This window comes from Rattus rattus, chromosome 18 (genome assembly GCF_011064425.1).
Source record: "Rattus rattus isolate New Zealand chromosome 18, Rrattus_CSIRO_v1, whole genome shotgun sequence".
Taxonomy (NCBI): Eukaryota; Metazoa; Chordata; class Mammalia; order Rodentia; family Muridae; genus Rattus; species Rattus rattus.
The window spans coordinates 42,220,828-42,292,557 of record NC_046171.1 but is presented as its reverse complement, the minus strand read 5'-3'; the positions used below and the strand labels follow the sequence as shown (position 1 = coordinate 42,292,557).

At 47.0% G+C, this 71,730-nt stretch overlaps 2 protein-coding genes across 2 annotated transcripts in view; one reads left to right on the top strand and one right to left on the bottom strand.

The window, feature by feature from the left end:
* Nr2e1 (nuclear receptor subfamily 2 group E member 1) overlaps positions 1 to 12,893 on the top strand; it is a 21,003-nt gene extending 8,110 nt beyond the window's left edge. Inside the window, exons 3-9 of the mRNA XM_032889118.1 lie at positions 770 to 857; positions 2,228 to 2,463; positions 3,691 to 3,837; positions 7,023 to 7,119; positions 7,508 to 7,657; positions 7,897 to 8,002; positions 12,156 to 12,893. Of these exons, the coding sequence (XP_032745009.1) occupies positions 770 to 857; positions 2,228 to 2,463; positions 3,691 to 3,837; positions 7,023 to 7,119; positions 7,508 to 7,657; positions 7,897 to 8,002; positions 12,156 to 12,318 (987 nt within the window). The 3' untranslated portion in view covers positions 12,319 to 12,893. The remainder of the gene's footprint in view (positions 1 to 769; positions 858 to 2,227; positions 2,464 to 3,690; positions 3,838 to 7,022; positions 7,120 to 7,507; positions 7,658 to 7,896; positions 8,003 to 12,155) is intronic.
* A 26,166-nt stretch (positions 12,894 to 39,059) lies between these two features.
* Positions 39,060 to 70,743, bottom strand: LOC116887506 (sorting nexin-3-like). The gene is given in 9 exon segments (XM_032889126.1): positions 39,060 to 39,129; positions 39,131 to 39,154; positions 39,156 to 39,170; positions 41,034 to 41,158; positions 42,458 to 42,480; positions 42,942 to 42,953; positions 48,111 to 48,146; positions 49,346 to 49,372; positions 69,975 to 70,743. Coding segments are annotated over 9 exon segments (492 nt in total). The 5' UTR covers positions 70,144 to 70,743; the 3' UTR covers positions 39,060 to 39,068.
* Positions 70,744 to 71,730: the final 987 nt, after the last annotated feature.

The following is a 71,730-nucleotide window of genomic DNA, read 5'->3' as shown; positions in this document are numbered from 1 at the left end:
CAGATAAACATTTATAAAGCAGCAACTGTTCTCCCTTCCCCCCCCACCCCGTTATCTGGCTAGTTCTTCACTCTGCCTTACCCTCTTCTCAGGCTATGTCCCCGCATCTTCCAGAGTTATCCTCTGCCCGTCAGCTCCGCCCCCACACTCTCTCTGCAGGCCTTGCCCTTCTAAACATCTGGCTATCCACCTCCCGTTCCAGGGCGGAGAGTCCTCAGTACCTCAGGGTTGTCTCTGCCTTGTGGTTGTGTAAGGAGAGGACATAAAGGTGCGAAGATAGGTGGTCGAGGTTTACCCATCAGATCAATGGGCTCACTGGAGGATGGCAGTCAGCAAGACTCCGGACGGACGGAGAAGCCTCTAAGGTGGCTACAGGGCTTAACTTAGAGGCCAGCTTCTGGCTGAGTTCAGGACCAGGTCGCTGTCTTCGGTCCTGAAAAAAACGTCATCTGCGCTCTGCTCCGCTTACAGTTTTCTTCCTGAGCTTCTTCTCTCAGCCCGAGGAGATCTCAAAAAATCAGGAAAAACCTTTCTCTTAGTCCAACTCCCTGAGGTCGAGGACTCATCTTCTTGCCCCAACCCTGGGAATCCGAGACCTTTACTTACCTGGTGGTGCCCAAGTTTTTCCCATTTCACTGGGGCTGGACATCCGCCCTGAGCGAGGGGCTGGCCAGAGTCCCCGCTCTGGGTCTCACACCCCGGGACCAGAGTTCTGGTTCCCACCTAAGGGCTATGGGGGGGGGCTCTGACTGCCTGCGGTCTGTTTCAGGGAGGATGCCCCGTAGACAAGACACACAGAAACCAGTGCAGGGCGTGTCGACTGAAGAAGTGTTTGGAAGTCAACATGAACAAAGACGGTAATCAGTGCATGCCTTTATTCTTCTAATTTTGATTGGGCAGTAAGTAAATTATATGTACAGAAAATAGATGGCTCTCCTATGCATGTAAATCATTTCCCCAACAGAAATCTCCTCTCCAGATGCTGGGAACTGGCCTCAGGCTGTCATTTGTAGCCTCTGAGAAACTGCAGCAGTCCCCAGCTGACCCCACGGTATTCCAGGAAGCCCCATACTCACACCGGGAAACTTGTGCCCCAAACCCACATTCACCATCCCATGCCCAGGTGCATATTTCCTGCTTAGGATCCTAACCCCATTTCTCACCTCTTCTTGCTGTCTTTTGTAACCTCCCTAAGACCTCATGATTCATTGCCCAGCTCAGAGAGGAAAACGCAAGATCTCAGGTCTTCATTGGCAAATTCAGTATAGCCATTGAGTTGGCTCTCAGGTCTTCATTGACAAATTCAGTATAGCCATTGAGTTGGCCCTAAGCTTTTCAAGAGCCTTTTTTTTTTTTTTTTTTTTTTTTTTTTTTTTTTTGGACCAGGAGAGAGAAGGATGACACACAGAACCTGCTCCCTGAGGCCCAAATTCAAGTCAGACCTGGGTCTTAAATAAATTTAGGATTTAGATAAAGCTCCAAGCAGCATTTCCTGGCCCTCCTCAGGTCTGGACTTTGCAAGGCCATCCCCAGGTCTGGGAGAAGGTTGGGGAGAGCCTGCGGTGTAGTGGGCCTGGCGGTGGGGGCTGCCTGTCTGGAGCGCCGGCTCTCTGGCTGCTCAGGAAGCAGGAGGGAGCGTCCAACCTGTTGAACTTGTGTATTGACAAGTTGTCATGCTCTGCGGGTGGAAGATTGCCCTGAATTAATTTGTTTGTTTAAACTGTTGGCGGTAATTGTCACGTCCCCTATGCCTTCCTCCGGCACTTTCGGAGCTGGCTCTCCCTTGTCCCATCCCCCAGCGTTCCTTGGGCTCGAATCCTTTTCTTTTGGGGGCCTTGGAGGCCAAAGCTACGTAGGGAGACCTGGAGGTGGAGGGAATCCATCTCGGAGGCCCTGGTTGCGTGTGATCCTCTCTTCCTTGTTAGTTGGAGCGACTGTACCTTGTTATTTCAGAGACCCCGCCGAGGATCCTTGGTTTCCCTGAGAGTCCTGGGTGGGGAGGACCGCCGAGCATCTCCCTCACTCTTGTCTAGCTCAGATCCCTGCTTCCCACCGGTGCAGGGAAAACATGCCCAAGCGCCACGCAACACGTGCCCTCTTTCTCCTTCACCTCTGCCCCCGTGGTAACCTTGCAGGCCCATAAGTGACATTGGAACCTCAGCCCTCTGCATCCAAGTGTCACCGCGCCTGTAACCCCAGGCCCGTGTCCATCTTTTTGTCTCTGTAGCCGTGCAGCACGAGCGGGGGCCTCGGACGTCCACCATCCGCAAACAGGTGGCCCTCTACTTCCGTGGGCACAAGGAAGACAATGGGGCGGCTGCGCACTTCCCCTCCGCAGCGCTGCCAGCCCCCGCCTTCTTCACAGCGGTCACGCAGCTGGAGCCGCACGGTCTGGAGTTGGCCGCTGTGTCTGCCACCCCTGAACGGCAGACTCTCGTGAGCCTGGCTCAGCCCACGCCCAAGGTTAGTGGCTTTGCTGGGTTCAAAGAGACTCCTTTTAAGCGGGGTTAGCCACGCTCAGTTCTGAGCTGAGGCGCGGTCTGGGAAAGATGGAGGGATTCCCAGATGCCCTACTGTGAGTCTCCTGCTCCTTCTGTTGAGCTAAGGAGGCTGATGCTTAACGCGGTAGACCACCCTCTGGGGGCCGCTACAAACGCACACGCCCGGGGGTGAGGGGCGGAGGCCAGAAACTCTTTTAGGGAACTAAATCGGTTGGTGAGTGGAGCCGTCTAATCCCAGAGTGCAGCCTCACGTGTCCCAGAGGCCAGAACTGACCAGAACAGAGTTGTCTCCACCTGGGGGAAAGGAACCTCCGAGATCTATAAGCTTGGACAATCTCAGCGCAAGAGAGAAATATGTAGAAATCACTGTTAGAAAAGCTGTATTTTTTTTAATTTTTTTTAATTTTTATTTTTTTTTGGCTCTGCCCTTACCCACAATAAACAACTCCCACGGTTGGTGCTCCCAGCAGGGTCCCAGCCTGAGGTACCTGGGAAGACTGCCACCTAGGGACTACACTTCAAGCTTGGAGTTGATTCCTCCCAAAGCCCCCTCTGAAAGGGAAGAACCTAGGATTTCCCCCCAGAGGAGGCCAGCTGCAGCCTCACATGCGGGGAAGCCAAACACCTGGGCACATACACAATATTTAATATTGCTTCCTTACCCTTGATGCGTATAATAAGCTCTGGAAAGTAGTGTTATGAATATGTTGTCAGTTATGAATGGGAATGCTCTGTGAATGATTAAGATGTCTAATTGAAATATTTCCATAATATACTAATCCTTTCTAAAAATACTCATATGCATATTTGTGTTTGGGGTGCCTATTAATTTATACTTTTTTTCTCATCTATTTTTATTTACACAAATGCAAGCCATTCTTGTCTAAATTGGGAGCCAGGCCTGGAACTTGGCTCAGCCCAAGAAAATTTTGCTGCAGGGGACAGAATAGCCAGACACCCCTTTGGAAGACAGAAGCCCCCAAGGAAAGCAAACATGCCTCCCCCAGTAGACAACATTTCCCAGATTCTGTAGATAGAGATGTTCGAAGGCAAGTGAACGTTTAACCAGAGCAGCCCAGCTTCTGGTTAACCAGGGCATTGGAATGTCAGCCATTTTTTTTTTTTTTTTTTTTTTTTGCAAAGCTGGGGTTACCTCACTTGCAGTGTTCATCTTTCTTCTTCCTTTCAGTATCCCCATGAAGTGAACGGGACCCCAATGTATCTCTATGAAGTGGCCACCGAGTCCGTGTGCGAATCAGCTGCCAGACTTCTCTTCATGAGCATCAAGTGGGCAAAGAGTGTGCCAGCCTTTTCCACGTTGTCTTTGCAAGATCAGGTATGGCCCACAGGGTACTGAGGGGTGGGAGAGGAAGCAAGGGTGCTCAACCACAAGCTGGATGTCACCACATCTACCAGCAAGGCAAGCGTGCATAATGAACAACGAGGGAGCCGTTTATCTTTACGAATATCATTCTAGAGGTTCAAAATACCTACGGAAAAATTAGTTAGAAGTGTAATTTGTGGCCAGGCAGTGGTGGCAAACACCTTTAATTCCAGCACTTGGGAAGCAGAGGCAGGTGGATCGCTCTGAGTTCAAGGCCAGCCTGGTCTACAGAGCAACTTCCAGGACAGCCAGGGTTACACGGAGAAACTCTTGTCTTGAAAAAAAGAAAGGAAATGTAATTGCATTATTTCAGGGTAGCTGGATGTGTTCTAGGTAAAACCCATATAGAAGTACATCATGCCTTTTTTTTTTTTTTCTTTTGAGCTGGGCCTTTCGCTTGCTAGGCAAGCACTCTACCACTGAGCCAAATCCCCAACCCCACATTATGCCTTTTTAAAGTTCAATTGAAACATCAAGTTTAAAATCTTAGTATTCTCAAACACTGGTGGCAAGCCAGGCAGGAGGCTGCAGTACTCTAACCCCTACTCAGCCTCACTCAGGAGGCTGAGGCAGGAGAACCTTGAGTTTGCAGCCAGCTTGAGCTGCAAGGAAAACCATTGATAAAATGAAGTTTTCTTACAAACACTCACGATGGGAGGAACAGAAGGTGGCAAAGGTATTTACTCCCTGGCGAGGGTTTGTATCTTCAACCGTTTACTCTCCACTGTGGGTGTGTCCTGTGTTGGCTCCTGACTCATCACCGAGTAGAACTAAGGGGTGCCTTGTCGACCTGTCTGGTTTGTTCTTGTTGGTCTGTTTGGAGGCCTTGCTGGCGATCAGATCCAGGGCCTCCTGTGTGAGGCGATGCTGAGAGACACCCCTGCTTCCTTCCTGGACTCTTGCACTGCTTTTAGACCCTCTGGAAACAAAGAAGTGATTTTATGTAGTTCTTTAGTTACAAATGATGTTCAGAAGTAAGAAAATTAGGTACAAGAAAACCTTGCATTTTAGCAACACATTTTATTGTTGGGAATTTTAAAAATATTAAAATGTAATCATGACATAATTTTCTTTCTTTCTTTCTTTCTTTCTTTCTTTCTTTCTCTCTTCCTCCCTTCCTTCCTTCCTTTCTTTCTTTGTTGATGTTGTTGTTTTGAGACAGGCTTTCTCTGTGTAGCCCTAGTTATCCTGGAACTTGATCTGTAGACCAGGCTAGCTTTGAACTCATAGAGGTCCACCCGCTTCTGCCTCTCAAGGGCTGGATTAAAGGCCACTACCACCTGGCCATAATTATATTGCTAACGAATGACTCCATGGGTAGATATGCCTCTGCCAATATATTTTTAATCTTAAGAGGAAGAAAAGGGGCTGGAGAGATGGTCCAGTGCTTAGGAGCACTGGATATGCTCCCAGAGGATATAGGTTCAATTCCCAGCACCTACATGGCAGCTCGCCACTGTCCATAACTCCAGTTCCAGGGGACCTGACACCCTCCCACAGACATACATGTAGACAAAACACCAGTGCACATAAAATAAAAAGAAATTATTTTTTAAAAAGAGGAAGAAAGAATCAGGAAAACCATGATTACTCACACTTGAGGGCACTCACAGAAATTAGTGACAATTCTTTCCCCAAAGACTAATAAGCTGTGTGTGTGTGTGTGTGAAGCCTGGACTTCGTACATGCTCAGTGAGTGCTTTCCCTCTGTGTTACACATGTAGCTCTAATACATAGCTCTTTTTTTTTCTTTTTTTTTTTCTATTTTTCGGAGCTGGGGACCAAACCCAGGGCCTTGCGCTTGCTAGGCAAGCACTCTACCACTGAGCTAAATCCCCAACCCCATACATAGCTCTTAAAGCAGGGGGCTTAGCCCTTTTCATACCTAACCGTAAGCACATCCTTCCAGACGCCTCTTCCAGGAGGGCAACGAAGGGCCAAACACACGTGATCTCTTAGCATGAGATATGACCACAATTATTGTTTATCTCCAATTCTAAAAATATTTCCTGTATCCCATGCAATAAAAAATTTAAAAAGCATTTTAAAATATTAAGCATTTTAGTGTAATCGTGAGTTTAACCACAAACCTTCATGAGTTTTAGCTTTCGGAAGTAAATAAATTATTTTATATAAATTACCCAGCATTGGATAGGTTTTCTTTTTTTTTTTTTTTTCTTTTGACAGATTTCTAAACCATGGAGAATTGTTTCCAGATTTACTGGGTACATTTATTCTTTTGCTTCTCTCCGAGAGAGAGAGAGAGAGAGAGAGAGAGAGAGAGAGAGAGAGAGAGAGACTATATATGTGTGTGTGCACATCCACACACACACACACACTCATATGTATAAATTGGCTATTTTTTTTCCTGAAAACAAGAATTTGTAGACTCTAATCCTAATAAAATTCACTTTCTGTCTGCCACTTAGCCTTTTGCTAGAAGCCCTTCAGGGATAAGCAAACTACAGTGAAGTGGAATTCAGTGTATTAATTTGGAAAAGGAGTCAGATTTTCATTTTAAATATTCAGTAGCACATTTTATTAGAATGAAGACGTCAGGCACCTTGATGCTGTCCACTTATGAGTCTCAGAAAAATCAGGCAGGGAGCGGAGGTAAACTCAGCAAAACCCGATTAACATAATTACACCCTGATTTTCCCTCCTGCCTCTTGGGAATTAGTGAATTCTCCCTCTTCCCTCTCCCAGCCCCCCCTCAACTCTCCAGGAAGATGGGAACCCTGACCGAGGAGCTTAGTCAGACAGAGTCAGTGTTTTACACCAGAGCAGTCAGCCTGCTCAGCTGCTGCTGGCATTCGACGGAGAAGCCTAGGTCTCTAGACAGTTTCTAGGTGGGTGGCAGGTATCGAGCAAGGACATGAAGGGCTAACCCTTTCCTGAGGGGAGTGAACTTTGATGAGCTGGAGAGGCTGACTCTGAACCGCATGTGTGTGTCTGTCTATAAGCACCGCTTCAAAAAGCAAATTGTGGGAGATAAGGGGAAAACAGATTATTTGGGGGTGGGGGAGATTGTACCAGGACAGGCATTTAAAACGCTTTAACGGAAATTTACATATGGAAATTGTTTATAAATTTATAAATTACACACTATATTATATTATACATCTATTGTATGACAGCTGATGCTTTTGGAAGACGCGTGGAGAGAACTGTTTGTTCTAGGAATAGCACAATGGGCCATTCCGGTTGATGCTAACACACTACTGGCTGTATCTGGTAAGAATTGCACAATTTAATGACTTTGTTGTAGAAATTACCATAAAAATACATTACTGAAAAAAGAACAACATGTAAAGAATAACAAATCCCCACTGAACAATGGAGTATACCTGTCATTTATAAATCTATATTTAAATGCAAATAATGTTGTTTCCTTGTATTCATGACTGCCTGTATTGTTATTTAAATGCAAATTACTGTGTTTGTTATCATCCAAAAAGAAGATTTTATATTAACTTTCATACAATATAGCCAGTTTACACGGGACCAGATATCTCAGAGTGACAATTGGATAGATATTGATATGCAGGGTTTTGTCAAAAATCAATATTAAAACATGAAAATGCCTTCATATTAGAGTATTTATCCCAGATTTCCATTCTAGGCATGAATAGTGACAACACAGACTCCCAGAAGCTGAACAAGATCATATCTGAAATACAGGCTTTGCAGGAGGTGGTGGCTCGGTTCAGACAGCTCCGATTAGACGCCACTGAATTTGCCTGTCTGAAATGCATTGTTACTTTTAAAGCCGGTGAGCAGACACACACACCCCATTAATCCAGCTACTTCAAAGCCTAGCCCTAGACCGACCCGTGGGTGGGGGGGAAAGGAAGGAAAAAGAAACGGGCAGAGGTGGTGGTGTTCTTCATGGAATCGCGGTTGGAGGCTTGCAGGCTTTCTAGGTGGTCATCCATTTCCCCGTGGCCCTGGGCGCCCACCGTGCTCCCTGTGCTGCTGTCTCTCACATTTTCCCCTGGTCTCCATTTCTAGTTCCTACCCACAGTGGCTCTGAACTGAGAAGTTTCCGGAATGCTGCCGCCATTGCCGCTCTCCAAGATGAAGCCCAGCTGACTCTCAACAGCTACATTCATACGAGGTGAGCTGTGCTTAAGAAAGTTGCCTCGTTGTGGATACTCTAGGAGGCCGGAAGAAGCCAGTTATGACGTCCTGGCTAATTATCTTGTTGCCAGCCTGCTAATTGGGCTAGAATCCGTGTCCTCACTATTCTCCAGAGGGGTGAGAAGGGCAAAGTGAATTAGGTGATGTGTGTGTGAGAGTGGAGTGCACCACTGGGCACGAGTGACGCACCAAAAGGATTCGAGCATTTGTTAGCCTGTACTCGGAGAGTCATAAAGCACTGAAGTCCAAAACATTGGGTTGATAGATTGGAAAAGGCACAGATGGTCCCTAGAAAGGTGCTGTTCATCACAGGCCAACCCTGAGTTCAAGGAGCACAGAGCGTCCGACAAAGGCCGTCTCTGCTCTGGTCATGACTGTTGCCTGTCTTTAGTGGTTGGTGTATGTTGAGTTATCTAGGGTCCCAGCACCCACAATGTTACCTCTGTCTACGCAGGGCCCTCTCACTGATGTAGGATTTTGGTAGACACTCTCCAACGTAGAGGGTCGATAAAGTTCCCCTGGCCCAGCCCCACTGTGCTCTTTCTGAATCTATTTTGAGGCGCAAAAAGGCAGGCTTTACAAAGAGTAGTAAGTGGGACCTATTTAGCTTCCTGGGATGTCACAATGCCATTTAAGAACTGAATACCGTGGGCTGGAGAGATGGCTCAGCCGTTAAAGGCTAGGCTCACAACCAAATATATAAGAACTGAATACCGTGAGTCTGCAACAGGCACAGAACATTTAGAACTGAAAAAGAAAAAGAAGCCTCTACTTATTCATGCTAACGATGGAGTCATTACATTAATTTAAATAAAATTAAGTTTAATTAATTTTAATTTAAGTCATTCAATTAAAAATATATCTTTGTCCTTTGAGGATTTCAAATCCACCCCAACTCCTCACAGATCAAACCCCACATTTCCCTCCCAACCTCACGTGCCGTTTTCTTTTAAATCATTGAGTCCACTCTGTGCTGCCTGTATGTGCTAGGGTCACCCACTGGAGCAAGGGCAGCCTACCTAGGGCTGCATCCCTGTGGTAAACTGCTGCTCCCTCTCCCAGCAGCCATCGGTGCCCAAGAGTGAGACTTCCCCATTCATGCTGGAATTTCGGCTGGTTTGATCTTATTCAGGTCTTGTGCGTGCAGCCATAGCCATTGGGTTCGTGCGTTCAGCAGGCCCGCATGTCTGGAAGGCCCTGTTTCAAAGCAGTCTCCTGCAACTGATGGCTCTTTCTCTCATGCTACCCCACTTCTAAGATGAGGCCCAAGCCTGGGGGGAGGGGAGATGTGGAATGCGATACAGATGTCCTGTTTCTGGTCGAATGAGCCCACAGTCTCTCTTTTTAAAAATTTATTTATTTTTATTTTATGTGCATTGATATTTTGTCTGAATGTATGCCTGGGTGATAATTCCCTGGGACTGGAATTATAGACAGGTGTGAGCTGTCATATGGATGGTGGGAATTGAACCTGGGTTCTCTGGAAGAGGAGCCAGTGCTCTAACCATTGAGCCACCATCTCTCCAGCGTCTCCCCCCTCCCCCCGTTCCCTCCCTCCATGTCTCTACAGTTTGACCAGTTATGTGGGTCTCTGTATTAAACCTCATCTACTGATCTACTGGAAAAAGCAAGTCCCTGGGGAGGGGTGGAGCCACACTAACGGTGGGTAAAGGGATTAAAACGTAAGAGGGCATTTGACAGTGTCCGTTTATCAACACCATAACAGGAGGCTCTCCTCTAAGGTGTGTGACCTTCTCAGTCCCATGCTCTTAGCCCAGTTAACAGACCAGGCATGAGTTCGTCTTGTGGAGTGGCCCTTAAGTCCTCTACAAAATAATCTTGAGTGACCAGACACACTGACACACACACACACACACACACACACACACACACACACAGTTTTGTTTCTAGGTGGTACTCACTGCGTGTATAATAATCCGTTCTTCTGGACTGAGGGACCAGCTCTTTCCCAACCAGAGAATAAAGGGCAGAGGGGCGGAGTGACTAATCCACTTGCAGACAAACCGGGAGTTAACACGTGGCTTGGTGCGGCTCAGCGACTGAGTTCTGATTGCTGTGCCCACACAAGGCTCTGTGTTCATCCCAGCAGTTGGGCATTTCTGGAGTCTCCCAAATCCATCCTTTCCAGAACATGTTGTCTGCAGCAGCTTCTTAGTGGCAAAGGTTTAGCCTGTTGGGCAGATGTCACGGACGTAGTAGAGACTGTCTAGGCATCCCTGTTACCTCAGCTTTGCAGAGATCTCTCTGCCCAATCCTGGAGAGAGAAACGGAACCTCAGAGGAGAGAAAGGACCAAAACTAAAGGAAGGCCTAGCAGATCGCTCAGCAAACAGAATAAATAAAAAGGCGAAACTTAGTTGTTTTGCTTTTCTCTTTGCTAATGTGGTCGTTTGGTATTTTGGTTCAGTTGGGTGTTTTTTTGTTTGTGCTTTCGTTGTTTTTGGTTATTGTTCTCTGATAGGGTCTCACTCTATAAGCCAGGCCAATCTGGATTCACTAGTCCATCTAGTCCAGGCTACTTTTTTTTTCTTTTTCTTTCTTTCTTTTTTTTTTTTTTTTTTTTTTTTTTTTTTTTTGGAGTTGGGGACCGAACCCAGGGCCTTGTGCGTGCTAGGCAAGCGCTCTACCGCTGAGCTAAATCCCCAACCTCATCCAGGCTACTTTTAACTCAGGGCAACCATCCTGTCTCTACTTCCCAGGTCCTGGGATGACAGGGACGAGCCACCATATCTGCCATTTACTCTAGACACATGCCATCATTTCCGTGTCACCTTATTAAGTGTGCTCTGGTGCCCTGTCCAGGGTTCTGATAAAACTTAATATGATGAGATCCAAACAGGGGTGGGTGGGTCAGAGTGATTTATAAGCTTCATGTCTGACTGAACGGAGTCCTTCTTTGTCCAGAGCTAAGAGAGGAACATGGAAGTTGTCCTCCTAGACTCTCTCTGTAGAGTGGGGCTATTGGCCAGTTGAACACAGTTAGCAAGGCCCTGTGAAGAGATCTGATATCTCTCAGTACCTGTGGCTGAGGTGGAACCCGGCTGAGTGGACCTCTGTCTCTGAAGCTCAGTTTTAGGTAGCTTTGTTTGAGTGGAGGGGTGCTTTTCTACAGAGGGCGTTGATGTGTCCTACTCCAAACCATTGGCTGGAGGAGGATCAGGGTTTGAGAAGGTGGGGCACACGCATCTAAAGACAGCGGGAAATTGAATGTGCGCATCTGAGTGCAGATGTGTGTTGGACATCAAGTAAGGACATTGTTAAGCAATTTCTCACATCTTTAATTATATGCCAATTTCATTGACATGAAAGTTGGGTGGCACTGCCACCCAACAGAACTCAGTCTTTAATTTGCAGCGTGATAAGGGTGGAATTATTCCTGAGAGTGACAAAGTATAATGCCTGAATGATAATTTGGAGAATTGCTTAGAAAAAGAAGCCGTTTTATTTGAGAGAAATCGTCTGTTCAAGAGTGTTGAGAATTTAAAAATATGAATTCCACTGCCAACTTCATAATCAACCCTGTGGTCATTCCCTACAGTGATGGGATTGCATTTATTGTTTGGCTTAAAATTAGCATCAGGTGTCTTAAAGCTGATTTTTCTAGAAATAAAAATGTACTTCCTTTGCTAACATAGATGGATAGATACATAGATGGATAGATACATAGAAACATAGATAGATAGATAGATACATACATACATACATACATAGATACATGTATACATACATACACAGATATATAGATACATATATATACATAGATACATACATAGATGACAGATACATGCATGCATGCATAGATTGATAACATAGATAGATACATACATAGATAGATACAGAGATACATTGATACATAGATAGATAGATACATAGACAGACAGAGCGAGCATGTGACTTGGGCAATGTTCTTCCTATTTTGGAGGATTCAATAGTCTTTCTGTGAAACAGGGACAGAGGCACCTGTCCTGAAGTCTACTGCTGGGACAATATGTTTCTAAAGAGGCCCAAGTCAGGAAGTCCCCCCAGGGTATGATGTGTGTTCAAGCATTAAGATGTGAGTTGCAGCTTGTGTGGGGCTCTGACATGCTTTCCTGGCTTCTCCTATTGCAGATACCCCACCCAACCCTGCCGATTCGGGAAACTCCTGTTGCTTTTACCAGCTTTACGGTCGATTAGCCCATCCACCATAGAAGAAGTGTTTTTCAAAAAAACCATTGGCAACGTGCCGATAACGAGACTGCTTTCAGATATGTACAAATCCAGTGACATCTAAGGTCTCCAGCACCCACTTTCCAAGACGGGGCAGTATCAGATGGACATCTACCATGCAGTATGAGCCTCAAATAACGAGACTGTCTGGAAGGAGAAACCTGGGAGGAAGTGGCCTTCAGGAAAAAAAATGTCAGTGGACACAGAAAAATAACTATGACCTGCTGCTCCCCTGAAGTGGGACAGCTGGAAAGACCAGGGGTTACAACGGTTACTGTCTCCATGCCCTGGGATGGGGTGAACTGGGGTCACCAGCACAGGCTGAGCCAGGCGTTCTGCCTCTGACCTGGGAGATCGGGCTGAATCATTCACAGCTGAAAGACAAGCCGTGCTTTCCTCTCCTGTGTAGCACATAAAGTCAGTCAGTGAACAGTTCGTGTGTGACATCGCCACATACTGCGGCCTTCAGAACTCGGTTGGGTTGGAACACTGACTTTAAAAAAACAATGCTTAGGTTTTAAATCAAAAAGTATTATCAAACGTTTTTCCTCCTATCATAATACTTCATTAAGTGGCCTTCAGAACCAAGCGAGTAAGCGGACCATAGCTTATGCTGTGTGGTGGTTCCCTTTCCCTCCCCCTCCCGCTCCCCTACCTCCTTTCTGGTTTTCTTTTCTTTTTTTTCTTTTCTTATACCGTAGGCCAGGCAACCTCGTCAGAGGTACTGATGGCAAAGGCATTTCTCAGCAAGACTTCAGGGTGAATTAGCACAGCTCTACTGAAAGAACCCCGGTCCGGGAGAACCCCGGTCCGGGAGGATGAGTCCAAACAGCGAAACCAAATGGAGTGGAGCCAGGTGACTGGGTGAGGCGGTCGCTGTCCCGTCATCAAAGTGCTGAAGCCAAAGGCCGTAGGGTCAGCGAGTCACGCCAGACAGTGAACAGGGACGGAAGCCAGAAGGAACTTCAAGGAGATGCGTGCTAAACGGATTCCTGAACATTCCACTGCTATCAGCCTGAGACTCTCGGATGCCTTTCAGAAAACTCTGGTTTCTAATAAAGCCTCAAATGCATACATTACACCCCCCCCCAATGCCATCCTACACTCTTAAGCTGCTCCTTGGGTATGAATCTATACTTATGGAAACATAGAAACAATTTGAAATAGCTGCTGTACTCTTCACGTTTTGATTTATTAGGTACTAGCACCGAGGGGGGTGGGAATTCAGCACTTGGATGGACTAGCATAGTATGAGTCAGACTTCTCTTGTACAAAGCGAATTAACTGATTTGTGAAGTTAAAAGGTTGTACTCATTGTATTTACAAAGAATAAAAATATATTGAATTTAAGTAAACACTGCCCGGTTTCTTTCCCACCTCCCTGGCTTGTTCAGCCCCCCTCAGCTTCAAGGTGGTGGCATCGCCGTCTGGCGTAAAGCGAAAACCAAAGCTTGAAGCCCTTCATCACAGAGCAGAGAGAACTGAGCTCCGCAGGAAGTGTCTTTTCTACCGTCAACCCCAATTCGTAAAATGAAAAATGAAGAAGCTGTGAGATCCCATTCTCTACGGCTCTCGGATGTAATTGCATCTGTTAGGAGAATTGCTGTGTGAGGAGGAACAGGGTTTCATTTCCCTGAGTTTCCAGGCTTACCAGTCCTGACCAGAGTTTGCAATTGCAGTACTGGTGAGTGATATGGGGAGGGAGCCACAGGAAGGCGGTGCAGCTGTCCCCAGGAGTGCTGAGGAAAATGGTCCTCACTGCAGCCCAGGCAGAACTTGGGGATGGCAGGCCAAGCAAGACCTGGTTGACCTCTGTTCTCATCTGAAAAGACCTTGCAGACGGGGTGCACAGAAGCCCAGCCATCCACACCTTGTCTGCTGACTCTACAAAGAATGGGAAGCCCACCTTGCTTGGGTAGCACAGTGCTAGAAGATTGATCTGTTGTGCACATGGCTGTGAGTTCAGGACTGTACACAAGCAAAAGGTACTCAACTTTGTATGCAAAAACATCCCTTTGACTCTGTACATCACAACTTACATGCCCATCAAGAGAGACTGGACATACTGTAGCACACAGGGAGTTTCTAGGTCCTTGTGTTTCGGTGAGGGTAAATCAGACTCATGAAGGAGAGAAAATGAATTGCATGGGAGATGTGTGACCTGGTACCATTTATATAGTTTTGCAACCTACAGATCAGATACTCTTTGGAAGCATTTAAGTGTCATAGTGAACATTGGATGCAATCGTGAGTGGGATAAATGCTTATAGCAATTGTAGACAGAGGTCAGGGTCTGGGACTCAGCTCATAGAATGCTCGACTAATGTATGGGGAGCCCTGGGTTTGATCCCATCCCCATTACTGCATAAGCCAGAAGTGGTACAGCACATGGACAACCTTGGCACTGGGGAGGTAGAGGCAGGAAGAGAGTGGGGTCATTCTTGATACATAGCAGATGAGAGGCCTGTCTGGGCTACGTGAGGAAACTGTTTAAGGGGAAAAAACAAAAAGCAAAAAACCAGTATGTGTCTCAGTTAGGGTTTTATCACTGTGAAGAGACACCGTGACCAAAGCAACTCTTATAAGGACAGCATGTAATTGGGGCTGGCTTACAGTTTCAGAGGTTCAGTCCATTATCATCATGGCGGGAAACATGGCAGCATCCAGGAAGGTATGGTGCTGGAGAAGGAGCTAAGGGTTCTGCATCTTAATCCCAAGGCAGCCAGAAGGAGACTCTCTTCCTGGGCCCTGGGCAGAGCTTGCACATAGGACCTCAGAGCCCACCCCGACAGTGACACACTTCCTCCAACAGGGCCATACCTAATAGTGTCACTCTCTGTGGGTCAAGCATTCAAACACAGGAGTCTATGGGAGCCAACCCTATTCAATCCACCACCAGTATGTAAACAAGCCCACTTTGCCATCTTGAGGCTGGATCCTGCAGATACTGTTCTCTGCTAACTGATGTTTTGGTTTGGAACTTTTGTAAAAGTTGCAAGTCTGGTTTGATTTGCCCTGGTAATAGCAGAGATGACCAAGCAAAGACAATCTAGTGAGAGCCTGTGTTCTGTGGCTTGTCACGCAAATTTCATCCCCCTTTGATGTTACTGAGGATAGCTTAAGGTAGATTACCGTTGTACTTATTATTATGGGTTAGTTAATCACTGGTCACCCCACCTGGGAGGTAACTCCTCCCCTGAGGATAGAGTGGACCATGGGCTAGCTCTTTCCAGTGGAAAGTAACCTGGCTCGAGATTCTCAAATCATTTCATTGACAGCTCAAGGAATTTTGTCATCTAATTTAGGATACCATGAGTTGAACCCATTAGCCAGAGACATTCTCCGTGGCCGCCTTCCCCCATCTCCGTTTCTTCTTTTTCAAGAGGGGCTTCCTACGTAGCCCAGGCTGCTTCTAATCCTTTTCCACCTTCTTGAATACTGGGATTCTAGGCTTGTCCTGTCGTGCCGGGTCCTTAATCACTTTTATTAAAATGGAAACACTACTTTCTCCGTGTGTCTGGTTGTCCCCTGGCTAGTGAGGGATCAAACCCAGGGCTTCATCTACCCTAGGCCATATCAGGTTGGAGCTCACGCCTTAGGTTTGTACTGCTGTGATGAAACACCATCACCAAAAGCAACCTGGGGAAGCAGGGCCTATTTCATCTTATAACCCTCAGGTTGCAACCCATCGCCGAAGGAAGTCAGAGCAGGAACTGAAGGCAGGAACTGAAGCAGAGGCCATGAAAGAACTCTGCTTCCTGGCAGCCAGAACCACCTGCCCAGGAGGTGACACCGCCCACAGTAAGCTGGGCCCTCCTGCAGCTTCAACCACCAATCAAGAAGATGCCCCACATGCCTTCTCGAGGGGCATTTTCTCAACTGAGTTTCCTTCTTCCCCAATGATAACGTCTTGTGTCAAGTTGACATGGTGTAGCAAGCTTACTGGGTATGTCACATCCATGGATGGTTCTCTGACTACCTCTCTGTTGGTTGACAGCTTCTCACTACACAAAACTAAACTGCAAAGAAACACACTTCTAGGTATACTTTCTGTGGCCTCGTGGGAGTATTTCTGTAGGATAAAGTCTTCTAGTGGTGTTTCTGGGTCAAAGATTATATGCATTTTTAATTTCGATGGGTACAGCCAAATGGCTCTCCAAAAGGGTTGTATCAATTTGCACTCCTGCCAAGAGGGCCTGAGAGGGCCCATTTCACCGCTCAGAATTTAAAAGTGCTTAATCAGACAAAGGCTTGATGAACACTTCAGAGGCTGTTAGAAAAATACAGAGAATGCATATGTTCCCGTCATTAATATGCCTCCCATACGATGCTCTGGCTCCCGGGAAGTAGGTCTTGCCCGTCCCCCGTGGTCAGAGCTGCACTGCTAGACCACTTCTGTGACCCTGACAAATTCCCGTGTCACAGTGAAGGTCGGGAGAAAGTTGGTGCATGCAGATGAAGAAGCACTGTGGCTGATGTCCTCTGACGAGAAAGATCTTGCTCCACAAGCCAAGGTACCTGGGGCTGGAGTGTCGCTTAGAGGTAAAATAAGTGCTTGCCCTGTGCAAGCCCTCAGCACTGCAACAGAATCAACCTCCCCCTCCCCCTCTCTGCCCCCAAACATCAGAGAATAGATTCACCTTTAAAAAGAACGATAACAGAAATAATCACTCCTGAAGTAACAGCCTCTCTCTCTCTCTTTCTCTCTCTCTCTTTTTCTCTCTCCTCTTTCTCTCTCTCTCTCTCTCTCTCTCTCTCTCTCTCTCTCTCTCTGTGTGTGTGTTTACTTCACACACACACACACACACACATTCTCTCTCTCTATCTCTCTCTGTCTCTCTCTGTGTCTCTGTCTCTTTTGCTATCCCTCCTTCCCTCCCTTACTCCCTCCCTCCCTCTCTCTCTGTCTCTCTTTCTATCTCTCTGTCTCTCTCTGTGTCTCTGTCTCTTTTGCTCTCCTCTCTCTCTCTCTCTCTCTCTCTCTCTCTCTCTCTCTCTCTGTGTTCAGGATTGGAGAGGGGGAAAGGGCGGGAGAACAGAATTACTGGGTAGACTGCAGGGACAGCAGACTGGGCAGTAACTCTCCTTAAACTGAGTTAACTCCAGCACCCTTACGGCAAATGACAAATGGCTTATTCCCCACGTGGTCTGCATTTTGAGTAGTGCTTGTAGGTTTTTGGAACATGTGCTAGCTCTTTTTCCTCAATTGCTGCTAACCTCCACAGGGCCTGCTGGGGAGGCCACGAGCACTCAGCTGCACACAGTCAGCTGGCCCATCAGGAGCATGGCACCAGACAGACACAGTTAAGGAACCAGAGTGCCACCACATGTCCTGGTATCTTTGTCTCCACGAAGGGCTACAGTGCTCTAATTGGAAACCGCCTGCGGAGTCAGTGTCATAAGGACACCAAGCTTTGCTCTTTAGACCAGCAGCTTGGCCTTATTCTGTCCTTGGTACCGCTGCACAAATGTCTCCTGGTTTCTGGGTCCCAGGACACTGAGCCAGGATCAGGAGAGATTCAGATTCCTTCTTCACGAAGGCTAGGAGACAGACACAACTCCTGTCCATCCTGGATGTTTCCTCGGCTGTGATCCTGGGGGAAGGAGCACAGGCCAAGGCCAAGCAGGATGTGAGCTTTTAGTTACAGCCAGGAGAGCCTCGGTCGTGGTTGTCAGCTCCCCTCTGCACTCCTCTGGATTTCATCTGTGAGATGGAGATTCAGTGGGGCAAGGCCTAACTGCCCTCCCTCCGGACTAATATCCCATCAGCATTATCTTCAAGTGTGCCTAGGAGGCCACCGGAGACCTTCTCCTTGGTGGTGGGACTAATCAGATTAAGCCCATTTCCAAATGTGCTTAACCTTGGCTACGAGCCTCCAAAATCCTTCCACTTGTGTCCAGCTCCATTTTGGCTGCTCATAAGATCACCTGGGGAGCTTTAAAAAGCTTAATACCGAGGCTGCAGTCGAGGCCAATTATATCAGCCCCCCTGGATATCAGGTGTGTGTGTGTTGTATATTATGTGTGGTATGTGTATGTATGTATGGTGTGTATGTGTGTGCATACACTATGTGTATTATGTGTTATGGGTGACATTTGTGTCATGTGTGTATGTTTCGTGTATATTTGTGTGTGTATGTGTTGTGTGTGTTGCGTTATATGTGTTGTATATGTATTATGCATGTTGTGTGTGTGATATGTGCTTGTATATTTTGTTTGTATGTGCAGTGTTTTTGTGTGGTGTGTGTATGTTTCATGTATATTTGTGTGTGTGTAAGTGGTGTGTGTGTGTATGTGCGTGGTGTGTGTGTGGTGTGTTCGTGTGCCATGTATGTTATGTGTTATATGTAAGTTATGTGTTATGTGTGACGTTTGTGTCGTGTGTGTATGTTTCATGTATATTTGTGTGTGTATGGTGTATGTTTATGTGCTAGTGTGTTATGTGTTATATGTTATGTGTGTGTGCATGTGTGGTGTGTGTGAGGTATGTGTATGTGCGATGTATGTTATGTGTTATGTGTGGTGTGTGTGTTATGTGTTATGTATGTGTATGTGGTGTGTGTATGTGTGTGTGTGGTGTGTGTGTGTGGTGTGTATGTGCGATGTATGTTATGTGCTATGTGTGGTGTGTGTGGTGTATGTTTATGTGCTATGTGTGTTATGTGTTATATGTTACGTGTGTGTGTGTATGTGTGTGGTGTGTATGAGTATTTGTTTGTATGTGTGTATGTGTGATGTGGGTTGAACTCAGGGCTTTGTGTCAGGTGCCCAGTCATCGAGCAAGACGCCAGTCTGATACGACTGTCAGACTGCCAAGTGACTCCCACTGTAGCTAAGGCCGGACGCTCCAGCTCAGGAAGGTGCGTCTTCAGGCTCCAGCCTTGCTGGCGAGCCTCGTCCCTTGTCGCTCTCCCCCTACTCTCTGGTGACCTTTTAAGAAGTTAATTCTTCCCCCTCTTCTGCTCTGGCCTGTCGTTGAGCTCACCCCGCTGATTGCAGAGCCTGTGATTGAGGACCTCTTCTGACCGATTCCCTTTCCCCCAAAATTAACGTGATCATTAAGGTTTATAATTTCACTCACCAGTGCTATCAATCAAGGGTCTGTGAACACGGAGTTAAGAGTCCTTTTGTAATTGGCAGCAGCCTGAGATTCTGAGCAGAGCATTCGCAGTCTGTGGGGAGGCTGGAGAAAAGGGGGGCTGGTATGCAGAAGAGAGATGCACCCCTGAACTGACTCCCGAAGCTTGCTTCCCCCCAACCCCGAAGCTAGTAAGCTTCAGTCTCCATCTTCTGTGGATGACGAAAGGAGGAAGCCAGGTCTCTCCACCCACAATGTCGCTCCGTAGTATAGCAGGTCTTCTCAGAACTCCTGAATAAGAAAGATGAGTGGATTCTTTATACAAAATGGAGAATTCAGATCTGGCTGGGGAGGAGCAGTTAGTCCGGATTATCTATAGTTCAAAGCAGAGCTGAGGCTGTCAGATCCAAAAGGCTTTTTCACATTCTTGCCTGCTTTTGTTGTGCAGGGATACCTCAGGACCACAGACGCTACAGCTGAGCCCAAAGCAATGTGTGTTGTGGCGCCTCCCCACGACCCAGGTAACTCCAAGCTGCTTCTGCAGGTTGGAAAACCTGGGTCAGACCAGCCCTGGGAGAAGAGCTTAGTTCTTCGTGGGAGGGCTTGGGTGTTTGATTCCAATTCTAACCTACGCAGTGCCTCACGGAACACTTGATACATACGTGGTAGGGCATGTAGGACACAGGTGAGGGGATAGTTATTTCAAAGACACCATTATGCTGTAACAGGGCAGTAGAGGCAAAAAGATCAGGAGTTCAAGACCATCCTCCAAGACACAGCAACTTCAGGGTCAGCGTGAGCTACAGAGGACAGCAAACCAAAATAAACAGCAATAAGGAATCAAATACAATGGTATAACAGCGTACAGTATCTTTCTCTTTTAAAGACAACAGCAGGGAAACCAGAAGGCAGAGAAAGCTGCTTCCAATTGCAGCTGCTCCAGGTAGGCATTTCAGCTTTTGTTTTTCCAGTGGCCGCACACACACCTATGTATTTACCATAGCTGTGATCAGCGAATCCGCTTTGCGCGCCAATGCCTTCCCTGTCTGAGCAATAGCCTCTCCTAGGTGCAGCTATGGACGTACAGAATTCCTTCCAATGTTTTCGTGATGATTCTGTTACTCGGTGTGTGCTAGGATGCACTTGCCATTAATTGTTCGACTAATTAGGCTTAATGAAATAAAGGCAGAATGTAGGAAGTACCATGAACAGATCCTAGCCCAAATACGGTTTAAATTATGGATTTCGGGGAGAGAGAGAGCTCAGGAGCTAAGAACACTGGCTGCTTCTCCCAAGGATTTGGGCTGGATTCCCAGCACCTCATTAATCAATCATCAATCAATCAATCAATGAGGTTCCCAATCAATTGCAACTCCAGTTCCAAAGGAGGGGTAACCTCTGTCCTCCACGGGCCCCAGGTATATGTGTGGTGCACAGACAGACACATCCAGGCTGTGGAGGGCTTTTGGGGACGCTTCTAGAAACTTGGCAGCATAGTGGATCTGGAGTAGTGGAAACCTATAACCCCACCACTTAGGAGGTAGAAGTGAAAGGATCAGGAATTCAAGGCCAACCTTGGCTATGTATTTGGGTGGAGGAGACCCTGCCTCAAAAGAACTAGAATGAAAACAACCAGGAAGTATGGGACATGTTGGAATTTCTTCACCACACCGGGCTGTTTGTAGGTGTCTTCTGTCCGTTCATTCTCTCGAAAAGTAGTGTCATCTGAGTTTGTGCCGACATCGTGAGTGAACTACTCTTCAGGAGCCAAGAACATTGTGATGGGCCAGTGAATGAGATGAGTTTTCCTTCCATCTGCTTGGGGGAAGAGGTCTGAACAGTCAGCCTGGTAAGGGGGGTCAGTACAGAAAGGTTTGGCTCAATATGGGGTTCATGCCTGATGAGAATGCTCTTCCCTAGCCTCCTGTGTTTGAATTCTTGTTCCTCAGTTGGTGGGGTGGTATGGGAAGGATTAGGAAGTTCATTTTTGTGGGAGGTGTGTTATTGGGGGGTGGACTTTGGAGTTTCAAAAGACTGCTACATTCCCAGTGTGCTGTTTCCTGCTTGCTGTTTGAGATGTGAGCTCTCAGCTGCTCTTAGAGCAATCTGCCATCCACCACTGTAGTCTAAACCCCTGAAACAACTTCTTCTTCTTCTTCTTCTTCTTCTTCTTCTTCTTCTTCTTCTTCTTCTTCTTCTTCTTCTTCTTCTTCTTCTTCTTCTTTTTATCTTTCTCTTCTTTTTTTTCTCCTTCTCTTTTTCCTTTTCCTCTGCTTCTCCTTCTTTCTCTTTTACTTCGTTTTCTTCCTCTCCTTCTCCTTCTCCTTCTTCTTCTTCTTCTTCTTCTTCTTCTTCTTCTTCTTCTTCCTCTTCCTCCTCCTCCTCCTCCTCCTCCTCCTCCTCCTCTTCTCCTCCTCCTCTTCTCCTCTTCTCCTCCTCCTCTTCTCCTCCTCTTCCTTCTCTTCTCCTTCTCCTTCTCCTTCTCCTTCTCCTTCTCCTTCTCCTTCTCCTTCTCCTTCTCCTTCTTCTTCTTCTTCTTCTTCTTCTTCTTCTTCTTCTTCTTCTTCTTCTTCTTCTTCTTCTTCTTCCTCCTCCTCCTCCTCCTCCTCCTCCTCCTCCTCTTCTCTTCCTCTTCTCCTCCTCCTCCTCTTCTCCTCCTCCTTCTCTTCTCTCCTCCTCCTCCTTCATTCTTCTCCTCCTTCTCTTTCTCCTTCTCGTTTTGCCTGCATGTATATGTCTGTGTGAGGGTATTGGATTCCTTGGAACTGGAATTACAGATAGTTGTAAGCTGCTATGTAGGGGCTGGGAATTGAACCTGGGTTCTCTGGGAGAACAGCCAGTGCTCTTAACTGTGGAACCCAGTGCCCAGCCCCCAAACTCTTTCTTCTATAAGCTACCTTGATCACGATGTCTTACCACAGCAATAGAAAAGTACCTTAAGACACTGTGGCTCCTGAAAGTATGCCGCCCCCCCCACCCCGTATCCACCAAGTTCTTCACACCAGATTCCTTTCTCTCTCAAGCCTCACTATTATGGTCTCCTATGCTGTCTAGTTTCAGGTCAGCTTGGCAAGGGCTAGAGTCACCTGAGAGAAGGGAACTCCAGTTGAGACAATGCCTCCATAAGATCAGGCTGTTGAGAGGCCCACAGGGCATTTTCCTAACTAGTGATTGATGGGGGAGCGTCCATCCCTGGACAGACGGTTCTGGGTTCTATGAGAAGACAAGCTGAGCAAGCCATGGGGAGCAAGCCAGTGAGCAGCACCCCTCCATAGCCTCTGCATCAGCTCCCGCCTCCAGGTTCCTGCCCTGCTTGAGTTCTTGCCTTAATAGACGATGATTCTATTCTGAAGCCTAATAAATCCTTTCCTCCCCAAACTGCTTTGGTCATGGTGTTTTATCATAGGAATAGAAACCATAGAGGAATAGAACCTCATGGAGAGTTACTTTGCTTAGTAATGGGCCTTGAGGGTCTAGAAGAAATGGCTGCCTCATTCCCCACTGTTTGCATGAAACCCTGTGTGAAGGCTTTTTGCTATTGTTCCCGAATGCTAGAAATGACTAAAGAGAAAAGGGGTTTATTTGGGGCTCATGAGTCATTGTCTCTGGTCCGTGGGGCTGTGGTAACGAAAGTGCATGGCAAATGGAAGGAAAGAAACGGGGAGGGACTGGGGATCTGATATAATGTTTCGAGAAGATGCTCCTCTGGATGGATTGTCACCGCCTCTCAAAATAGCGCCATGACCTGGAGGACCAAGCTCTCACCCCACGAGGCCGTGAGGGGACATGTCAAAGTCACTCCTTGAAAACCCCAAACCTGGAATTGGTGCATCTGTAAAAACAAACAAACAAACAAACAAACAAAAACAATAATGAAGCTGGGTTCCAAAGTTAGTAAATGCAGACACACAGTGAACAAATAACGTGACCACTCGAAGGGCTCTAATCCTGCCCTATCTGGTTGGAAGCTTTCGGAAGAGGAAAGGGAGCTCTCTCTCTCTGCCTCACACAGATCCCCTGAAAAAGTAATGGAGTGTCCAGGCCAGCTACCCACAATGGCTGTTGTGGTTTGAATTTGTTCGGCCAAGGGGGCGGCACTATTAGGAGGTGTGGCCTTGTTGGAGTGGGTGTGGCTTTGTTGGAGTGGGTGTGGCCTTGTTGGAGGAAGTGCATTATTGTGGGTGGGCTTTGAGTCTTATCCTTAAGTTCTGGCCATGGTGGAAGAGACACTTCCTGGCTGTCTTCAGATGAAGAACAGCTTCTTCTTCAGGACCATGCCTGCTTGGATGTTGCCATGCTTCCTGCCGTGATAAAGCACTGAACCTCTGAAACTGTAAGCCAGCCCCAATTAAATGTTGCCTCGGTTATGGTGTCTCTTCACAGCAATAGAACCCTACCTGACTAAGACAATGGCCTGCCCTGAATTTCCTTGGTCTTTCAAGCCGTAGGAAAATTTATAAATGGCGAATGAACGTTATCTCTAGGCTTTACACATATATATCTGCCAGTTTCTAAAGATAGGGAAGGAACCTGTTTCCCAATCAGCGCCACGTCCCTCATATTGTCTTAAGTTTCACCTCCCTTCAGTCCTCTCTCTTAATTGCTCATTACTGCAACTTGAAGGCACAGGAGAGTTCAATGACGAACTGTCACCATCTGAATGCCTGCAACTAAACACAACTGATAAATAATTTCTCCGCTAGGGAAATGAGCCAGTTCAAGCCAGATTAAATTCTATTAAAGGCAGGTTTATCGGGAAGCTGCTCTCCGATGAGTTCTCTGACCCCAAGCACAGAGACCAGGGGAAGTTATCCTGAGGAGAGGGAAGGGGGGAAGAAAGGGTGTGGCACAAGATGCAGGGAGGGAAGGAGGGAGGGAGGGGAGGGGGAGGGAGGGGAGGGGAGGGGAGGGGGAGGAGAGGGAGAGAGGAGAGGGGGAGAGAGAGGAGAGAGAGAGAGAGAGAGAGAGAGAGAGAGAGAGAGAGAGAGGGAAGAGCACCAGAGCAGCTTATGTCTGGCTTATGGGGAAGAGCCTCTGTGGGAGGGCAGCCCAGCCCCTGACCTGAAAGTTCAGGCGTGGGAGCAGGGTACAGGTAGGAACTGAGGGATGCTGGGAGAACCTGGAGGCCAGGTCTGCTGTGTAAGTGTCTGCCAGGTTAGTGTGTAAGATATGCGCCTCTGTTCCTTGTCCCAGGGTCTGAAACCAAACAACACTGTCTCTGAGAAGTCACAGGATTCTCTCTAGGATGTTGAGTCTTTATCTTGGGTAGGATTTTCAAATGCATATTTTAACAGAACCGTTAACTTGCCTAAAATCTACACTCACTTTGAATAAAGTACAACGTCATAGGCCAGTAAGATACCCGTGGGGAAAGGCACCTGCTGAATAACGTTCGCTTCCTGGGACTCACATGGTAGGAGGGAACTTTTCCCTGTGGGCTGTGCTCTGACCTCTGCAGGTGCATCATGGCACGTGCACCCCCAATAAGTAACAGTAATAAATATATTAATAATATATGATAAACCATCACTATCATATACAAGCTCACCTTTCTCAGAGGATTTGCTAGTTGCTGGGTGCTGGGGCGTGTCCATGAGAATACAGGGAAGCATTGTAAGAGAGTCAGAGGTTCTGGAGAACCAGCGCTGGCCCTATTAGTACTTCCTTCCTCAGAAGAAGGAAGGCAAGGTCAACAGGGCCTAAAGACAAGGTTTAGCCGATCTGAATTTTGAGGGAAATCACCCTTCCGTCTTCCCTTATGAACGGTGCAGGGGGAAATCCACACAGCTGCTCTGCCCCCAACATTGTGTCACCGAGACAATGTTCATATTCTGGTGCCCGACGGGTCTGCTGAGTCCCCCAAATCCTTGCCAGCCTGCACCGTCTCCAACCTCAGGGCCTGGCCCTGTCACACGCCCAGTGCTCTGTCTCAGAGTGTAGCTCTCGGCCTCATCAGAGACCAGTACAGAAATCCACAGGCCTGAGGCGTGTCCACCTACAACACAACCATTACACCATAGCCTCAGGGAACATCCTAGAAGAGGAGGGTGTGGGGATGACTGAGAGAGCAAGAGGACCAGGAAGTCTTCTGTGAGGTAATATTTTCTCTGCAATAGGGAAGCTGTCCCCACGAAACCTTAACATTACTGTCACCTAGACAGGACCTGCATATGACAAGATCAGGTGATGTGCCAATGGTGTGTGCTTGTGTGTGTGTGTGTGTGTGTGTGTGTGTGTGTGTGTGTGTGTGTGAATAACAGTAATAATTAAAAGAGAGATTGTGAATTTGGGAGGCAGTAGGGGGGACAAGGAGGAGTTGGAAATGACATGAGTAGTCATGAATGAATTTTTTTTTAAAGATTTTATTCATTTATTTGATATATATGAGTACACTGTAGCTGTCTTCAGACACACCAGAAGAGGGCATCAGATCTCATTACAGATGGTTGTGAGACACCAGGTGGTTGCTGGGAATTGAACTCAGGACCTCTGGAAGAGCAGTCAGTGCTCTTAATCGCTGAGCCATCTCTCCAGCCCCTGAATTTATTTTTAAATAGTGAACGTTTCTACTGGTTAGGTGAGACATATTGGATTAGACCACCTAGCTTTTGTCACATGGAAGCCACACCATTGCCCTTCTCAGTCACGCTCTGTCTACTGGAGACTGGCTTCGTGGCTTCAAAGGTTTGTCTGCTTGGATTGCTCTCCTGTGGAAACCAAGATGGGCCCCAGGAGAACACAGGGCTGGCTCTCCTACAGGCCATTTCTTTCTTTTTAAAATTATTTTATTTTCTGTGTATGAGGGTTTTGCCTGCATGTATGTCTGCACACCAGTTGCACACTTGGTACTTATGAAGGCCAGAAGAGGGTGATGGAAATTGAACTCAGGACCTCTGGAAGAGCAGTCAGTGCTCCTAACCACTGAGCCACCTCTCCAGCCCCAACCTATGGGTGGCCCTAGCTCCTGCCAGTTGGCGTTTCTACAGCTTTCCTCCAAGAACCCCTTGACCCTCCTTGGTGACAACTGTCCCACGGGTCCAGCCTCAGCAACCTATGCCTTCTTCTTTTTACATCTTGCCTTTTGTGTTTGTGGTCAGTCCTTTCCCTGAAACTCTCTGTACAGCCTGACTCTGGTGGCCAGCTGTTTGCTGTGGGAGCCCTGACGGCTTTGAAAAGATTCAGCAGGGTTTAGTGTTTCCATGCCTTTCTGAGCGTCGTGTTCTCGTCACTGTCTGCCCTATGCATCTATCTGCCCCATATAAACATAGGGTTTACTACAAAGAAAGGGAGGGGGAGGTTTGATTCTGACATAAAAAATTGGTTAGGAGCGAGGAGACTGACTCAGGGGTCCAGTTAGTGCTTGGCATGTACTCCTGGGTTGGATCCCGTCTCAGTTACTTTTCTTTCTTTCTTTTTTTTTTCTTTTTTTTTCCGGAGCTGGGGACTGAACCCAGGGCCTTGCACTTGCTAGGCAAGTGCTCTACCACTGAGCTAAATCCCCAACCCCCTCAGTTACTTTTCTATTGTTGTGACAAACCACCATGACCAAGGCGACTTCTAAGAGAACTGGCTTCCCTGGGCTATGGCTAGGGTTAGAGCCCGTGATGGTATGGGGATAGCTTCGTCCTCACATCTTGATCTGAAAGTAGGAGACGGAGAGCGCTGAGAATTGCCAGTCTCTTAAAACCTCACAGTCCATATCTAGTGACATCATCTAGTGACATCTTCGACAAGTGCACTCCTTCTAATCCTTCCCAAACGGTTCCCCTGACTGGAGACTTTCTTAGTTAGGGTTATTGTTGTTGTGATGAAACACCATGACCAAAAGCAACGTGGATTTTATTTAGCTTCCCTGTTAGGGAACTGTGCTGTTACAGTCAGGGTCCACCACATCCAGGCAGCTCTCCAAGCCTGTGCAAAATGGAGGACTCCGTTTCTCGGTGGGGCTCCCTGTTCCCTTGCCTGACCTCGTCCAGAGAATGTATCTGAGCACAGATGCCTGGCCTTCTTTGGAGGACGACTGTGTGCAGAGTTCTCTGCAAATGTGCTTGACTCAGCACACAAGTCCTGCTCTAGCTTCCCTCCCACATGATAATCAGGTGCTGCGTTAGGACCAATCAGCCCTCTCCACTGTACCCCTAAGAGGCCCTATGTACCCTGCTCCTGGAACAACCGAGTGGAGCTGTCTTACTGCAGCTGACTTGGGAAGTTCTTACAACCTATGGCCTTCCAAACCCTGTTGGCCACTTCTGCTCTCTCCATCCTCAAGGGCCAGTGGTCATGACCGTCCCCTGACCTCCCCCCCAACACACACACACAGAGAAGGGAAACCCACAATATCCCAAATCAGTCCACTGAGGGAAGCCAAGGCAAGAACTAAACTGGGATGTGTGTTAGTGTGTGTGTGTGTGTGTGTGTGTGTGTGTGTGTGTGTGTGTGTGTGTGTGTGTGGGGGGAGGCCTGGAGGGTGCTGCTTAGCCAAGACACCCCTATGACTTGCTTAGTCTGCTTTCTCATAGAACCCAGGACCTCTAGCCAAGGGCTGGCCCCACCCACAACAGGCTGTGCCCTCCCCATCAATCACTAATTTAAAAAATGCCCCACAGGCTTGTCCACAGCCCAGTCTTACCGATGCGTTTTTTTCAATGGTGGTTTCCTGCTCTCAAATGACTCTAACCTGTGTCAGGTTACATCACATGAGCCAGCACAGCATCCAAGCGTCATATCCAAGCGTAGGAGCCTATGGGGGCATTTTCAGTCAAACTTACACTCCCCAGAACTCTCACATGCAGAGAGGGAGGGAGAGAGAGGTTGCCTTGAGAATCGTGACAGCACATACCTGCAATTCCAGCACTCAGGAAACTGAAGCAGGAAAAGTTCAAAGCTAGCCTGGGCTACCTAGTGTGAAGCACTGTCTCTCTCTCACACACACACACACACACACACACGCACAAAGGCTTAAACCACCTGTGGCGGTTTGAATAGGTATAGCCTTCATGTGCTTGAATGATTGGCCATAGGGAGTGGCACTATTAGGAGCTGTGGCCTCATTGAAGTGGGTGTGGCCTTGTTGGAGTGGGTGTGGCCTTATTGGGGTGGGTGTAGCCTTGTTGGAGTGGGTGTGGCCTTGTTAGAGGAAGTACGTCACTGTGGAGGTGGGGCTTTGAGGTCTTAAATGCTCAAGCTAGTACACCCAGTGAGATACACATCCAGTTTCCTCCTTGCTGCCTGCAGATCAAGGTGTAGAACTTTGCGCTCCTCCAGCGCCATATCTGCCTGGAGGCTGCCGTGCTTCCTGCCATGATGATAATGGACTGAACCTCTGAAACTGTAAGCCAGTCCCTAATTAAACGTCGTCCTTTGTAAGAGTTGCTGTGCTCATGGTGGTGTCCGTTCACAGCCATGGAGACCCTGACTAGTCAGGCTGCTGTTTTAGACTTCTGAATTCTTTTTTCCACGCCCTTTCTCACAGACGAACACAGAGAATCAACCTCCTGAGTTCTGGCCTATGACAGTGGGGGGCTTGCTTCCTGGGGACATCGAGGAGAGGATATACCAGGAAGCTCTTTCCTTTCTCGTCCTTGGATACAGTAGATGCAGGAAACCCTGAGGAATATCAGAACTAATCAGGCCTTTGACTGAACATGAAGTGACTCGACGTTTCCTCAAACCCACAATATTCCTGGGGTGGCCGTGTCACGCTGGCCACACATATGGAAAAGACAAGCAAGGCGCCAAGGCTTGGCGCTCTTGAAGCAACGTGACAGCGTGGTGGAGTAACAGGTGTGTCAGCAGAGGGCGGGGCAGACTGCTATCTCTGTGAGCTTCAGGAGTCAACAGTCAGCAAGACCTGAAGCAGGGTTCTGTCTTCCAGGGCCACCACAGGCTCTGATGAAATGTGGAGACCAAACCACCACTCAAAACTGGATCAGTGCTCAAGTGCATGGTGGGTAATACCCAGACGCAGGGACATCTTCCTGGGCCATAAAGTCAATGGCACTAATGTCTGAGGACCTGACACTCCCCACAGCCAGAACACATCTACTGGCTTAGCCTCAATTACAGAGGACACCTTAGGGAGCTGGAGAGCAAGGGAAGACGGAACTGCTCTCTCTCATACCTGGATGCCATCTAAAGGGCTGGGTAAACCAACCCCATAAGATGGGCTGGAAACTGTATTTCTGGGCCAGGATCTTCCTCTGCAGCCCATAGCTGGTCTGGAACCCTCTGCGTCCTAGGCCAAAGTTGTCTCAAACTTACAGCACTCTTAGCTCTACTTCCCAAATGCTGGCATTGTAGGTGACCACTGTGTCCAGCTGAAGTGGTAGCTTTGGATTCAAACTCATGATTCTCCTATTTGATCTTCCTTAGTATCCGCCTATTGGCATGTGTTAGCCCAGGCCAGCAACGTGCATTCATTTTTACACTTGATTTATTTGGTGTTGGGATTGAACCCTGGGCCATGAGCATGCTAGACAAGCGCCTACCGCTGAGCCATTCCCCCCCTCCACGTTTACTTCTATCTCTAAGCAAAATGTATGAAGACCAGGTAAACACACAGATCATCTTAAAGAGCTGAATTTGTAATTTGAACTGTGTGAGGGCACGATTTAGTCCTCTTACTTCAGCGCTAAAGTGCAGGGCACATCATTTGAATTGCAGAAAGGCGGATTGAAAAATAAATATCACCATCTGGGTACAGAGATGCACACCTTTGATTCCAGCTATCGGGAGTCAGAGGCAGGTAGAGCTTTGTGACTAGCCTGGTCTACAGAGTGAGTTCAGGTCAGCCTGGTCTACAGAGTGAGCTCCTATCTCAAAAACAAAAGTAAAAGTAAAACAAACACCCCCCTCAAACCAAAATAGATATTGCCAAAGACAAATGTAAAGGGAAAAGTGGTGGATCCCGGGTAGGTTATTTCTTGTGTGTTTTTCAAACAATCTACCACGTGGAGGGAGCGGAGGAAGCCATGTGCAGGTGAAGTCCTGAGCAAATGCTGACACGGGCGTGGCCACAAAGAGGACTGCGGTGGTTTGAATACGCTTGGCCCACAGAAGGTGGCACTATTAGGAGATGTGGCCTTGTTGGAACGGGTGTGACTGTGTTGGAGGACGTATGTCACTGTGTAGACAGGATTTGAGGGTGCCTAGTGCTCCAGCTCTGCCCAGTGCAGAAGAGAGAGACTCCCCACCTGGCTCCCTGCCAAGAGACCCTCCTCCTGGCTGTTAAGTCAAGACATAGAACACTCAGCTCCTTCTCCAGCACCATGTCTGTGTGGATGCTGCCCTGCTTCCTGTCATGGCGATAATGGACTGAACCTCTGAAATTGTGAGCCAGCCCCAGTTAAATGGTTTCTTTCATAAGGGTTGCCTTGGTCATGGTGTCTCTTCACAGCCACAGAAACCCTAACTAGGACAAGGTCTTCAAGACCTCGGACCCACCAGACATTTGCAAAGCTATTGCCCACACAGGCTGGAGTGACAAAGCCTTGCTCTTGAGTCTGAGTGTTTGTGGATGATTGGTGTGTGTGTGTGTGTGTGTGTGTGCGCACGCGTGCTATCAAGCGGCTCCCTCCTCTCTTACTGTAGACTGCTTGACTACAAAGACCTCCTAAGGACACTAGACGATCCCTTCCTGCGCTCTGTTCCCAGTTGAGAACATCTGTCTTTTCTGTGCCCCATCACCACTCTTGCCAGAGATGGAGGACCCAAGCCACGAACCATGCTTCCTTTTTGTTATTTTGTTAATTTGCCTGATATACTTATTGCATTTATATTCATGAGATAATTTATATTTTAACTTAAAAAGCAGTCTATTTAGAATTTCCGAGACTGAACCACTGGCTGCTTTAGTCTTGCACGCGGTGAACTAACTTCCAGGTGTTGGAGGGTCTGAGGACATTTGCGCATCCTTGCTTGAGGCAAGAGGAGGCTCCTTCCGTCTTGGGAATCCCAGTGCAAGTCCAAGGAAAAGCCATCCGCCCATAATAGTTAATACCTACGAAAACATGAGTTTGGCAGCTAAAGGGAAGAGTCTAGGAAGGGCGGAAGTGTAGGAACAAGATCCACATCGACATCGTCGGTCCCTGGCTTGTCAGGTGGGAGGTATGGGGGTGCCCTCTCCCTGCGGCCCATCCCACATCACCCTCATATTCTCCTCCCATCAGCCAGGACTAAGGATAGGAAGCCAGTGTTTATTTGGAGGAAATCAGACCAGTGTTTGTCCAAGAGAGTTAGTTGGTTGGCGCTGCATTTCGAGCAAGCGAGATGACAGACAGGTGGAACCATCACTAACTTTTTGTGAATGGGTTTTAGGCATCATTCATTCTTCCACAAAGAACTGCTTTTTTTTTTTCCATTTTTTTTTTTTTTTTGTTCTTTTTTTTTCCGAGCTGGGAATGAACCAATTTTTTTCCAAAAAATAGATTTATTTCAAATTATGCCCTGTGTGGGTGTGGGAGTATGCCCTGGTCCTGGTTCAGCTCCTTTGGCGCTGGAGTTACAGAGGGCTGAGCCTTGGGAACTGGGAACTGAACCTTGGTCTCGCAAGAGCTGGACTCCCCTTAACCTCTGAGCCATTAGCCCTTTAACTGATTTTTTTAAACCACCTGCTGATTTATACAAGATGGGTGGATCTTAAAAAGGCTGTGTGTTAGATGAAGCAAATTTAGGCTGGATGGGTAAGCCACACGGAAATAATCCTGAAACAGCTGAGGTTTGAACTTAAGCCTGTTGGTGGGGTTGAGGCCCCCCCACCCTCCTGTCAATCTTTTTATTGGTGGGATGGTTGGAGGCCCGCCTCCGCCCTCCTGTCAATCTTATTGGTTTCTAGCTTAGGTTTTGGGAGCTGCTGGTGGTGGTGGTGGGGGGGGGGTCTTTGGGAATTCCTTTCCATATCTGAGACACTTGATTGGGTTGTTTCTAAGATTCCTTGTGGTTCCAATGAGGCTTCCTTTTTAAATTTTTACTTGATTTTGAACAGTCAATATTAGCACTACAACGCTTCAGATACTCTACAAGTCACTGACCATAGGGGGCTAAGAAGACACCACACTAACAGGGCAGGACCTGCAGTGGAATCTGGAACAAAGAAAGAATGTTACAAACACTAGCAAAGCTTGGAAGAGTTAGTGACATAGCACACCAGTGTCCTACTTTTAACCAAAGTGCTAGCTCACATAGTAACAGGAAGGGACACTTGGTGAGGAACCCTGGGAATTCTCTGTTGCAATATTGTGCTTGCTAGGCAAGCGCCCACCACTGACCAAATTGCAATATCTTTACAATGTTTCTGTAAGTCAAAAACCAGAGTAAAAAGTGTCCTGCTGCTTTTTTTTTTTTTTTTTCTTCCCCCCTTCTTCTCCTCCTTCTTCTCTAGTTTTTCAAGATAGATATCTTTGTAGCCTTGGCTGACCTAGAACTAGTTCTGTAGATCAGGCTAGCCTCAAATTCATAAAACTCAGAGGTCTGACTGTCTCCTCCTGAACTGGGATCAAAGACGTGCCGCCACCTGCTGCTTTCTTAAAAGGTAAAATTCAATGGGCACACACACCTTTACTCTCAGCGCTCAGGAGGCAGAGGCAGTCAGCACACTGTGAGTCCGAGGCTAGCCTGGTCTACAGAGCTGGTTCGACAGCCAGAGTTACAGTGAGACCCTATCGACTTTTTTTTTTTTTTTTTTTTTTAAAGTCTCCTTTCATTGCAGTCTCTGGGCAAACCAGGAGCCAGTGTGCCAGTTTCTGATTTAATACAGGGTTATTCAACTAATACTGAAGAAAATATGTGTACCCTATGAAAGTCACTTTCAGAAACCAGAAACTGGCTACAGTGCCAAGGAACGACGAGGTCCTGAAGAAGCAGCAGCTCCGTGATTAACATCGATGACCACTGTCCCTCAGAGAGGCAGAAGCTATTGTCCCTGGGATCCACAGCACAAAAAGGGTCAACGCCCCAGATCTCTGTGCCTACTGGGGGCGTTGGAGGGGACACTCCGCAGGTCAAAGTGTTCAGATTACACCCAAGAAAATCCCCTGCGGAGAGCTAACAAATCCCCAGTGAAAGGACAAAACTTTCTTCACCTTAGAGACGCTGCAATGAATAAACCGGTTAAATATGGTTTGATTTCCTGAACACGAAAAACAACTGATTAAAGTATAATCTGGCTCGAAAGGAAACGGACCAGGGAAAGCTGAGTAACGGTGAGGCCAGTATTTCCCTCCGAGCAGGAACCACCATTCCAGTTTCAACAACTCAGATCAATCTGAGACTCAGACTGTTGTGCACAATGCACTCTAGAAAACTGTCGCCACAGGGCTGGTCTGTCCTTAAGGCGCAGTTACGAACGAACGAGAGCTGCACTGGCATGCACCTGGGCAGACTGCACACTGCGCATGTGTAAGGAGTAGCTCCCACTGCCCAGCACAGGGCAGATTTTAGTCCGAAGACTGGGGTTTCAGTTTTACTTAAGGCCATGTGACCTGGGGCAAAGTAAACCTGTCCCAGCTCTTGGTAAGATGAAGATTCTAAGTTTTGCTGTCTGTGTTACCCAAGTACTTGTGCCTTGTCAACCTTTTCCGTGACATCATTTAACTTACCAGTTACTTCTAACTTGTAATTGTACAACCTTCAGTGTCTTTCTCTGGCTTTTGACTGCTCTCTCTCTCTCTCTCTCTGTCTCTCTCTCTCTCTTCTCCTCTCCTCTCTCTCCATGACTTGTTCTGGCTCGCCATGACTTGTTTGACACGCCTACAGTGGGTAATACTTTTAAACCTTAGGGTCTTCTGAGGGGCCATGCATGGGAGATCTGGTGGGAGTTGGACTGTTTATGGTTTGTGGTAGTTTGTTTTGTTTTGTTTAACCTGCTGGAGGCTTCACCTTCCTCTGGTGTCTTTGTTTCTGCCTCTGTTTTAGGTTTCCCTAATTACTCCTCAGAGAAGGGCTCTCAGCGATAGCCACTGTAATGCCCGCGCCCCACCGGTGTAGTGGAAGGTGTGGAGGGAGACGCCATACGTCCAGGTCAAATCTCAGTACTTTTCTGGGTTTCTGGCATCAACAGCCTTTGGCCTCATGGTCCCTACCCTCCCGGGCACTGCATTCCTATTTAATTCTCGCTGTTGGCAGGAAGGTTGATGCAGGGGCTGGATGGGAAAAGAACATCAGTCTGGACTTGGTATAAGGTTCTGGAAGTTTCACTCAAGATCAGGACAAGGCAGGAGGTTCTGGCTGCTACTTTTTGTTTCGGTAAAAATTAAAACTGGTCGTTTGCTATCAGTTCCCCTGAGCATGCCTCGCTCCGCTGCTACTCTACCACGGGTCTGCAAGCCACCCTCTCCTGGCTGTTTCCCTTTTTAGCCACCCTCACGCGGTTCCCTAGGCGGTTTACGCGCCAGGTACGCTGCATACACACACACACACACACACACACACACACACACACACACACACACCTCGTTCTGAATGCCCTGCACATTCACACCTCACGCAGGCAACAGAACCAGATCTGCCCTCTCCAAGTGCCACTCACTCATTTCTTTCACACACTGTCCTCTTTAGCCGGATCAAAATCAAAGTTCCAGAAACGTATAATTTATTAACTAGATTTACATGTTAAATTCTCAATCCACAATCCATCCACACAATAAATTCACTGCCAATTGGTAAAGATATAAACTGCCCACCTAGACAAGACAAAAATCCATCCAGTTCACCTAAATCTGAATCATCCTTTTCCGTAGACTCCATCTTGATCTCCTTCCTCCCTCCCTCCTCTCTCCCGCCTTACGAAAGCTTTGTTCCCACCTCACTCTCCACTGTTCAGTCACACATCACCTTGCCATCAACCTACACTTCACGATGAGGACTCGCTGTTCATTCTGTCGCTCATCTTCACTGTTATCTGCTGGTCCCTGTAGGTGCCAAGTTCTGTAGAAGAAGGCCCAGGATTTCTTTAGTCTCATGCCATCCATACTCAACCTCCAGCAAGACACACACACACACACACACACACACACACACACACACACACACACACACACACACACACACACCTGTGGTTTGCCCATGAGTGGGATCTGAAAATAATTTGAGGGGGGTTAGTTCTCCCCTACACCATGTGAGTCTTAAGGATTGAACTCTTGTGTCCAGGCTTTGCAGCAAGCTCCTCTACCATGCAGAGCCATCTTGCCAGCCCCAAGTCATCTGCATTCTGTTCTTAACCAGGTTCTAGCTCTGGTGACTTCTCCCAGAAATCTGACAGTAGTTGATTCTCTTAGATGAACTACCCTGAGATCTTGGGAAGATAGTTTGTTCTGTAACCGTAATTCTGAGAGGTCTCAAAAAGGACTTGATTTGGTCTAGGTTTTTGTTTTGTCTCCCCACCCCAACCACACACCCCCTCTCTGGCCATGGGAGTTTGACTGACAGTGACGTAAGACTGGGCTTTGCTTCTCTTGCTCACACTTCCTGCAGCACCCAGTACCATTGGCTGATTTTTACTGCGACCACTTCTGTCACAGAACAGTCTCTGATGGTGACAGGCGGCTCTAAGTGTCCTTTTGAGGTTGTAAATGGCTTCCTAGCCTCCAGTTCAAGGCGAATTTCTCTGAGTTCCAAATAGGAGAAACTTCGGCCACTATACATGAAGATTAATAAAAATAATTTTTTTTCAGGATCTGATAAGTACCCTCTTCTTAATTTTTTTTTTTTTTTTTTTTTTTTTTTTTGGGGGGGGGGGGGGCTGGGGATTGAACCCAGGACTTTGCGCTTCCTAGGCAAGCGCCACCACTGAGCTAAACCCCAACCCCATTAATTTTCTGTTTTTAAAGATGAAGGTGAACGGAGCATGATAGTGAATGGGGCATGTTTTGGTTCCAGCACTCCAGAGGCAGAGGCAGGAGGATCTCTGAGAGTTGGACATTAGCCTGGTCTACAGAGTTCCAAGACGGCAATGGCTGTCACACAAAGAAATGTTCTCAACAAAAACCACAAGATGAAGTTGGTCATGAAGTTCAAAGACGGTCAAATCCATCACAGGGTCTCGCCTCAGCTGGGTGCCTGTGGTCAGGATCTTCGGGAGTGACTGTGGCTTTACTTTCTTGAAAGGGTAAACTTAAATCCAACTCCCATGCATTCACGCCCTGCCTGGTTTCCCCACCTAGGGCCAGGAGTCCAATAGTGCACCATCCTGAAAAAGCCACTGTCCCTGTTGACACTGGTTGTGTGGGGGGACTTTTGACCCAGACATCTTCAGTCATCCATCCTGAGCAAACCCCAAACCCAGTTTATGCAATCTGGGAGCCTGGTTTTTCATCTGTCAAGAGGAATGTTACTTGCATAAGGGTCAGCATGATCAAAACACAGGAGGCTGACACCGTCCTGGAATAGCTTTGAACTCAGTTCCCGGTCTGAAACGGTAATCAATGCTAGCTCTGACTGCATGAACTATCTGTCCTTCCAAACGCCAATGTGTCTCATCTGTACTGGCTCAGGGGCTTCCTCACAGGCTTCGATTCTGCCACTGCAGAAGGAGATTCCTTCAGAGTGACCCACAAAAAAAACCATCACAGCGCCTTGGCAGCAAAAACACCAAAGCAAGAAAGCAAATGCCAACTATACTCGCTACTCTCCAATGCCCGCAGCAAACGGCTATGAGGCCAGTTACGAGGCTGGACCCAGGGCTTCCAGATGCTAGGACAGCACTTGCCAACTGAGCGCCATCCCCAAGCCCAGAATCAGTTAACTAAACAGAAGCTTCTTCGCATCCCCAAGCTTCTGTTCTAGACTTTCACGATTAATTCTGAGTTACTTTTGTGTCTCTGTTTATATCTTTTTAAAAGTTTTTATTTTAAATCATGTGTCTGTGAGTACAGCTGTCCTTGGAGGCCAGAAGACGACTTGGACTGCCTGGAGCTGGTGTTACAGCCAGTTGTGACCTGCCGGATGATCATGTGAACCTAAGTATGGAGACACAAAGTCAAAGCTGGGTGTCTTTGCCTACTTCCCCGCCCGCATGCACGCACTTGGGAGGACCACACAAACCCCAAACTTCCCACACAGAGCTGGGATTATGGGTGGCGACCTGCCTGTCGGGGCTTTGCACGGGTTCTCGGGATTCTTCCATGCTGAGCCCCATCCAGCCTGGATTTACAGACATCTCCCCTTCAGACAGAGTTTTGCTACATCCCAGCTTAACTCTGCTCACTCACTCTAATCCTCTTGCCTTTGCTTCCTGAAGGCTGGGACTACAGGTGTTCCCCAAATCGTGCCTGCGCCATCGTGCCTGACTACTTTAGAACATCTTGCAGTGGTTCACGAACTGGTTTTATGAAATCCTGAAATACTGTTTTGAGCAACAAGAGGTCTCTTCTGCACCATGACTGCACTTGCAGCCTGCTTGTGGATATCCCAAACTTGTCTCTTCCCAAATATTTTCTCAAGCTTGTGTATGTTGGCACGTGCCTGGGATTCCAGCATTTGGGAGGCTGGCATAGCAGGAGCGTGACTTTGAGGTCCTCTGCCACTACCCCATGTTTCCTGAGATGAGCTCTGGGCTTGCCTTCCTGGAATCTAACACCTACCAAGCAGAGTCCCAAACCACTTTCGATGTCCAGGGTTCAAACTGGAACGCCATTGCAGTCGCATTAGTCTGGTCCCACACACGGAGCAAGGAGCTACAGGTTTTCTGGTCTTGTGGATTTATGTCCTCAGGCGGCTGTGAGGCTGTGCTCCTCTCTCCTCAAAGGACGGAGCTACTAACTGTGCTAAGCAAACCATGGAGAGCAGACACCCGCCGCTCACTATACCGTGGCCATGTCCAGCAGGTCACCCAGGTCCCCGGGGAACAGCTGCTGAGAACAGAGGGCGTGGGACTAACTTAAAACGTCTTCCAAAGTGACTCAGACTCACAGCATATGTCAACATACGTCCTTCCCAACAAGGCAGTAAGCCAAGGAAGCTCTCCCAGCGTTTAAAGCCCCATTCGAAAGGTGGCGGTGTATTTGATACCACTGCCCTTTACAGAGGAATGGAGTTATGGACGTAGACTGAGTATATAATCCCTCTCAGCACAGGAGGGAGGGATTTCACAACAGAGCCACACAAGTCAGGCTCTAGAGGCCATGCAGTCAGAGCAGAGCAGAAATGCATTTCAACTTTTATTTGAAAACAACTTAAATTTTAGACAAATGATTTTAGTATATAAATTTGATTTTGTTTTATACAGAATATAAAGATTTCCCTCAATCTAATTCTCATGAAGGGGATTACAGGCTAGAAGGAAGACACATTCTGCACACAAAGTACACCTGCATATGTGTGGTACTGAGACAAATGGTGTCGTGTTCCTGCACATAAATTAGGACCAAGTGGTGACATCACATCAGGGGTGGGGAGAAATATCCTAGTCAATCAGATTCAAGAAGCACACGACACAGAACTGCAAATTCGAGCAAGTCGGCAGCTTTAGTCAGAACACTGCAGGTCTACAGGGCTGAGGCTACAGTGCACAATGGAGGGACACGGGAAGAGCTACTTTAGAGAGGCTGAAGAAGCGGGGTTTCCACTAAAAGCAAATGGAACGTCTTGCCAAACAGAACAGAATGAAAGGAGCGTGAGTGTTAGTACATCCAGGGCGTATGTGTTAGATTTACAGCAGTGTCTGCGCAGCATGCTAGTTACAACGTCTTCATTGGTGTGGACGAATCATTTCATGGTCTCGGTTTGGCCTCTTCTTGCCAAACTCAGGCATGTCTTATTTTAGATGGAGTATAGCTTTTATCTATGATTTCATCCTGTAAAAACATGAAGACAACGTCTATTCTGGGCGAGGATGACCAGCTACCCTGGAAATGAAAGAAAAAAAAAAAAAGCAAATTTCAGTCCCTTGTTTCTTAAAGATGGTGATGGGAGGGGTCAAAATAAACTCACTTTAAAGCTAGAACATACGTGCAATTTACTAAATGCAAGCATTACTCTGAACTACCCATAAGCTGTGCTATCAGATAATGGCCTTTCCCTTTGGCTCATAAAGGTGGGCACTTTCCACCAAGTCTGATGACCCGAGTATGGTCCTCAGGACCTCATGTGGTAAACGGAAAGAAATGAGTCTGCAAATTATCTTCTATCCTTCACAGAGGCATCGAGGTTGGCGCGTGCACACAGGCGCACGCATGCACACACAAGCACACACACGGGGTAAATGTAATAATAAAGAAGTAAAAATAACTTTTAAAACTTCGTAGTATTTCTGGAATGCATATTGAGTTAGCTTAATTAGTTGGTACGTGCCTAAGAAACTTACATTTTATTGTTACATGTGAAATAGTTCGTGTATTATTAAAAACCTACAGGATCCAAACCAGGAGGTCAGCCCATGCCTGTAATTTCCAGAACAGAGAAGCTGAGCAAGGTGAATGAACGAGGCCAGTGTGGGCAGGAGAGAGAGAGAGAAAACCAAACACAGAGGGCATGGGTTTCACCTGAAACCAGGAAGCTCAGTAAGGAGCAGTGCAGTGCTTAGGTGCTGCTCACCCCTTCCCCATCTACATCTCCTCCGTGACTGACGTGCAATGAGCCATGGTGGCCACACCTAGCCTCACTTCTCACAGAGCATGCATGCTCACAGGGGGGGCTGCTGGACACCTGCCATCTCAAGTGCCCTGGGAGAAAGGCCAGCCTGGGCCACAGTGAGTCCAGTCTTCAACAAAACAAAAGCACAAATGAAGGTTCTGTGCTAAGTAGATAAAGTTACAGGCTTTGTTCCTCTCACAGATACCAAATTACCAAAATTAATGTAGCTCACAATAACCATCTTCTCTAAGATCTGACTAATCGGGCAGACCTCAAGACTGGAACACAGTCACAACCCCAGTCCAGGGGCCTGATGCAATCTCAGCTACTCAAAGGCTAAGACTGGGAACTGCTGCGGCCCAGCTCAGGGACAACAGTGAGCAGTGCCTGAGCGGAGAGAGTCTCTCTCTCTCCACCCGCCTTCTCCCTGCAGCCCCAGCTGCAGTGTGGGTGCACCTTGTAACACTTCTCAGCTTCCTCAGCCTGGGCCACATTTCTTAGAGAAGGAAAGAGAAAGAAAAAGAGGAGGGAGGGGGATAGTACTGGTTTGAGCTTATCAGTCAACAGCTACTAAAAGACAATCGTAAATTCTGCAGATTTTTTTTCAAAAGAACATTTTGCCATGAAAAAAATTTAACATACACTTTTACATAAATACTGCTACCTACAATCAAACAAAATGATTGCAAATATAATGTTCATTTTATTATCCACATGAGAATATACCTTAAATCAGAATCACAAGCAAAGCTATTTCTGAATGATGTAATTTTAAATGTAATTTGCATAAATTATCCAAGAACAGCAAATATAAAACTTAGGTCAACACGAAAATCTCACTTCACCACTCAAAGCATTTATCATGGAGTTCAAAGCACTTTGAGACACTTTCAGCCCAGTTAAATAGTGTACAAGAAAGACTGAAAAATGGACTTAGTCTAACATTTAAATGACAGGTAGTCAGGAGTTAAGAGCACTGGCGCTCTCGAGAGAGACCTGGGTCTGTTCCCAGCATGTGTGGAACACAGACAGGCAAAGCATCCCCACACACAAAATAAAACACTGAATAAATGAAAACCGGCCAGCCGTCATCTGGTGCCTCACAGCACCGCCCCCACAGGGGTAAAAGTACTCACTTGTTTATGAACTGTTCCAGCCCTTGCTTCCTTTCCTCGATGAAATTATCATCAAATATTCCATCGTCTCCTCTAAAAGGAAGCTGCCGCAAAAATGCTTTCCCCGGGAGTGGGGGAACGACAACCTGAAATACACAGGAACAGTGAGTCCTGGTGATGCTCAACCCAGGGGTGAGGGTGGCAGCAAGCCTGTCCACCAGAGCACAGCTGCCCTGGCCCCCACGAAGGAGAACAAGGGCTACACGCTGTCCTTGACCTCAAATGTACAGTGTGGCACCATGTGGCTGCACACACACATTTACATGGAAGGGCATTCTGTGTACACACACACACACACACACACACACACACACACACACAAATAAAACATGGAAGTCAAGGTCAAGTGTGGTGTATGGAGACCAAGGTAGCAAGAGTGCCCAGGCTCAATTCCTCCGTGACTGTAAGCCAAGGGGACACACCCAGCCACTGTAAATGACAGGGCTCCGAGGCAAGATGAGCAGCTGTGGCTGTGGACAAGTCACATGAAGAACGGCACAAGACAACATCCTGTCATGTGGCATTGAGACAAGGTTCCTGCCCTCAACACTTCTAAGTGGGTAGGACAATGCTTCATCAAGACTGACCAAACTCAAGCGCAGCTGAAGAACAAATGTCCTTTCCACAGACCCGGTGTAGCTGGTGTCAGAATCTGACCTGGGAGCTGCAGGTCTGACTTGTGTGTGAGGGAGCCCATCATCAGTACCCTGGCCACTCTTCTAATGAGCCATCAATTTCCCCAAACTTCCTCTTCCTTCTCCAAAAACTATCATTTCTTCTTTCCCACTTACAGAATATCCCAGTCCTTCCCACCCACTGTAATGTGGGCTCAGCTTCCCCGTCTGGGAATTTTCTAAAACAAACATTTGGTTCCTTTAGGCAGCACCTAGCCCCGGTACACCCAGTTCCTTTGTCTGTCCCTAGGCTCTCTCACGCCCGAGCTGAGCTGCCTCCTTCAGAGGCAGGAGCTGGGATTTCATCCAAGGCCTTGTGCACGTTAGGCAAGCAAGGGAACTGATGCAGATCAAGGATTCAAGGCTGACCTCAGCTACCACAACCAGTTTGAGGCTAGCCTGGGCTATAGGGGACCCTGTCTTAAAAGTCACTACCAAAACACTCCTGCTGTTGCCATGGTGACTTGAAGCAGTGCCCCAGCCCAGGAGCTCAGGTCCTTCTCACGTAGCCCTTGGACTTCCGCTCCCTGCCCTGGCTCTGCAGGGACAGCACTGTAGACATGTGCTCTGCAGCAGGCTGTTCCTTTACAAATTTACCCTAAAATAGTAACTCAGTGGAGTTAAAAAGAAAAGGACCAGTTCGACGGCACACAGATAAGTGGGGGAGCAGCATCAAGGAAATAAACAAGAAACCAGATGCACAAGATAAACTTTGCAGTCCCTTCCTAGTTTCGCTCTCCAATAATTAAGACAAAAGGATTTATTCCAGAAGTCTGTCTTAGAACCAACATAGCTCTTTCCCATACTGGCAATTTGTCAAACTAAATGTTAAACCCGCAGAGACTTTACAGTAGGGAAAGGCCCTGGTCCCACAGTCCTCACAGCACCTGGCAGGGAGGAAGAACATCCACTTACAAAACCATCTATTAAGGAAAAAAGGCTGGGTGTGGAGCCACACACCTTTAATCCCAGCACTCAGGAGACAGAGTCTGTCAGGTCTCTGTAGTGAGGCCAGCCTGGTCTACATACTGAGTTCCAGGACAGCCAGGCTACACAGAAAACCCTGCCTTGAAAAAAGAATCAAACAAGGTGGAGAGATGCTCGACAGGTACAAGCACCGAGCACTGGCTGCTCTCACGGAGGACCCAGGTCTAACTCCCAGAAGGCACATGGCAGCTCTACTCTACAGCTGGACACCTAAGATGCTCTGAGGGACTTAGATGCCTTCCCTAGCATACAAAGAAAATTTAAAATCAAAACAAAACCACCCACCTCAAGCAAAAACAATAGAACCAGTGTACTAAATAATCATCCGAGATAAAATGCCATGTAGCCCAGGCTGCCCCTGGCGCTTGTTCTATAGCTGAGGATAACCTTGAACTTATGACCCCTCCACCTGGGATCCCAAACCTGACCACCATTAGATGCTTTGCTTTCTGTGGATGCCTATTCTTCCTCACAATGTTCAAAACAGTCCCTAGAATGGACATTTGGTACCCACACAAGTCACGTAATGGCTTACCTAGCAAAGAGCCTCTTAAACATCAATAAACTAAGAAAGCGCTACACGCCTGCCGACTTACTTCCGCGTGTATATAAGGGGTATGTAAGTCGCGACACCCCAATGGCGCACAATGTAGCCACTCACAGACGCCATTCGCCCTTCCCTGGTGAGCTCAGGTTTTTCCTGCTGGGCGTCCCAGCGCCACACCCAGCAGTTCTTAAGTACTAAGAGAAGAGTTAACTAGAATTCTTTACCTCGTTTTGAGACGAGGTCTCGCAGGGCAGCACAGATGGCCTCAAATTCACTGTAGCTAAGGATGACCTTCCTTCTGGTCCTCCCATGTTGGGACGCCCTGCAGGTACCATCAAGCCGGTAGGTGCAGTGGAAGCGAAGTTGGGCTCTGCATCAGGCAAGCTCTCCACTGACTGGACATTCAGTCAATCAGAATTCTCCTTATCAATCTGCAGCCACACCCCGCAATTTCAACATGTAGAAGTAGGAAGAAAGGACCCCAGGGCTACACAGTTTGAGGTCAGCCTAGACTTCATGAGACCCCTGTCTAGAGTAGACAGACACTCTCGCATTTGTTTCTGTGGGTAAGAAGATGTCTGCAGAGTGTATACCAAAGTTAAAGACTCAAGCCACGATGACAACAGACCGAATGTCACTTTAGTTTCGTAGCTTAGGCCTTCACTAAAGAACAAATATGTAACAGAATGACCATGTGCTGCTGCTTTCTATGATGTGAGAATTTCAAAGAGGTTGACGATTAAGATGCTTATATCCATGAGCACACAGTAAAATGGTTCACGGAAGACTGCAAAGCAGGTATATATGAACCTTTGAGTACTGCTTTTACATTTTTTAGACAAATATGATGTAATAAAAGGCAACCTAATCAAACAGCAAACCATCTCCAAGAGCACACACAGCCAATGAGAAGACGGAAAGGTCAGCAGCAATGCAGCCACCAAAGAGAACTAAATCAGTGACACCACTCCCTGCACGCTCAACAAGGCCAAGGGTGATGAACACGGCACAGGAGAGCAGCGAATGCTCACACTGCTAGCAGGTGGGAAAGAAATTCCTGGGCTGCAAACACTGGGACATTGGGCAGGAGATGAAAGGCCAACCTGGGCTATAAGGAGAGCTGATGCCTGCCTGGCTACACAAACTTTACTTTCAAAGAGAGCACAAGGCAGTTGGTTGGCTGCAATATGGATCGGGTGAAGGTACTTCGCCAAGGCCGACTGATTGTCTCCAGGGTGAAAAGAGAGCTCACCCTGAGAGCTGTCCGGTCACCCTGTGGCACTGGCACTGCAGGTCCTGCATGTGCAGGATGCATACACACCAAAGTGCATTAACAAAATTCTAAGTTATATGATTCGCAAATAATCCCAGGTGTGTCTAGCTCAAGAACAGTAACAAATTTGGCCCATAACGTATGCGACAGTGACCAGTGCGACCTGGAGAGATGGCTTGCTGAAGCTAAAACGCCTGCTCTCCAGAGAACCCAGGTTCCATTTCCAGAATACACATGGCAGCTCACACTGTCTCTAATTCCAGTTTCAGGACGACCTGGCCACCTTTCTGTCCTCTGCACACACAGAGCACAGACAGACAGACAGGCAGGCAAACACCTACAAATAGGATGCATACATATGGTATCTCCACAACATGCTATTATTTTGCACTAAAACCCGACAATAGCTGGAGCAGTTAAGAGCACCGGCAGCTCTTACAGAGACCCAGGTTCTGTTCCCACTCACACACAGCAGCAGTCACACACCAGTTCTAGAGGGAGCAGATGCACTTGGCTCTGGCCTCCTCAAATACCTGCTATGCACACACGAGTGCGAAATCGTGCTACGATAGGATACAAACCCTGAGCGTGCAAACAGAAGCGATACAGGCATGTGCTCTGCACTGAGAGGCGGCGTACAAAAGCCGTAGTGTTCTGTACTGAGGCCAGCATTTCAGGCCATGGGGTGTTCTGTACTGAGAGCGTGGCGTACAGGCCATGGGGTGCTCTGTATCCATTTCTGCAGTCAGCGCTGGCACACAGCACGAAATGATTGACAGGGTAGCGAGTGTGAGCAAACTGGCTAGTCATTACTCTTTCAGAGACGCAGAGGACTCCTTTTTACTCTCTCCCCTTCCTGTCTTCCTTTCTTTTCTCTGGGAGATGGTCTCTCGTGTTGCTCTGGCTGGTCTGGAACTGTAAAGCCACAGGGCCAGGAACTTTCAGTATCCCTGCCTGTTGCCTGAGTGCCAGGATTACTTGCTAGGGAATGTTCCAGCAGGCCGCAAGTTTCCTTTACATGGTAATGGATGATAATGAGTTCTTAAACTCTGATTTATAGCTGTGTAATTCTGAACATCTTAGGTGAATTATATATCACTAACTGTGTAGCTACTGCAGTTAACAAAGCAGATGCTGGGGAAAAGTCGCAACATTTACTAAACATTCCGGGGAGCTAGAGAGGTGACTCAGTGGTGCTCTTCCAGGACCAGGTTTAATTCCTAGCACCCACATGGCTGCTCACAATTGTCTGTAATTCCAGTTCTAAGAGGATCCAACACCCTCATACACACACATACTTTGCGGCAAAACACTGATGCCCATAAGATAGTAAATCATTTTAAACATTCCAGTGTAGCATATAAGCTATGTTCGGAAAAATAATGCAGTCTATCAAAATACTTCTTCATAGTCATTAAAATTCCTTTATTTTCCTCATTTATTGTCGAATTTGTTTTATTTTAACACACACACACACACACACACGCACTCGCACGCTCACACACACGCTCACATAATCGCTTTGCTTTGCGTTTTGGAGACAGGGTCTCTTCAGTAACCCTAGCTGCCCTGGAACTGACTAGCCTGAACTCAGAGACCCTCCTGCCTCTGTCTCCTGCGATTAAAGGCGTGGCCACCAGGCCTGGCTTTATTTTATTTCCCACTGTTTTATACAGTTAGATCTTCTTGCTTTACTAATTACCAGCAGCCACATATTGTATTCGTCATTACTGTCCAGATTTTCAAAGTCTTTAACTGAATTCACTCTATCCGCCGCCAGGTGTTGTGCTGCTTGGTTCTGCAGAAAGGCGGCATGGTTTGGTGCTATGCTAAATGTGTGCATCTGCCACTGAGATACATTCTGGTCTCCCACTCATGTTATTCTGTACCATAAAGCTAGTCTCCTATAAAAACATGGGTTAGTTTTAAACTCCTCACACTCTAGCTTGTCTGTGTGCACAGCCAAAAGCAAATGCATGCTATATAAGATTTTCTCAGGCATTCTATGGCCCAGCCCCTCCAGGTTTAACTGCTACGTCCTTCAAGTACGTGCTTGGTATCCAGGAGAACGTGATCCATGCTCAATATGCATCAAAGCACGCCCTGACCCTGGGGCTCCGGATCTGCTAAGGGCATACAGACCTCCGCTGAGAAATCCTGTCACAGCTTCATAGATTTATAGTTACGCTGGCAGATGTGCTCCTTCTGAGACAAAGAGTCTTCCTTCTCTCCACCACACTGCAGCTTCTCTAACAGAATCGCGAGAGCCTTAAACAGGATCTTCTGTGCAGCCAGAAGCTGCTCCTGTGTGTCTCCTAGAGTGACAGAGTGAGTCTCATGCCTGCATGAACTAACTTCGACCATGAGATGTGAAGACTGCAGCCAGACGTGCCCGCCTATCTTTGCTCTCTGCTTCCTCTCCCACTTTCAGGGCTCTTCCCCACATGGCTCAGGAAGGCCAGCTTACCGAAGTAATGGTTCTGAGGGCAGCATGGCTTATGCACGATGTCTTCTGCCTGGCCATCTTTCCCTGGATAGTTATTTCCCTTTCATTTCTGTTTTACTGAGCTCAAAAATACCACGATCTTCCATCTACATCACACAATCTCTTTCTACTAAATTCTAGTTACAAATGACCTTCACAGTTTCTTCTACAGTGCACCACTTGGCAAGGTATATAGAGAGTAGTGCTCTCAAAGCACAGCAGCAGTGCAGTAGCAGCAGTGGACCAACACGTCAATTCCAGGGCTGGGGATGTGGCCTGTCTGTGGCTCCCCCACATGCACATCCCCAACATCACATGGACTTGATGTGATGACATGACTGTTCACACACCACACACACACACACACACCCGAACAAGATCTAAGGGCTAAAAGTGTAGCATGAGAACCCTGATTCAGATTCCAAGCACCTACATTAAACCAGGAAGTGGCAGTGCAGAGCCCAAACCCTGGGTGGATGAAGTGGCCCGAGGCCTTGCTGGCCAGCCAGTCCAGCTGAGCCGGCAAACTTCAGATTCAGTGAGAGACCCTGTCTCTAAAAAGTAAAGTGAGAGTGATATGTAGACATTCGAAGGTGCCTCACTCCTGGTCATCACAGGAGCACACCCATGGCCACTGGGCCCCTTCGCACTCACCCACAGCTTATTCAAGAACATCACAGGTCAAACAATGAGATCACCAGTTTGTGAAACTTCTACATATGCAGGAGAATAAGTAAAAAATGATTATGAGTTAAACAAAACTGGACACACATAAGACATACCTGAGAAAGAGGAAGCAACAACAGCTCGAAGGAAAGGCCTGTCAAGTGCTGTTCAAATGTCCCTGCAACGACTGAGCAGAAAAAGGAAGAGTTTCTGAACTGTGAGGACCACTGTCCTCTACTGGTAGCTTTGAGAGGGACTGCCCACACTTGAGCCCTGTACTGGCTCTCGCCTTTTAAGGACACATTCTGGAGCTTCCTTCTAGTTAGAATGGTATGTTTTTCCTTTAAGGTTACTGCAAGTCAGAAAACATACTCTACTCGGCCTCTCTCTCTAGTTCACTGGCTACCAAAGTCACTGTATCTTCTTCTAACAGTAGAGATTCCTTCAGCTGAGATAAAGATTTGTCTAAAATCAAAACAGGCACTAGTTAAAGCACACTGAGATCCGGGACAGAAAAGATGTCACCATACTGGGTAAGGTGACAAAGTGGAAGCTACTGCACAAACACCACAAAGCCACTAAGCTATTACCCAGGCCTTGACTACCCTCACTCTGTAGTCCAGGCTGTCTTGAGCTTGCTCTCATCCTGCCCTGGCCAGTGATAACTCTTTTTTTCTTTTTTTCTTTTTGCACACATAGGGTTGGAGCAGTGGCTCCTGACACTAACCTGAGACTCATTTCCAGTCCAAAAATACAACTTTTTCTTTTGTTTTCTCCTTTGAAATTCACTCTTGCATGCGACGTGTGAGAGGGGGTGTGGCTGTGCACGTGGAGGCCTGAGTACAGCACTGAGTTAGTTTTTTCCCTCTACCACGCTCTAAAGCATGGTGTCTGTTTTAGCTGCTAAGCCGTATTCCTCTCGTCTGGCCTGCCAGTTCTGGGTGAGTCCTGCAGCTCCCCTTCTCATCCTGCAGTAGGAAAGCCAATTGTGGAGGCCTGCTACCATGTCATCCAGCTTTTTCAGCACGGTTCCCAGTCCAATTACACTTGCACGGCAAGCAATTTTAATTTGCAGAAAGAATTTCAAACCCTAAATGCTATCCTAATTGGTTTTTAACCAATGTCCAAAAGGTCATGCCGTTATTTATTATCAGGAGAAAATAGAATCATGCAAACAAAAAGCCACCTTCCTAACATAAAAAGGCACTGAGGGCTGAGAGACATGGCTCAGCAGCTAAGAGGGAAAGTCCTTCTGCAGACCTTAAGTTCAGTTTTCAGCACCCATGCTGGATGGCTCACTACCTCACTCTGCAATGTGCCTTTAAGAGATGCACTTCTTCTGGTCTCCTGTGCCACTGTACTCCTGGACGTGCTGCCCACATTCACACACATCTTTAAAAAGATGCAGATCTTCACGGAAGAAGGCACACGAGAGACTGTGTGCAGAGTATGCAGGAGGTCAGTCACATGCACACCACTTCTGGACTGCAGGCTACTCTGCTTGCTGCTATTTCTGCCAACTCTGTGGGTGAGGAGGCTGACAAGGCCTCTCTATGTGGCCCTGGCTATCCTGGAAGTCACTATGCAAACCAGGTTAACCCTGAACTCAGATATCCTCCTGCCTCTGCTTCCTAAGAGCACTGAGATTAAAGATGGGCACCACCACCCCTGACCCAGGTAACAAGAGGGCGACGCCAGAGCAGGGAAGGCAATTCTTCTGTCAAGTATATAAAACCCCAATCTCTGACACTCACAGGGTAGAAGGCTAGAACCAAGTGCTGTTAGCTCTCCTGACGTCCACATGGGTACTGTAGCACAAAATGTGTTCATGCACAAATAAATAAATGTTAGAAACATACAAACCAGAATTGGCTGGGGGTGGGAGGTACAGCTTAGTAGTAAAGTGCTTAACTGGTGCCAAGGCCCTGGATTCAATCCCTAGCAGAGAAGAAAGGAAATGACTTATGATTTTAAGACATTAGCTGAAGAACATATTTTAATATGCATGTAGGAATTGAGAACCTTGTACTCTGGAGGCAAAGGGTAGCAAGTGCTAAGCCAACATGGGTTCCGCAGAGACAATTCCTGTCACAGTTTACTGTCGAGCTTAGAAATGACGCCAGCAAACGCCAGGCTCTATGAGAACTACCTGAATACTACCGACTCCTCTCAGGTGAATTTATCTTTTTTTTAAAATGACGGCCATTTATATGAATACACTAGCTGCTCCTCTGACACACCAGAAGAGGGCATCAGATCTTAACATAGATGGTTGTGGGACACCATGTGGTTGCTGATTTGGAACCAGGACCTCTGGAAGAGCAAAACAGTGCTCTAACTACTGATTATCTCTCCAGCTTGAATGTTATTCCCTGCACTTGGGGAGCTGAGAAGGAAAACTGAAAAGGGCACATGGAGGAGCGCTTCCTGCTGTGGGTCAGGCAGTGCCTCTCCTAGCGCCGCTGCTGTGAACGTTCCCCATCACTTAACCTCACGCCGCAAGTAAAAACAAGAATGCCTTATTCAGGACCTTGAGTCTAGTTTGTAGTGGTGCCAATTTTTCCAAAGGTATTAACTTATGTTGTAGAGCTTAAAGCCCGGAGCCTTTCTACATGATGCTACCAAGTAGTGTATAGGTTTCAAGCATGAAACCAGATCTCACAAGAGGTTTAAAAGCACTTGAGTTTTCTTTCCGTAACCACAAATATTTGTTCATTGTATTAATGACTAGGAGCAAATTGCACTCTAACAAGACTCTTATTATACTAAAAGTCAACTTGCATTTAAGAGATGCTACTTGCTATACAGAGAAGCATTCTCATTCTCAGAAGGAAAAAAATCAGTCCCCTTGGGGAGCAGGGTGATAATTCCCAGAAAGAAAGCACTGGATTATTTCTCTCTAATTTCACCCATTGGCTTTTTAACCAGGCTCACCCTTCCGCATTAAAAAAATATTAAAGTCTTTGTAAGTGTCTCCAAAGATGTAGGTCTACAGCACCGGGAGTATTTCTGCAGTGAGATTTACATTCTGAATTCCTCCTCTCACCATTTACAAAGGATTAGCTGCTCTCTTTATTCAGTATGCTAAGATCAAGTCTTGAAAGAGGTCCCTAAGAATTTTCACTTGGGCAATGGAAGTCTGTAAAGCACCCTCGGTATCAACATATCCAGCTTAACAGGTACACGTTGAGGGAGAGCCAGCCTCGGCCTGCTTTACCTCCCATTTTCCCTTTTGAACTTTTGACAATCGCGATTATCCCAATCTCTAACTGAGTGGGGAGTGAGGGAGTCTCTGCCCTTCTGTATTAGCTAGTAGTTTGCGTTTGAAAGGGTCTGTCAGGGTTTTCAGCTATCATCTCTGCTTGTACAAGTGCTACACTGGAGTTCTGACAAGGTCTACAGGAGACTTGGGGTTAGGCAGTAGGACGGGAGAGCCTCTGCCCAGTATGCAGCACTCTAGCACTGTAAACAAACACACACTTGGATATTATTTCCCATTACATTTAGAATAATGTTTTGACGGGCGGTGTCTGTCAATGTTTTTCCTAATTAATTTATGTTGTGCTAGCAAAGCCAGCATTAGGTAGAGGAATCAGAAAGTCACCTCAGCTATATAGGACCAGATTTGAACTCTAGTACCTACATGGTGGCTCAAGCAGCTGCCTGTAAGTTCAGCCCTAGAGGACCCAAGTCCTTTCTCAAGCTCTGTGACACTAACCCACACACTGTGCCACACGAACACTCACACCTACAAGCAAGTCTAAAGAAGCTGTCTTTGTCATTAAAGATCGCCTAGCTTAGCTGAAGAGTGAAAGAGAACCACCCTTGCTTTGGCTGAACTACTTGGGCTGCCACCATGTGGTTGTGGAGCTCTGTCTGGCCACTTCTGATCTAATGTCATAAAAGGGCCTGAGGCTGATATTCACCCACTGTTCATCCTTTGGCAGACCATTATTCACCAAGCATCTATACAACGACAGTGCTAAATATGGAATCATCATTTAAGACAATGAATAAAATGCAGTAAATCCCTCATGAAGCTCAAGAAACACTAAGAAAATAGAAATGATATAAAATCTGAGTTTGTGTGGGTTCAAACACTATGAACAGGACTGAGTTTAGTTCATCATCAATGGGGTCTTGACTAACATAATGAAGCTCCTGGGGATTGGCCTCAGTAATACCCTCCCCCACAACGCATTTATATCCCTCCCCTACATTAAACCTGCTGTAGCTTACACCCAAAAATGAAACAAATAAACAACAAAAGCAAGAAACTAACTGAGCAATTTGACCAGGACAATGACAACTGTGACAGGGTCTCACTTTATACAGCCCTGGCCAAGTGTGTTCTCCTCAGAGCTCTCAGCGCTGCCACTCTTTGTGCGCTGCCCCTGCTGCAGTCACAGGCAGTTAGGGGCTGTGAGCTGCACGATGTGGTGCTGAGAATCAACGCAGTCCTGTGGGAGAGCACAGGGCGACTCCACAGTCTCTGGATGATACGGTGTCTCCAGGAAAGCTGAAGGACCTGGTGTGCATGCTGTAGCGGATGCTTAGAAGAAAGATGAAGATCACGGAGCAGGGCAGGCGGAGCCGCTGTAGCCACCAAGTAAGTGCAGGGTGACTAGATACAACGTCCAATACTTCAAAGAACTACAAAGCAAAATCATTTTAAATGTTTTACCAGGAAAATGTTTCAGATCTATTTAGACTTTATTCCAAAGTGTATCCAAACATCACATTTAGCTGATATATCACGTAAAAATTTTGTTGTTCTGAGACAGATGTTCCCTACATAGTCCTGGCTAGCTTCCTAACCAGTCTGTAACCCCTGGATGCCCCTGAATTCTCCTATTCCTGCAGCAGCCTCCTGAGAGCTAAGCTAACCGGTGCACATGAACTGACTATTAGGATGGCCTATTGCAGGGGGGCATGCCAGCCAGCCTCATGACCTCAAGTGTTGATTCCTGGGACCCACATGATGATGAGTAAGGATCTCACAGGCCAGACTGGTCTGCACACCTGCACCACACATGTGAGCACACCATGTATGGCTGGCATGCACATGCATAGAGTAATACATATGTAGTTTCCATTGAGATTCCCACAAGCTGTGTCTGGTCTGGGTACACTGCACCGGCCACACGAGCACACCACGCACGATACATGCACGCGCACAGAGCACACACATGTAGTTTACTGAGATAGTAGTCTTTCACTGAGGCTGAGATTTCTGATCATGTCGGGAGGCAGGAAACCTCCAGGACCTGCTTGTGCTTGATCCAGCTGTGCTGGGGTCACAGGACCAGTCACCAAGGCCAGCTCTTTCTCACACTGGTGCTGGGATCTGATCCCAGGTTCTCGCCCTCTACAGTTAGCATCAGGGGCCCTCTGAGCACCTCCCCAGTTCCAATGCTGAGATGTTTGTAGGAAGAGGCGATGTGGGCTCAGGGGAGCCGGGTCTGGAGGACAAGGAGGTCGCTCAGGGTCTGTTTACTTAGCTGACCTGTGCGCTGTAAAACATTGCAGATGGGAATAGCATAAAGAGAAATAGAAAGTTACAGTGTAACTCAATACTCTGGATGTTGTTTCCTCATTTTCTCCAAGGTTAGCAACATATTTTAAAGTCTTTTGCAATAACTTAAAGTAATTCCTCACGTTGTAAGAGAAAGACCACTGAGTTCAAAGGAGAGGGCTAACTGAGGAGCGTAGGAGCCAGTAACGACGCGGGTAACTGCTAGCTGTGCCTTCACTCTCCCTTCAAGTCACCCCAGGTCTGGTTTCACAGGAAATCCGGTTAGGGCTAACATGAGCGGTCTGTTGCCGCGTGTAAGCCTCCTGCAGCCTCAAGTATCCCCTAATGCATCAAATAGAACACATTCTGATGCTTGGTCCAGAGACCAACTCGTGAACTGTCACGACAACGGTATTAAATATTTAAGAACTTGGGGCCTGAGCAATGGCCAGGGTTAAGAGAGCCCAGGCCGCCTCCAAGAGCCATACTAGAGTCTCAGTGCCAACACAAGACCACAACAGTCTATACTGCTCTAGGGGATACAACACTATATTCTGGGTCTCCAGAGGCACCCCACACGCAAAGTCATACAGACCTTAACACACCATAGTAATAAAAGTGTAAATAATTGTTTGACTTTATTTGATGGGCATGAGGGAACAGGCCCCAATCTCACAGTACTGAGAGTAGAGGCAGGTGATCTCTGTGAGCCAAGTCCAGCCTGTCTACAGAGTTCCAGCACACAGAGAAATCCTGTCTTGAAAAACAAAACAAAACAAAACAAAACAAAACAAAAAAAACCAGCTCAAAAGCCTTTAAATCTAATGTACATAACCACGCACATCCATGTCCATGTGTGCACAACTGCCCAGGTGCCTGCAGAGGTCAGAGGACGATGGATCCTTGTGTCCTGGCTGGTTCCAGTTAATCAACACAAGCTGAGCTATCACAGAGGAAGAAGCCTCAGTTGTGGAAATGCCTTCATGAGTCCCAGCTGTAAGTCTTTCCTCACTCTAGAGGATTGCGGGGAGGACCCAGCCCATTGTGGGTGGTGCTGCCCCTGGGCTCGTGGTGGGTCCTGTCTATAGAGAGCAAGCTGAGCAAGCCAGGGGAAGCAAGCCAGTAAGTGACATCTCTCCATGGCCTCTGCATCAGCTCCTGCTTCCTGCCCTGCTGAGTTCCAGTCTCCTGACTTCCTTTGTGACAGTCAGCAGTGTGTGGAAGTGTGAGTTGAAGAAGAAATCACCTCCCCAACTCCTTTGCTTCCTGCTGTGATGGTTGTACAGAATAGAACTTGGACCGATGCACTGCATCTGAGGGAGCCATTGCTAAGCTGCCCTATGAGTGTTGGGGATCCAAAATGCAGAGGTCCTGCAAGAGCAGTCTATGCCCAATCATGGAGCTACCCAGCCTCCCACATTTAAAACAACAACAACAAATAAATAAAAAAGGTTCAGGGGCACAATGAGCTTATAATCAATAATCGGATTGTGTTTTTTGTCCTATCATGACCAGTCCACCGTCATTTGCTTTGACAGGGAGACCAATGCTTGAGGACCCACTTGACCTGCTCAAGGTGCCGGTTCATACCACACAGGACAGTCTTTATGTACTAGATCTAGCCAATGTAGTTAACCTTCAGTCTCCTCCCCAGTCCTCTATCTGATCCCCCAACCCCATCCCCCAACCTCTGGCCTTTTTCTCCTCCCAGAGCTGGGGCCTGCGCCCGGGGCTCTATGTATCTAGGGTGAGCACTAGATTACCCGCCTGGTCACCCAGTCTTTCTTCCCTTCACGACAAGCTTCCCCTCTTCCTCTAATCCTGTCCTTTATAGTTTAAGAGTTACAAACTGTAAGAGGACAATAGGAATCTGGCTTGGGAATTCATGTATTGAGTGAATTGCCTAAATGTAATTTTACCTGTGCTCTGACTGAGTACAGGCCGCGTGTTAAGCCTGGGTTCACCATTATTTACACCACAAAATCCGCGTACTGATTTTCTGATTTTACCACTAAGACAGAGACCAGTTTTTACTGCAGAAAGGGGACACTGCTCACAACACTATGTGAGTCAACAGACTGTATACACAGTCACAATCCGTGGATTCAGCATACACATGAAGAGGCCTTCTAGACAAGTTGGCAGAAAGGAAAGGGACATTCACTTGGCCAAAAGGAATGCGGCCTGAGGGGTGCAATCCACGTATCATTCTTGCCGAAATACTTGTAACTGACAACTGAATTCTTCTAAGCTCATGAGAAAGACTCAGATTAGAAACGATGAACACAAACAAAGCCGCATTAAGGGTACCATGATCCCAGTGTATGGGGTATAGATAAGGGTTCAGGGTAATTTCAGAAACACAGCAAGTATGAGGATCAGCATAGCTACCTATGACCTGTCTCAAAAACCAAAAGACAACTAGAACAAACCCAGGAAGTGTGGGGGCCACCTTACTGCTGGTGTGTACTTTTAAACACCAGAAGCAATAAGTAGAAAGATCTCATAGCTCATGCACACTTGCTACTACAGAAAAAATAAAACTCAGCCTTTCTTTTTCTCCTCCTGGACTGAACTATGAATCATCTGGTAAGACCCCTGTGACTCCCTTCAAGCCCAGGCACAGTAAGCGCCCATCATTAGCCTTAACCTATCATCAAAGCTAGCAGCTCACATGCACCCTGTATGTGTCCTGGATTATCGCTGGGATACCACGAGTGTCGGAGCTTTAAATGCAATCAACTGAATATAGCTTAACAAAAGATAGGAGGAAAAATGTTTACCAGGTGTTTCTAGTGTTTCCTCAGACAGTGTCACGGGTGTGATTTGAAAGACTGGCAAATGTCATCAAAAGTACACTCAATATACATCTATTCAGCCAGTCCTAGGTGGTGGGCGATGCCCACTCCAGGCCCCGCCAACAGTTCTCTTCCGGCATCTGCTCTAGAGATAAAGGCTGGTTGTCAAGTGGCTCGGCGACCACCTCTCCCTGCAGTACTTTTGATGCCTAGGGCACCCAACCCCAACTGCATGACTACAGAGATGTGGGCCTATAACCCAGATGAACTCCTTGACTATTGCAGAGAAGTCACTTAAATGAAGAATAGGCTTAGTCTGAAGAACCTTTTGAATGAGATTGTGACTAGGCCAAGGTATTTAGTTTCTCATTGCCTTTTAAAAACTAAGGATATGGCCCCTTCAATGACAAGCAATCCTCATTATTGTAAGGAAGTATGCTTTATGGTACACCTAAAAAGGACAAATCTAAGAGTTATTTTAACTAGTTTAATGAAACCAACTAACTCCATATTCTTCCCATTTTGCCTCACAGCCTCATTTATGAATTGCCAAGAACATGAAAGGTTTTCCATGAACAACCTTTAAAAGAAAATAATTCTGTAAAGGAAATCTATGTACAAGCTTACAATCATAATCCTACATTCTTATGGTAGAAGAATTAGGCCTATAAATGAATATCTTAATATTCACATTTTCTTTGCACATTTTTATGCAAAAGTTTGTAATTTGTATTTATTGCCTATCTTCCAATCTCTGCCTAACCCTAAGAATCCTATCCAGACACGACCACCACCTAGAATGGCATCCAAATGGTCTAGGGCAGTGTAGTAGTTATTGTTCTGTTGCTGTGATAAACACAATGACCAACAACGCAAGGACTAGGGGTTTACTTGGCTGAGGCTTAAGGCGTGAGACACCCCAGCAGGAAGGATCCAAGATCAACAGCAGGAACCTGGGCCTTCACGCCCTTCACCCTTTTTTTAAAAAAAAGGTTTATTTTATGTATGTGAGTACACTGTCGCTGTCTTCAGACACACCAGAAGAGGACATCGGATCTCTTTACAGATAGTTGTGAGTCACCATGTGGTTGCTGGGAATTGAACTCAGGACCTCTGGAAGAGCAGTCAGTGCTCTTAACCACTGAGCCATCTCTCCAGCCCCTTCCTGCTTCTTGAGACAAGGCCCTTTCTGCAGCATTCAGGCCTCAGAGATCTGCCTGGCCTTCTGGAATTAAAGCTGTGCACAGAGAATGCTCACATCCTGAACCACAAGCACAAAGCAGGAAGAACAAACTGGAAGAGGCCTGAGCTTTGATCTCCATCTCACTCCAAATGACATACCTCCTCCATCAAGTCTGCACTCCATCTCCCAAAAGGGACACCCACGGGTGTGACAAAGCGCTTCAAAGTACCACAGGCAGAATTCCAGCCATCAGCATTTTAAAGAAAACGAGTTGAGAACTCTAGCTAAGACTCACTTAACGGAACCCAAACATACATCGACGGGGATGTCTCGATTAGCACAAATAGCACACCGCCTCGGAGAAATGAGACCTGGGAACGCAAGACGCAAAACCATCAGGACTCTTAAGTCTCAGGGAAACCAATAGGAGACTCTCAGCCAACACAATCTGAAAAGGGAAAGTCAGAGGCATTACCTGTCTCAAACGGAAGCAATGAAACGTATGGGCTGGACTAGTACCGGTAAGGCACTTGCTGCCAAACTGACCACGGAGCTTATCTCAGCCACATGGTGGGAGAGCAACGAATCAGTAAGTTGTCCGATCTCTAAACATCTGTGTCCCAGCTCAGGTGCACACCCACACTTAATAAATACATATTTTTTTTTGAAAATGAAAAGAAAAAAAGGGGGGAAGTCCAATAAAGACTAAGAAATAATAATGCCAAGTAATTTTTGACAAAGAGCAAACGGTAACATGAAAAGGAAAAATCAGTCTCTTTAATAAACTGTTACAAAAATTGGATTTGTTTATATAAAAGAATAAAACTTGCCTGGCAAGATGACTCAGTGGGTAACAGACAGCACCTGCACTCTTTGCCTGGAGGGAGCAGAGAGTTCAAGTTCTGGAACCCTGATGTGACAGTGCAGAAGGAGAGCAGACGCACAGTCCCTTTGACCTCAGCCTGGGAAGCAGGGCATGCATATCCTACAGACAGAGTCCTTCCCACTGCGCAAGGCACACACCACACACCACGACACCCGACAGGAACAATGAGTTAGATCTTTCTGTCTTCAATCTTACAGAGCACGAGAAACGTTGTAAGGAAAAGTGCAGGCTGGCAGACTTCAGGAGGCCTGGGGCCACCTTCAGTATCAGGAAAGAGGGAAGGCTGTAGCCTGACATTGCTGGAGTGAGCTCGGAAGCCTCTTCCCAAGATAACACTCCAAGTAGACGAATGAGCTGGAAGGCAGCACTTAACTGGGAAGCACTGAGGCCGCACAGTGTGCTGCTGAACAGGGAGAATTACGGCGACCAAGGCCCTGACCACTGTTACCACCATACTCCGGTCCTACTGAATCCAGCAATGAGAGAGAAAGTAGTAAAGCTGTATTTGCAGGTACACTGCTTAAAAAGTGTTCCTGAGAACTGAAAATTGGGGAGGCCACAGGAACCAAGACTGCAAGGAACCAGGAATTTGATGAACAGCGGGACAGAGAAAGCTACCATGCCAGCCCCGATAAGCTGCTATCTTCTCGTGGTCGAGAGAGCTGAAGTTAGGAGTTAGCAACACTGTCCACAGAACTGCAGCTGCATGCACATCTGCCAAGGAGCAGCAGACAGAAGCAAACAGGAGAATGGCCATGTAAAAGCTAGGCAAAGTTTAAACTGACTGAAGTTTGAATCCATTCCTAACTCTCCACGCCCCTTCCAGAGGCAGTGAAGCTTTTCTAGGTTTTGCAATTTATGTATAACCTTTTGGCCATGGCCAGTCACTAGTGTAAGATCCAGGGTGACTCTAGGAGGCCAGGCTGAAAACCTCAAGATTCTGTGCAGAGAAACTGTTCACACTACAAACTTACAGGCAAACTCAAAATAAGCAATGGAATGGAAGCCCAATGGACATGATGTGTCTCTGTCAAATTGTCCTCTAAGTTTTATGTTTTATTTTTTGCCCATAGATTGACAGTACCTAACTTTAATCAGAGGCTGTTTTTGCGGTGGGCAGTATATACTGCAAAATCTACAATGGTCAAAGTACTAAGAATAAATGACTCGCGGTGCTGCAGGCCTCTAATCCCAGCACTTGGGAGGCAGACACACGTAGATCTGAGTTCAAGGCCAGCCTGATCTACACAGTGAGTCTTAAGACAGCCAGTAGGGCCACAGAAACCCTGTCACAAAAGAAACAGCACTCCAAACAAGGTTCTCAAGATATTACTTAGAGAATGGGGTGTGAAGTCAATCCACCTGAGCTGCACAGAAGTACCAGTGACCAGACAGAGGACAAGTGACAAAACATAAACAGACTGAGGTCAATGAAAGTCAGAGTCACGCTCTAGTACACCCTCATTCCTTCATTAAGAGCTGTCCTGTCCATCTCAGAGGCTACCGCCTACTTGTGATCAAATACAGCCACTCAAACAAGACAAAATAAATGTGAGAGACTAGCCAAATGGTAGTAGGAATCCAATCTCAATTTAAATGATTAAGAATGGAGAGATAGCCTGAGGCTAAGAGCACGACTGCTGTTGGAGAAGGTTCACCCTGCATCTACAGGACCAACAACCATCCAGCAACTTAGCCCCATCGATCCGACCCCACTTGGCCTCTGTATACCTGTATCCACAGTGCACGGCCACACATTAGGACAAACACTCACATCATGAAATAAAACCAGAACACCTCTGCCAAATTCTAATGATTGCCGGGCACTGAAAAAGGAAAATTTAAGAGCAGATAAGACCAAAGAACAGACTCCTAAGTGATTCACCGAAGAGCTAACTGCACTCATAACTGGAGCCCGGTGCACCTAAAGCTTCTTCTTCTCCCCTCTCCTCAGCCACGTCTTCCATAGGTTGCTACTTGATGAGAGCAGCATGCTAATCAAAATGGACATCAACCATTGACTCTCCGGGTTTGCAGGGATCAAAAGTGCATACCACCCACATGGTACGCATTACTAGAAAACTTGAGCTGGGCACGGTGGCAAACACCTTTAATCTCAGCACTTGAGAAGCAGAGGCAGACAAAAAAAAGAAAATCCCATCTTGAAAACAAAAACCTTCTGTGTGTGTACATGATATGTAAGTTGGTTCTCTTTCTGGCTTAACTGAGTGGGTCTGAGAAGGAACGGGTGTCAATCTGGCAGGCACCAGGGGCGTGCCTTCACACACTCACCACAAGGCCTGCGAAAACACCTGTCCTGTATCCTAAAGCTCAGGAAATGTGCAGCCACGCACTTACTAGCTAAAAAAACTTAAGTATGTTTTGTACTGATACTTAGAACCACAGGTAAAGTGACTTCTCTTTCAACGATGCAAAATACATGGCACTACTTCGACTCTAGAACTTTTGCTGAGTTCTGCAGTGGTCCAGTAGCCTGACGAGAAGTTTGAAATTATGTCACAGTTTGTGCTTGTGTGTGGATAGGGGTTTGTGGAGGAGTGACCAGGAAGTGGGATCACACGACAAAACGAATGTAAATAATTAAAAAGTTTATGAAGGTCTGGGGAACGATTCGAGGGTCACACAACACAAGAAACTGGAGTCTGACACCCCAAAGTTACAGTGTTGTATGTGCCTGTAGTCCCAGCACCCAAAGGTTGGAGACAGGAGATGTCGACTTCATGACCAGCCAGTCTAACAAAGTTGAGCTTCTGTGACTCTGTCTCAGTAAAACTATGATTGGGGCTGGAGAGATGGCCAGTGGTTAAGAACACGCCTTCCAGGAGGTCCCTGAGTTCAAATCTCAGCAACCACATTGTGGCTCACAAACTATCCTCAACAAGACCTGATGCCCTCTTCTGGTGCATCTGAAGAAACAGTGTGTTTTATATATGGCCTAATAAATAAATTTTTGAAAAAGATAGGGTCAAAGTTGTCATCGCTAGCTAATAGGGCCACAGAGAGGCACGCCACACCTAGGTACACATACATGGCTGCCAAATCCCAACCCCAGTACCACAAATCTTTTAACATATAATTCTCTCTATTTTTCCTTTCTTTCCTATTTATATTTGGAGGATGGGGTGTCTGCTGTTGCTTGGACTAAGAAACACGGACCAGCAGCCTTCAGAATGGCCAGGATTATGCACAGGGCCGCCATGCCTAGCCCACTTCTAGGGCCAGAGTGACCTGTCTTGGGAAATCTTCACGCTTTCTCTTTATAGCCATTCACGCACTATCAAGATGGACGCTAGGCCTCTTCTTTCTTTTTGAGGTATGTGTGCACTCCATGTATATGTTCTCGGCTGTTGTGCCTGTTGGGTGTGCTGTTTGAGCCAGGGCTGACATTAGGATGTGTTCTTCAATCACTTAAATTTAAAATTGTATTTTATGTGTATGAGTGTTTCATATGTGTGTACTTCTGTACACCACTGTGTGCCTGGTGCCTGGGGAGACCAGAGGAGAGCACGGTCCACAGGAACTGAACTATAGGATAGTTGTGAGCCAGCACATGGGTGCTGAGATCAACCTAGGGGTCTTGAGGAAGAGTGACAGTGCCTCAACCACTGAGCCGCCCAGCCCCTCAGTCAGTTTTCTATCTCTTATTTAAAACAGGGCTTTCTCACTGAATCCAGAGCTTACCATTTCAGTCAGTGCCCAGTGAGCCATGAGGTATCGCCAGTCTTTGCCTTTCAGTGTAGGGTAAAGATACTGGCCACCATCGCCAGTCTTGGCCTTTCAGTGTAGGGGTAAAGATACTGGCCACCATCACCAGTCTTCATTTTCAGTGTAGGGGGTAGATGGCCACTACACCAGCTTTTTGCAGGAAGTGGATTAGAGCTTAGGCCCTTATGTTCACAGGTAGTAAGTGACAGTATCAAATGCCAAACATGTCAGTCATTTGGCTAACAGTCATTTAAGTGAGCGAGAGACATCATAATTAAGGTAATATTCAGATCAAGAAAATTCACAGGTTATAAACCAGCAAAACCAGTAGTTTCAGGTGGTTTGCTGTACAGTACTAAAAACATCTAGGGAGGGAATAGAAGATTCAACGCCCCTAGTCATCAGGACAATGCAAATTTGATGTACTTCTCTGAGGGGTTATGAGATGGCTCAGCTACAAAGGCACTGTCCCCACACTTGACAACCTCACTGCAATCCCCAGGACTCCAAGTAGAAGAGAACAGACTCTGCAAGCAGACTTGAACCCACGTAAACCATGGATGTAAAATTAATACCTCACATACCAAAAAACAAAACAAAACCACAAACAGTTTTCTCTCACCCCATTTAAAAATAAAAGTCAATTGGTAGAGTTATAAATGTGGGTGTTAGTTTAGAATGGGCCAGGAGTGCAGAAGACTCATCAATTACATGATCCCGCCATACCACCTCAGGGCTCCAAGGATTCTGTGTCACAGTGAGGCTTGTACATCCTTGTTCACGGCTGCATCTATGATTAATCACAATGTGCAGAACCAGCCGTGGTGTCCATTAGCAGACGGATAAAGAAAATGTGGTACTTAAGGAAAGGCTCTGTATTCAGCTGTAAAGATGAACTGTGACATTGCAGGAAAATAAACTGAGATGAAGTTATGTGAGGTTGCCTCCACATACAAGTGAAATGTGTGTGCATGTGGGAGACGGAGTGAAGGACTGTGGGCAGGAGTATCAGGACCAAGGGAGAGAGAAGGTCACAAGATGGCAAGAGAGAGTGTGGTGAGGCAGGACTGGAGAGTTCTTTCAGGAAGCCACACGGAAAGGGCTCAGGGAGAGGAAAAGGAGCTGAAGGACAGCAGAGACCCTTCTGGAAGTCAGACACCTGCAAGGAGTCCTGGGGAATCAAGTGTCATGAACTACCATCAGTATTAGACGACCCAGGCAGGTCTATAAACCAAGATGCAGGCAGCCAAGCATGTACAGGTGCCCTCTACTGCCCACTCTCACCCAAGACTCTGGCCAGACAGGGTTTTCACTCCACACCATGCACACTCACTCACACCATGCACACAGTGTACGCAGCGCGTCGGCAGTATGTGGGAGGCCAGGAGGCCAACCTTGTGTTGTCTCAGGATCCATCCTCCTGGGGACAGGAGCCTCACCAGGACGGACCTAGGCCTCATGACTGGGCTTGGCCGGGCTGGCTCCAGGCTCTAGGCCTCTTCCGTCTTCCCCCACTGCTGCATAACACCACTGCCTTAATAACTGTGCTTTTACATGCTGCCAGAGGCCCACTCAGGTCACTATTCCAGAATAAAAAGTATGCGCCTAATACACCCCACCCCCAGGGCGCCCCATCTTTCAGTCAAGCACCTCACCAATACAGTATAAAATACAATAGAGCTTATAAATGCTCACTTATTGGTCGGTTGTGGAAAAAAAAAAACACTGATCAGAATAATCCTGTCTTGTTTCAGATGTAAGTTTTATTTTTTGAGAGAGTCTCACTGAGCAGCCCAAGCTCCTATCGATCCTCCTTCCAGGCCCCAGTGCTAGGACTGCAGGCGTGAGCTACCATGTTTTATTAAACTCAGTCTTTTATGCAGTCAGTAAGGAACTGGCCCTCAGAAACTATTCTATCCTGTTGTTTTTTTGTTTTTTTCCCCAAACATACATATGTCTCTTCTTGATTTCTGGCTAACTTTCATGTTATAGAATAGATATACTCTTAGGTAAAACCACCTGCCTAGGCAGAATACAGCCTATAATCTCCTCAAATCTGTGTTGCAGAAGCTGACATTTTTAACCTCTATTTAATTGCCTCCTTCAAAAACACATTTCCTGTCTTGGATATTATCCATGTTTCTTTTATAAGATCTGCCATATTTACATTTGCCACAACTACTTCAGGACCCTTTAATCCCACCCAGGCTATTAACAAGCGCAGGTAGCTGTTCTTCTCCTCAGTCTTCCCTGCCACCTGTCTTCCTTGGGGAGACAACACAGTAAGATTGTGTCAGTGTGCCTTTGCTGGGATGCTGGTCAAACTACCACTGCCCAAACCTTATCTATCTAGTCAAGACTATTCCAATGGTGCTACAAGCTTCCACATGACAGGGATGTGAGGTGGTAGAAAAGACATACATGGGTTGGGGATTAGCTCAGTGGTGAGCCACCAGTGCTTAGTCTCTGTTCGTCCCCAAAAAAAAAAAAAAGCAAATAAATCTAAAGGGCATACACTGTATCAGAAAAAAAATCTAGATTCGAACCCCAGTTTACTACTAAGAGTTGGTGATCAGCAAGCTAATGTCCAGAACAGGGATGGATCTAGGTGTCCGCTATGTGCTGAGTGCATACGTGGGACAACGGTGGGCATGACAGTCTTCTTTCTTTTTAGAAACTTCTAGTAGAGATATGTGGAACCACAGAAAGCCAAACAGAGCAACTAAGGTACACAGGAAGCAAAGCTAGTGTAGTGAGGCAGGATCAGCAAAATCTCTACAAAGAGGACATTAAATCCAGAGCCATAGGATAAGTCCTGAGGGCAGCTGAGGCAGCTGAAGGAAAACTGTTCTGAAGAGGAGGAAGCGAATGAAAGCTCTGGAAGACTGCATGCACTTGATCCAGTAAGTGAGCTCATGCACAGACCGTCCATCCGTCTGGCCCATGAACTTAACTGCTATCATCAAGGGAGACCTCCGTCCACAAAGGCCAGACCAACACCATCCTGCCACTTCTCCACAGCAGACTGAACATCTCAGAGGGTTTTCAGGCACACACCTGACCCAAGGTTGACATCAACCTCTACATCCTGCCATGCAACGCTTGGAAATGTCCTTCCAAGGGTTAAACATCTGAGTACACCAAATATGTAGATAGAACTTTTTAAATAAAAAAAAAATCGCGTCCACACCACAGACACTTAGTTTACAGTCACAGCAGCTCTTGGGCAGTAAGCAGACTATCCTGGGAGGGGAAAAAAATCTTGTGTCTTTTGTTTTGGACTTGGCTGATATAGATCTTGAGTTTTAATTATCCACAGCAACCAACAGGGTTCTTCCTGAACTGCCACTGCCTTTTACTTGGCCCCTTCTAAGGCTGGTGTTGTTAGGAACACGTCTTCCATCAGTGAGTGACTCCCAATTCATGGAGATCCAGAAATGCCGATCACAGGGCTGGGGAGAGGTCCGGGTAAGAGCACTTGCTGCCCTTTGTAGCAGCAGACCCAGATCAGTTCCCAGCTCCTACATGGTGGTTCACCACCACACAAAACGCTAGTTGTAGGAGATCCATTGGTCTCTTCTGGTTTCTAGTACCACCAGGTTTGCACATGTACATGTACACACATTCACACACATAAAATAATTCCAAAAAAATTCCTAAAAGTCAATTAAAACTGATCTCAAATGTGTAATTAGAGAACATTCAACTGCGCCGGTAGTACACCTCTTTATTCCTGGGCAATCAGAGGCAGAGGCAGGAGGACCTCCAGAGCTCAAGGCCAGCTAAGACTGCATACAAAGACCCTTGTCTCAAAAGAAAAAATTAAAGACAACAACACCCCAAACCCACAGCTAACTGAGTAACTGAAAGAACTATGAAGACTGGACAACTACTCTCGGTATCAAGATGGCCTGATGTGGGGAACAGGGTTGAAGCACTTCCCAGCACCCACACAGTGGGCCAAGTAAACACCTGAGCTCCAGCTGCAGGACATGGACATCTTCTGACCCCCGAAGGCACCCAGCATGTGGAGCACAGACATCCACAAGATAAATGAATGTGCTTTAACTACCCAAGCTAGCTGGGCATGGCGCACACACTTCAAATGTCCCAACCCTTGCAGATAGAGGCTAAGGGCCTCTGTGAGCTCAAGGCAGCCAGGTTAACGGGGAGCCAAGGCCTTTTTGTAGCTGGTGGGGACTTCATTTAGCAAAACACTATTCTCGCCAGGCATGGTGGTAGGCCCAGACCTAGCACTCTCCGTAAATGTAGGCAGAAGGTCAGAATGGTGCTAGAGGAGTGGTGCTAGCCATTGCCTCAGAAACCATGCACACACACACACACACACACACACACACACACAATTTTGACTCGTCAAAATACTTTCAAGTCTTAAATACTGATTTCGATCTAGTACTGAGAGGGCTGCTTCAAAGAAAACCTAGACATCTTTTAGAATGGTGAATGCTATCAAGTTGCTACTTACAAGGTCCCAATCTGTCTGTCTCTTCTCTGGTTCCCCCTCTCTCTCCATCCATCCATCTATCCACCCATCCATCCCTCCCTGGCTGGCTCTGAACCCCATGCAGAGCAGGCTGGCCTCTGCCCAAGCGCTGGGGAGTGCATGGTGATGCCCAGCCATTCTGTTTCTTCTAGCTGTGGCACCCCCCATGTTCTTGTATCAATCAACGCCGGGTATTAAGCTTAAACTTAATGTGCATTTCAAATGGCCATTGTTAGGTACTAAACAAACAAGATGGCTTCTTTCTACATCACAGACGCCTCAAAGAGGGTAGACATTCATGCCAATAGTCTTTCTGAGAACAAGGTAATCCATTCTGGTAAGTCAACTGCAAGTGAGCACACACCTTTCACTCAGAAGACATTTACATTTAGAAAGGGTTGTGCTGCCTGAGCACTGGGCACCAGTCACTGGGTTATCCAGTCCTGGGAGGTAGGTGAAGTACCAAGGACTTCCTTCATGGAAAGGAAGAAGAATCTAATTCTTGGCACCTCGCCTGCCAAGAAATACTTTATTTTTGAACCCAATAGCTCGAACCTCAAGAATAAAATCTCGTCCCAGGCACAACAGTAGACTCTGAATTACTGAGAAACCCCCAAACTATGAGCAAATCTCAGTAAAGCGCAGGATCTCCTTTTCAGCCTTCTCTTTAATAAATGTGCCAGATAATCTGGACCTAAGGCTTTCCCCAGACCCACATCGCTACAGTGCTCTCTGCTGTACCTACCCATTATGACAAGTTAAAACATTAACACCAAACAATTATTTTCAGGAGCTAGATACTAATCAGGTGATCCTAATTTACCTTAAACACTGCTCTCAAAGAGAGAAGATGAATGGAGATTGGGAAACTTGGATTCGCCACCATCTAGATGAAATTATCCCGTGAGCTGGAGCAGTTTAATCAGTCCTGTAAACTGACTATCTTTCGCAAGGCTAGAATTAAGAGTGTCGGGGTTAGATTTAGCCTAGTAGAGCACTTGCCTAGGGAAGCAAGGCCCCGTTCAGTCCCCTAGCTCCAAAAAAAAAAGAAAAAAAAGAAAAGAAAAAAAAAGAGTGTGTCGGAAGATAGTTTATGTCTTAACCTGAAAACAAAATGGTTTCCATGATAAATACAATAGCAAAACGCACGAAGCGGAAACTAGAATATCAACCGTGACAGGTCAGTAATAACAAATTATGGAGTGATAAATGTATTCATCTCACTGTCACCCCTCCTGTCCTAGAACCACGTAGAGACCAGGCTGGCCTTGAGCTCAGAGATCGTGGCCTGCCTGCTACCCAAGGCCTAGATTAGCGCCATGCCTACACCCGCCCATATTCTAGCTAAATACAAGATCATATGCTGCTTAAACAACCTAATGTCTTACTACACATGGTTCCTGAGTCATCACATTACATATGAAGAAAAACACCAACATTTTCTAAACGCTGAAATTAATTATGTTTTATTGTTAAATCTTATTTCTGACTGTAAGTCAATAACACACAACCAACTGCCTCATAATAAGTCACAGAGTAAGCAATAGTTTATCTAATTATCTAGCCTCTAATCACTTCTTAAAAAGGGCTGTTTTGTGTACAGCTAGGCCTTTCAATACTTACATCCACATGTCACAGTCACTCTTTTTGCAGGCTTAGGAAAGAGTCTTTAAATGTACTCAGCAAGATAAGCACCTGTTGTTAGGGTGGAGGGCGTGAGAAGTGACCACTCAACTGTGAGAAGCACTAGCTGGAAGTTCAGAGACAGGAATACTAAAGTTTCATGCCAACACAGGGAAACGTTCTGGTGAATAAAGGCCAGTGAGGAAGTTTTTTTTTTTTGTTTTTTTTTTTTTTTTTTTTTTTTTTTTTTTTTATTTTTTTTTAATTTTTATAAAAAATTAAAATTAACTATAAAAAAAATAAAAAAAAAAAAAAAAAAAAAAAAAATTTTAAAAAAAAAAAAAATTTATTTTTTAGGCGGGGGGTAGGGCGCAGGAAAGAAAAAAGTGGTTTAAAAAAAAAAAAAAAAAAAAAAAAGGGAAAAAAAAAAAAAAAAAGAAAAAAATTTATTAGTATGTATGTCTGTGTGCCATGGTCTGAAGGTGCTCAAAGGACCAGAAGAGGGCATTGGATCCCCTGTGCCTGCAGTTGGAGGTTGTGTGAGCTAACCGATGTGGGTGCTGGGAACTGAACTCAAATCCTCTGCAAAAGCAGTTAAGTGTCCCTAACCACTAACCCGCCGTCCTCTAGCTCCTAACTGCTCCCTTTAAAGTAGGCTTGGGTGTGTGTAAGAATGTACTTCCCAGTGTCCTGGAGCCTGAATTTCTCGCAGTCTTTGAAAAAGATACCACTTTTGGCTCACGCTTTTGAAAGAGCGTTTGAGAGACCAGGCTATCCAAAGGCAAGGACACACATGACTTTAATCTCAGTAGTTGGGGCCAGCTCATTTACAAGTTCACACAACCAAGGATTTGAGACTTAACCTAAAGGAAAAAAAAAAAAGCCGATGTCTAATTTTTTTTCTAGATCGCCAATGACTTAAGAACGATTCTTTAAGAGGTGTAAGCTCATTAAGCTAAATATACACACAGCACTCCTGGAGCCATACAACTAAAACGACTAGGATGGCAAATTTGTTTACTACACAGGAAAAGTTGACTTTAACAAGAAGCTTCTTCACATAAACGGCATTAATAGTGATCAGGCCTCTTATGAGTCCCTCTAAGGCCAAATACCTTTTATGGTTACTTTTAACATTTAACTTTAGCAATGAATTGACTTAATAAGAAATTTGTTCAGATGGGACAAAACCTTTAATCCTGATCTACAGAGTAAACTAAGCAGTACTTTCTAATCCTCAAATCGTCTGAAATACTTAACTGCCAAGAAACCCACCAGATAGGAAATTCTAAGCGTCCGCTTCTACTCCAACCTACTTCTTCAGTTCATGAAAAGCCAACGCTTAAGGGAACAAGATACTTAAGGTCCCCATTCCAGGCTGTTGTTACTTTGGATACTGAGGGAGATGACATTCCACACACCTAGGCCTTCAGCAGGAGGTCGGCCAAGCATGCTAAGGTCAACCATTTCTCTTCATCACACCGCTTGGTTCACAGCTCCTACCACAAAAATCTGACGCGCTCCCGTCCTGCTCAGAGAAGTGTACGACCTAGGTTACTCTTGCATTGCAGCTTGAGAAAGGCCTGGGAAGGAGCAGGCCAGGGCTTGGCTTGGATTATGTCTTGCAAGGTCCAGGAAAAAGGAGAGGAGGGAGAGAGAGGGCTCAACTTTGCACAACCGCCCCCCACTCCCTGCCCTTTCCCTTCACACACCTAGCTCCCTATCGGAGAACAGCGCTCGAGAGACCCACCTCTACAACTCAAATGTCAAGCCCAGATCAGCTGCTTGAGAGGCAAGCAGAGCTCACTCACCCCCCGCCCTCATCTTCCAGCACCTTCTACCGGAGCCAGTGGGCTGGTCCTCATACAAACCGTCCACGGAGAGAGCGGGCGAGCCCCTGGCTCACGCCTCCGCCCGCAGACAAGCTGCCCTGCAGGGGCGTCTGGCCTGGGAGGCCGCAGACCTCAGGGCCCCGTGCCGGGGTCCAATGGGGGTATAGCGGCCCCGAACCGAGGGTTGCGGGAGAGGGGCGGACGCCTCACCTTGACCCTGATCTCGTAGGTGGTGAAGCGGCCCCGGCCGACCCCCACTGTCTGCGGATTGCTCACGTCGATCTCGAGGAAGTTGCTGGGCGGCCCGTAGGCGTCATTCAGGTTCTGCGGCTTGGTGATGAGCCGCCGGGTGTCCGCTACGGTCTCCGCCATTTCGCTATCGCCGCGGCAGCCGCGGGCTTCTCTCCACCGCCGCCTCCTTCCGCCAACGCCGCCGCCGCCGCCCGCCGCGGGGGACTCCCGGCTCGCGCGCAGCGAACAGAGGCGAACGAGCACGTAGGACGGGTGGGCGTTCGCTCTACGCGAAGCTCCGCCCCAGGCTGCTCGGGCTTCCGCCCTTTGCCCAAGGAGAAACAGCTGACTGGCCTGAACGCTGCGCCCGGTTCGCAGGCCCCGCGGCGGCCCCGGAGGGACACTGCGGGGTGTGGCTGAGGGGCGGCGGCGTCACGGAACGGTGGGCGCCAAGGATACGGGGAGACTACAACAACCACAATGCCTCGGGAGAGCGCGCCGCCGAGTGACGCGCAGGCGCAGTAGGGGGCGCTGGGAAGTGGGGGGGGGTTTCCGGTTATTCTGACACAGCTTCTCCTCCCGGAGGGACCCCGGAAATGATTTTAGCTGTCCTGGCGCATTGAAGGCAGTAGTTGGGACAGCAGGAAGGAGACAAAACTGCCTATACTGTAAGACAGCCAGTCCAGTGCCTCACTGTGATCCCCGGAAATTCATTTCTAGAAACCTTTAATAAACGGCTCAAATGAATCAGTGCACATCTGTATTCCTGGCCTTTGGGAAATGGAGAGCAGAGAATCAGGAGTTTGAGGGCAGCCTGGGCTACATGAGACCTTATCTCCAAAAAACCAAGGGAGCTGATGATGGTAGCTCTGTTGGTAGATTGTGCCTAGGATTCATAATGACCTGAGTTCAATACCCAGGAAGGACATAAATCCCGGCCTAATGTAATGCCAGCTCTCAGCAAGGTATTAGAAGCTGAGGATCGGAAGTTTCAAGGTCACCCTGTTCTATCCTGATAGGTTCAAAGCAGTAAAATAAGGGAGTGTAATTTTAAAAACCTGATAAGATCAAACTAAGGTCAAACAGTGCCTAGAGACAAATCTGGCCCCTGCTGAGCGACAAGATGAAAGCCGGGAATCCTGTCTGCAAGTGGCCACTCTTGTTCCCCACATTAATCCTGGGTATGTTTTTAAGTGGTAAATTCCAAATTATTCTTGGAATACAACTTAGATAAGCCTTTACACAAAGTGGAAAAAGGATCATGCGGAAAGACTCCTAGAGAGAGAGGAAATGGAGACCAGTAGAAAGAGGGCCGATGAACCAGGATACCAGAGCCAGTGCATTGTGGTGTCATCCCGTGATATCTGACCTCAAAACCATCGCAGCTCATAGGCTTCCTTAGAGACCCTTTCCGGGTCAGCCTTACAGAAACAGCAGTGTAGCACAATACTAAAGCTAGCAAGTTCCAGAGTTAGCAGCTTGTTTCCAGAGTACTGGAGAATACATGTTCTTGAAAAGAGAAAAGAGTTGGAGCTACGGTCTGGCACGAATCACAGCGCTTGCTCAGTGTGAACATGAGGACCTTGAGTTTGGACCCCAGGATTCACTAAGGCTTCCCAGTAAATCCACAACACTGCAGAAGGTGAGAATCACTGAGGCTCTTTGAAGCTGCCCAGCCTGGGGTGGGCGGGCGGAAGCGGGTGGGACTACTGAAACAATGAGCTTCAG